Genomic DNA, 72,089 nt, shown 5'->3' with positions numbered 1-72,089 from the left:
CAGTCATGTTAACAGAGTCCTGATTTTCAAAAATAAAGCCAAATATGTAATGTTTCACATGCAGTTGCCACTGGTCATTATTGTTGCATTATATTGTATGTACCAAGAATGAGAGCAGAGTATTGTACAGTATTTATTTAGCATAAGATGACTTAACTCTTATATTGCTATCTGTATCTGTATAGTAAACCTTAGACAGATAGGCACTGATGGTACACTTAAATTATGTTATTTTTATTATATTTATATGAAGTGCTAAATGCATTTGGGCCATTCAACTGGTGGAGGCTTGATTCTCCAGTCACCAAGAGTGAGACAGAGAGAACTTTTGCAGCCAGGCTTACTGCATATAGGAAGGAATTAGACTGCCAAATAATGTACATGTATATTTTAATTTGTTGAGGTAGGTTCATTTCCTTTGATAAGCATTGGAGAGCCATGTAGTGTGTTATAGGATTTACACCAACTGATTTATTAACATTTTGGTACAATTAACTTTTGTTTACTTGAACTATTACTTTTCCCATGTCAGACAAAACAGTGTTTTGATAGTTGGTAGGATTAGTTACAATGCATTTAATCAACCAAAAAATGGTAAAGTAAAATTCTTTATATACTGTACTTCTTCACTATGTGAGTTCAGTGACCATGACTTCAGTGATTCTTGAGTTATGTTTGATAACACTGCTTAATATCCACTGCTAGGCTCCCAGATTCACAAGTCCCAGATGGTATTATTGATGTGCCAGGTTCCCAGAACCACAAGATCATGGAAAGATATTATGCTGTGAACTTTGATTATTATAATCAAAACTAAGTGCAAAATCCACCAGGGTCATACAGTGCTGTGCAAACTTTGAGAATGGCTCCCAGTGTGCATGTTGCTTTCATGTTACATGTCATTTAGATGACCAGTTTGTATTAAAACTTATTAAAAATTGTGCAAACGTTTTTTGACTAACAGTGTCTAAGTAAAAAGGGTTTTTGCTCCATTAGTGCATTTTCCACTGAAATGCGAGGTCAGCATTGTGCCTGTTAACCATTTATCCATGTGCACCTTGTTGAACACCTGCCTTAGTTAATTTAGCCAATTTTTAATATAATTGTGAATCATGAGTTAGCACAATATATATACGCACTAACTCTTCAAAGAATGATGAATGAATTTGTTAAAATTTTGAGTGCATAATAGGAAGTTGGGGGAACATTTAGATTCAGTATGATGTTACTAGTGCATAATGATGACTAGACTATTTTTTACATTATTTGCTTTATGTACAACAAATTATGAATAAATAAGTTTTAAAAATGTCTCTGAAAATATTTCAGAAATGTAAAAAAAATTATGCAAAGGTTTAATAATTTTTTTTTATAAATATTTTATCTTATTGCAAAAGTGATAAATTTAATATATTATAAAAGTGATGAAAAATTTAATTACCTCAAATATGGATACTCTAGAAAGATTATAAGAATACTGCTTGAATAAACTATTCTTAGGGATATTATGCACTCGTACACAAGTACAAAGAAAGAGGTATAATAACTGGAAAGTTTTATACTGTACAATTGTGATCTTTCAGTAGAATGAATTTAGCAACCTAGGGTCATTCCCAGAATTGAAAAATTAGGGGTAATATTTGGCCTCGTAAAGTGCTAAAGTTGCCAAGTATTAAATCAAAGACATCGACTGAGCATGCAGTTATTGAAATGGTGTTTCACTTAGTGTGAGCTTTATCACACTAAGTGAAAACAGCGTGTTCTGTCTACATCCTTGATTTACTACACATCAGCTTCATACTTGCCAAGTACAGTAAAGCCTTGATTTAATGGACTGATAGGGGGATTATCTGAGTATTTGTGTAATCTGAATGTTAACAAGTGAAAAAACCACTGTAGTGCTCTATATATATAATACAGTAATGTACACAAAACTTAAGATATGCTGTAATGAACATTGAAAATAAAGCAGATTTTGTCTGATTTTCAGAGGTCTGTTAAATTGAGGATTTACCATTTAAGACTATGATCTCAGACTGTACAATATATGATTTACTAAATTTACACTAAGGCATCCCTCATGAAAGAAACAAAAAAAGTTTGTGGTTAGGGTTTTTGGACAACATACATTTGACCACAAAAAAATTGTGTAAAATTTTTGTTTTAAAAGACAGACTTGCCTAGCCTAAATATTATAGAGTATGTGTGCATTGATGTATGCACAGTACCATGGTTTGAACTTACTTGGGCAACTGATATTACCACGTCCTGTGTTGCTGGACGTCAACAAAGTATACTGTAGACGAGTAAAATATTTTTATAACCAACTTACTCTTTATTTTCAGCATTAATAAGAAACATTTTGTTTTGGCCTAATGGGCTTTTGTAATTTAAAGTTAAAATTTAAAGGTTTAGATGAAATTGATCCTATCATTGTTAATTTGTAAATACCAAAATATATAGTTTATTATAAATGTAATATTTCGGATTTTTTGTAAGTATACATTGCATTACAAATATCATTAAAGAAATTATTTGTTTATTTGTAGTTTCACACGACTGCAGCCTATTACTTTAATGAGAATATAAAACATGATCAGAGTATAAACAAATCAAGCATTAAATTAAAAAAGATTGTGAATTCTTTGAAATGCATTAAAAAGATGAACGCAAGATGTTTTTCTAATGGAATCTAGGAAATTTTAATTATTCATTCATGGGGGAGCACTAAACCCATAAGGGTCATAGTGTCAATAGTAATGGGTGGCATTCTGATTTGATCTGAGGGAGGGCAGGTCCAATTCCTCAGATCAAGAGTCCCTTACTGGCATCAAGGAACCTCCCTTGAGAGGGGTGTAATAATAATGTAGTACAGTACAGCAAGTCCTGGAAGTAGCAGACTGATACTGATAACGACAGCATTATTAATATAATCAAGGGGGGAAGCGCTAAACCCGTAGGATTATACAGCACTTGGGGGAGGGGGGAATGGATGGTATTCAGTCTTAATTCATGGAAGTGGAACACAGATCCAGTTCCCTAGATCAAGAGCCCCTCACCAGCATCAAGGAACCTCCCTTGAAGGGAATGATGAGAGCAGGTGGCAATACTGTGGTGGAAAGAATGAAGATTGTTTTTCCGTGATTATTAACAATAAGACCATTCCGTAACCAACAAATTTTATTTCTGAACAAATTGACCCAACACATTTTGTCCTGTATTTCCAAAATTCATTGACAAAGAGTTTACTGTATTTATATTCATGGGGAAGTGCTAAACCCATAAGGGTCATACATAGCCCAAGAAATAGAAGCGAGAGGTAATTAGGCTTGAATCAAGAAAGGGAAGGATAGCTCTGATTTCTTGGATCAAGAGCACAGCATCAAGGGTAAGCACTAAACATGTATGAATCATATGCCTGGAGAATGGGAGGTAATCAGGGTCAATTCAAGGAAGGGAAGCATTAATCCATTTCTTGGATCAAGAGCTTGGTAACATCATGGCACCTCCCTTTAGGGAAGTTATCTAGGACAAGGGCTTCCTACAGTCTTTCTCCCTATAATTAGGGTGTTGCAGAGGTCAACAGTGAATTATCTGTGCTCTCAATCAGGACAGACAATGCATCAACCCCTCCAAAACTATATGCTTACAACTAAATCCCATTTCACCAAATATTTCTTTTCCCACCTATATCTTCCCTATGGCACAACAATATGCCCCATCTCTTCATTACCAATACACTCTAGCCCACCTGTTAGTAATTACATATACCTCCTGCTTACTGTCCCCCCTCATATACTCAATCTGCCTCTTTCTCTTACTGAAATATTACAATAAAAACTAAGTGGTAAACTAACGAGGGTCATTCAGCTCTCTTACCACAGCCACCACTAAATGATATATATCAGTTGCTTCTCTAAAACACATGCACATCCAGAAGTTTACCTTCATCCACCAATACATTGTCTAGCAAACTGCTGTCATTGCACATTTCATCAAACCTGATTACTTCCCAGTCCCCAGGTACTGTATGATCCCTATGGATTTAATGGGTCTACATTATAATAATATTCAATAAAAGCTTTAAAACATGATTCAGAAGCGAGACATGTTCGTTGAGGAAAACACATGGGCAGTACAGAATTATCATTATATTCATGTTAAGCATTAAGCCTAAGAGGAACATGCAGTTCTGCATGATGGAGGGTATTACAGTGGAACCTTGGTTTTAGTATGCCCTAGTTTGTATGTAAAGCTACGTATAGTTATTCTCTATAAAATGTATTTTTTGCTAATATTTCCCAAAAGGTGTTTACAGTGAAACATATAAGTGAACAGTATTTAGATAAGGCTAAAGAGGTCTTTGTGGCATTTATGGATTTGGAAAAGGCGTATGACAGGGTGGATAGGGGGACAATGTGGCAGATGTTGCAAGTGTATGGTGTAGGAGGTAGGTTACTGAAAGCAGTGAAGAGTTTTTACGAGGATAGTGAGGCTCAAGTTAGAGTATGTAGGAAAGAGGGAAATTTTTTCCCAGTAAAAGTAGGCCTTAGACAAGGATGTGTGATGTCACCGTGGTTGTTTAATATATTTATAGATGGGGTTGTAAGAGAAGTAAATGCGAGGGTCTTGGCAAGAGGCGTGGAGTTAAAAGATAAAGAATCACACACAAAGTGGGAGTTGTCACAGCTGCTCTTTGCTGATGACACTGTGCTCTTGGGAGATTCTGAAGAGAAGTTGCAGAGATTGGTGGATGAATTTGGTAGGGTGTGCAAAAGAAGAAAATTAAAGGTGAATACAGGAAAGAGTAAGGTTATGAGGATAACAAAAAGATTAGGTGATGAAAGATTGAATATCAGATTGGAGGGAGAGAGTATGGAGGAGGTGAACGTATTCAGATATTTGGGAGTGGACGTGTCAGCGGATGGGTCTATGAAAGATGAGGTGAATCATAGAATTGATGAGGGAAAAAGAGTGAGTGGTGCACTTAGGAGTCTGTGGAGACAAAGAACTTTGTCCTTGGAGGCAAAGAGGGGAATGTATGAGAGTATAGTTTTACCAACGCTCTTATATGGGTGTGAAGCGTGGGTGATGAATGTTGCAGCGAGGAGAAGGCTGGAGGCAGTGGAGATGTCATGTCTGAGGGCAATGTGTGGTGTGAATATAATGCAGAGAATTCGTAGTTTGGAAGTTAGGAGGAGGTGCGGGATTACCAAAACTGTTGTCCAGAGGGCTGAGGAAGGGTTGTTGAGGTGGTTCGGACATGTAGAGAGAATGGAGCGAAACAGAATGACTTCAAGAGTGTATCAGTCTGTAGTGGAAGGAAGGCGGGGTAGGGGTCGGCCTAGGAAGGGTTGGAGGGAGGGGGTAAAGGAGGTTTTGTGTGCGAGGGGCTTGGACTTCCAGCAGGCATGCGTGAGCGTGTTTGATAGGAGTGAATGGAGACAAATGGTTTTTAATACTTGACGTGCTGTTGGAGTGTGAGCAAAGTAACATTTATGAAGGGATTCAGGGAAACCGGCAGGCCGGACTTGAGTCCTGGAGATGGGAAGTACAGTGCCTGCACTCTGAAGGAGGGGTGTTAATGTTGCAGTTTAAAAACTGTAGTGTAAAGCACCCTTCTGGCAAGACAGTGATGGAGTGAATGATGGTGAAAGTTTTTCTTTTTCGGGCCACCCTGCCTTGGTGGGAATCGGCCGGTGTGATAATAAAAAAAAAATAATAATTTCCCAAAAGAAATGTAAATTCAACTAATCCATTCCAGACACCCAAAAATATTAACAAAAAATACATTTTATAGAGAATAACTATAGTTTTACATACAAACTAGGGCATACAAAAACCAAGCTTCCACTGTATTATTACGTACATTCAAGGTGGAGCATTAAGTCTGTAGGGGTTATATTCAGCGTAGTGGAATGAAAGGTAATCAGACTGAATCCCTGAATCCATAGAAGGGAAGGCCAGGTTCAATTTCTTGGATCAAGAGCCTCTCACAGGCATCAACAAACCTCTTGTGCAGGTCCAGTCACATTATGGGAAAGTGCTAAACCCACAAGGGAATAGGAGGCATATGGGTTTGATCCAAGGAAATGGCAGGTCAAATTTCTTGGACCAAGAGCTCCTCACTGTTATTAGTTTTTTAATTTTAATGAAGGGGAGGTGCCAAACAAGCACTTTCCTTGAGGGGAGATCATGTTTGCAAACATGCACTCAGCTCACCAGTGTCACTTCAGCTCCAGGGTCAAACTCCACTTCTAAGTGGAAAAGAGAGCACTGTACATGATTCTTCATGCATGGCATGTACATGCACATATGTTCAGCACAAGGATAGTCTCCAGAGCAGTATCCATCCAGCCATGGAGAGCTTCAACCAGAGTGGCAAATGATCAACCAAGACTGATTTTCCTATCATGAAAAGTCTACCCGCAGGAAATAATCTCTCAGATTACGCGAAAGGCAATTCTCTCAAATATTTTTAATACTATATTGACATCATGATATTCTTACTGACAATGTTTATCAACGTTCAGAAATAGAAATACATGTACTGCATTTCCTTTGTTTTCTAATCATAGTTATCATTAGTATATAAATTGTTCAACTTCATAAATACAGTGGACCCCCGGTTAACGATATTTTTTCACTCCAGAAGTATGTTCAGGTGCCAGTACTGACCGAATTTGTTCCCATAAGGAATATTGTGAAGTAGATTAGTCCATTTCAGACCCCCAAACATACACGTACAAACGCACTTGAATAAATACACTTACATAATTGGTCGCATTCGGAGGTGATCGTTATGCGGGGGTCCACTGTATTGGTGAGGAAATAATATTCTTGAGTATGAAATTCTGAAGGAAAGCTCTGGAATAATATAACAACTTTACTTACAGAAAATACAGTAGAAATAATTTTTTTTTTCAACACGTTGGTTGTCTCCCACAAAGTCTATAGAATACCTTTTACATGTAACTTTAATACAAATACTCAAATCTGCAGTTTATGTAATAGAGTAAATAAGAATTTTGTACTTAATTTTCTCAGTAAGAAAATTAGTATATTAGTACAGTATAATGTAAACAGTGCAACACATTTAGTGACATTAACCTGTAAACAGTCCAAGCAGATCTATGTTCACATGCGTAGTGCTCCAAAAGTAGATCTATGTATTTTTTTACATATTTTCAAATATAACAAAAAAAAAAAAGTAGATCAAAGTTTTTTTACATGTTTTCAGATGTAAAAAAAAAAAAGGATCTACCTTTTTTTACATATTTTCAAATGTTGAAAAAACGTATGTATACGTTTGGACTGTTTACGGGTTAAGGACAGTGGGCTCCTCAGTTCAATATCCAATGGCTGGATGCTGGCATACTATCAAGGCCAGAGCTGCTTATAGCTGGATTTTTGAGGTGTGCAAGTTGTGATGTTTCAATGCTAAGCAAATAAAATGAAGAAAGTAACCTTAGGAAAATTTCCATATTTTGTTTCCAGTGAGAGACCCTTCCTTGTAATGGTGACCTCTAGGCATTTCCAGTACACATCTAAAAGCTCAAGTGTTTTGCAGTTATAATCAAAGAAAGCGCTAAACCGACAAGGGTCATACAGCACTGCGGGGCAGAAAATAATGTTGAGGCTATAAACAGCTAGGTGGAGAGGGGATCAGAGGTAAGGGGAGAAAAGGGCTTGAAGGGACGCTAAGGGCTATGTGTCAAAGTTCGTACAGTAAAGCAGTTGCTGACAAAAAGTCAAAAAGTGATTGTAAGTCAAAGGCAAGAAGAGAAGATAAGGTAAGAGTGTTAGGGAGGCAGTGGCATTGGAGGTAAATCCTGTGAGCTCACTGATAAACCAGGCAATTGACAAGAAAGTGAAGAACCGAAACAGGGACCCAACAAACCTCACAGCGAGGAATAGGGTGTCATTCCATGAGATACTCATGGGTAAGGCGAGTATGGCCAATGCGGAGCCAGGAGAGTGCAGTCTCCCAAGTACGGCAACAGTGGCAAGAAGATGGCCATAAACCTAAAAGCGGTTTAATAGAGTGCAATATGTTATGGTGCATGCCCGCCCACCGTTGTTGCCAACGCTGCGAAGATGGGCCAAGATGACTGGAAAATAATCTCTGAACAGAATACCTCTATAGGAAACTGGAAGATCATGCACTGCTGACCATGCAGCAGCATCTGCTTGTTTATTGCCCTGCACATCAACATGTCCAAAAAACAATGTCTGTTTTTGCTAGCCACATGGTGCAACCATATTTGAATATGAAGGACTAATGGATGAGGGGAATGAAATTGTTTAATGGTTTGTAAAGCAGTGAGGGAATCCGAAGTGATCACAAACGTCGAAGGAGACACACATGTAATACGAAGAAGCGCTATGAGGATGGCATACAACTTGGAAGTAAAAATACTAGCCGAGTCTAACAAATGATCTCGGACAACATCGTCAGGGAATACTGCTGTAAACCCAACACCTACAGAAGATTTAGAACCGTCTGTATAAACAGCGATGGCATGAGCATGTGACCGGAAGTGATCAAGAAAGAGAGAGCGAGAAGCAGTCGTAGGCAGGAGAGCTTTGGCTCACGGTAGTAGGGGAGAACAGACACGAACCATCGGAACTTCCCAAGGGGAAAGGGAAAAGGTAGATGCTAAATGAGAATACAAGGGAGGCAACTGGAGAGAAGACCGAGTGAAGATGAAGAGAAAACGGTTGGAGTAGGCAGGGGCGCTGAATAAACAATGGGCTTCTACTAATGTCTGAGACCAACCTATATGTAGAAGAAACACGAGGATAAAGTAATGAAGACAATGAGCATCATGACGATCAGCTAAGGAAGGAACATTTGCCTCTGCAAAGAGGCTTTCAACAGGGGATGAATGAAAGGCACCAAGGCACAAATGTAGACTTTGATGATGAAGGGGATCTAACTTAGAGTTGTAGGAGAAGTTGCAGAATAGACTTGGTCACCTTAATCCAGCTTGGACAAGGCTGGGGTGGAATGCAAACAGAGGAGAGTTCGGCGATCTGCTCCCCATGAACGATGTGCAAGAATTTTAAGGAAATTTATCCAAGCATGGCAAGTTGCCTTCAAAGAGGAAATTTGAGGCTTCCATGTCAACCGATGATCGAAGAGAAGGCCAAGAAACTTGATTATCACATTCTGGAATAGGCGAGCCGTGTAAATACAATGGAATATCTGGGATAAGAGGATGTCTAGTGAAGGTAATGAAATGGGTTTTTGTACTAGAAAATTTAAAGCCATGAGAAGTGGTGTAGTGGGAAACTTGGTCAATTGCATCCTGAAGGGAGGCTGCTACCAGGTAACAATCAGCGCCTGAGTAAGCTATAGCAAAGTCATCCACAAAGTGAAGACCAAATATGCGATGGAAGAACAGAAGGTAGGTCGTTTATAACTAAGAGAAAAAGGGTAGTGCTAAGGACACAACCTTGTGGGACTCCCTTGGCTTAAACAAAGTCTGAGGAAAGCGAGGCGCCAACACGGACACAAAAATGTCTCTCAGATAAGAAAGCAGCAAGGAAGGTTGGTAGATTACTGCAGAGGCCTAAGGAGTGGGTTTGGGCAAAAATATTATACATACCTCCAAGTGGTATCATATGCCTTCTCAAGATCAAAAAAAAGACTGCCAGGACGGAGTGTTTGTTAGCAAAGGCATTTCGCACATACGTATCTAAGTGAATTATTATTATTATAATCAAAAAGAACCGCTAAGCCACAAGGGCTATACAGCCTATCTAAGTGGAACAAGGAGTCCAAAGTAGAGCGGCCCTTGTGAAAGCCATATTGGCGAGGGGAAAAACTATAGCGAGTCTCCAAGAACCATATCAGATGTCAGATGTCTATTCACCAATCATTCCATCACCTTGCAGACTGCACTGGTCAGGGCAATGGGACAATAGTGAGAGGTATCAAGCCCCAAAGTGCCTGGTTTGCAAAACAGTAGTACAATGGCAGATTTCCATTGTTGAGGGAGAACCCCTCGTGCCCAAATAAGAGGTGTAAGGGCAGTAGAATGCAGATGTTGCAGCATACTGATATGAATATCATCAGGTTCAGCTGCTGATGACTGGCAAGCACAAAATGTAGACTAACTCTAGGAGAGCGAAAGGTACGTTATATGGCTCCATTCCATTAGAGGAGAAATCCAAGGGCAATTGCTCCTTGGTAGACTTAGATGCAAGAAATGAGGGACAAAGGTGAAGCCCTTGCGAGACGTGGACAAAATAGTTACAGATTTCCGTGGCAACTTCATAATGGTAGACATGTAGTCTTGCCAACAAGTGTGTTTAGCATCATGTATGACATGGCGAGCAACCGCCCTTGCCCACTTAAAATCCAATAGACGACCTGAGGCCCAATTATATTGATAATGGCCCCACGCAGCACGTTTCAAATGCACTGCACAGGCACACACAGGAAACCACCAAAGCATGCATATCTGAGAATGCCTGCCTGAGGTTTGAGGAATAGAACATGATGGTGCAGTCAAGACTAAGGTTGAAAACTGGTGCAACAGTTTATCAATAAAGGACAAAAGAGGGTCCCCCACAAAAGGTGGTAAGATGAGAGTATAAGTCCCAATTTGCTTGTGCGAATTGCCAACGAGGGCTACGAGGCGGTCAGGAATATGTAGTGTAAGAAGAATGGGAAAGTGATCACTGTCATGTAAATCCGGGAGAACAGACTAAGCATAATCAAGTGCAACAGACGAGGAACAGACAGAAAGATCAATGCAAGAAAGAGACTGAGTGCGAGTCAAAATGGGAAGAAGCACCTGTATTTAAAACGGGAAGAGAATGAGAAGTGAGAAGAGTCTCTAACTGATCACCACAAGAGTCACAGTGGGATCCTCCCCACAGATGATGGTGAGCGTTAAAATCACATAACAAGATGGGTGGCAGTCAAGAAGAGATCAATAACACAATATCCGAGATACAGGATGTATGGGAGGGGGAAAGAGAGAGCAAACTGTATACCATCTGTGTAAATAAATATGAGCTGCAGTATAGTGCAGCAGAGAATGAACAAAAACTTGTTGATACAGTATACCAATGCGCACAAGAAGTGTGCTTTCATTAAATGATTCATCAGGAAAGGGATCGGAAGAATGTAACAACACAGCTCAAAATGGGGCGAATAACTGAACGAATTTTGGACTCTTGTAACTCGACACATATTGGGGAAAACTGGGAGAGCAACACTTGGAGCTCTTCCCGATTACCCCTGAGGATATGAATATTCCACTGTAAATAAGACATTAATTTACAAAGACAGGTATGCCAACAAAAAGAAGAGATAAAATACATGGGCTATCAGGGTTAGCGAAGTCAACGTGTGGGGGCAACGGTAAGCGTGTAAGCAAGGAGGAATCAGAATGCCGTGAAGGAAAAAGACTGTTGCGAGGGTCATGAAAAAGAAGGGGGTAGAAGGATGCGTGTTGGTGTCCATCGAGGGTTTTTTCTCCGCAATATAGTTGGAGACAGCGTCAAGTGTCTCAGCAGATAAGGAAGATGTTGATACCACAATTTCAGAGACAGGCGAGGTAGAGCAAGTAGAAATCGGGGAGACTATGGAAGGAACCAAAGAGGTCTGAAAGGGGCGGGGAGTATGAACCTGGAGAGATGCGCTGGCAGGGGCAGAAGAGTCCTGGAGTGGAACAGGAGAGGAAGGAGGTTGGAAGGTAACTAGGGAAGAAGACTGGGGAGGAACAGAAGAGGGGACTACATAGGGGAAGAATGTGAACCTCCACCTTCGTGAGAGAGTTAGAAAGGGGGTGAGAACTAGGCACCAAGGTAGAAGATAGATTCAACTTCACAGGTGATAGGCATGAAGAAGGCGTAGGCTTGCGAGGTCTCGTAGACTGAGAAAGTAGCAAGCAAGATGAAAAAGTAGAAGTAGGAAAAGGTACGGAGGTAGGAGTTTCAGATGGTAAAAACCACAAAAGAATTAGAAATGGGGGTGACCCCAGAAGACATGGTAGCAGAGGAGCTGGTAGGCAGGAGGACCGTCAAGGTTGGAGGTCTCCGAGCTACTTGAGAATAAGGAACATGAGGAAGATTTCTCTGAAGGCTGAGCTGAGAGATAGCCATAGTGTAAGGCCTATACTCTCCTTAAGCTAACGGATTTCCTGTTTATTATGACAGACTTGACAATGGCGTGAAAAAGAAGGCAGAGATTCATTGCAATTGAGACAAGAGGGGAGAAGACTGCAAGATGTATCGGCATGCTCTGTGGCACTGCAGACCAAGCACTCCGCCGCAGATCTGCAGTATTTAGCGGGGCGTCCGAAGTATCAGTAAGTATGGCACTGTTGGGGAGTAGGGACTACTTTACGGACCTCTAGGCAATGGCCTGCAATATAAACAGAAGATGGAAGGTTACAGCAGTCGAAGGTTAAGCGGGCAATGTTACTGGGAAAGCGCCTCTGCTCGCGAGCGGGCAGGACGTATGTATCCACTTTGAGAACAGGAAGGTCCTGAAGGGCTAATTGCTCTAAAATATCATCGCCGCAAGACAGAAAATCACTCTGTATAATAGTACACAGTAAAAGCACCATACCAATGCAAGAACTGAGAGTAGCGTGCTTATGAACTGTGATTGGAATGTTATCTATGGAAGTTATATGGTAAAGATCATGAGTTTGTTCTGAATTCTGAACTGTAATGATGTGTGTACAGCTTCGAAGAACGTGAAAGGATATATTCTGGCCATGTCGTAAAAGAGCTTTACCAATACTATGATCAGAAAGATAATCAGTTGGAGATGTCGAATGTAGGGAAAAGAATTTAGGTCGCTGTGTACTTGTAAACATGGTGCACAAAGGAAGTGGGTATTGCATAGGTCGTTTTTGGGTAGACATCAAAGAACCGTCGTCAGTAGGTGGTGTGGAACATTTAGTAGTACCGTGGGCGGTCCAAGCTGAGGGAGGTGGGCGATCCAAAAACTGTCGCACTGTATTCGGGGAAGCTGGACGCATTGTTAAAGGCATGCAAGAGGCAGAGGCACTAACAGAAATGGGTGGCACCTCCACCTGGAGCAGGTGACGAAGCGTTACCAGCAGAAGGTACAGGGGTATGAGAAGAGTCTAGAGAATGGTCTAATAACGAAGCTGGGTCAGAACAGGATGTGGGAACAGAAAGGGGCCTGCAAGGAGGAGGGTTATTACAGAACAAAGACTCCATGACAGTGGTGCTTCTTTCTTGTTATTTAAAAAAAAAAAAAAAAAAAAAAAAAAAAAAGATGGATAGTGGAGGGACAGTCACTAGAAGGCATGGAAGGACCTTAAGTTCTTCCCCTCATCTGAGAGGGCGTGGAGCCCACTAGCAGTGCAGATGCAGCGTGGAACCCATGCCATACCCTACCCTTCACGCAGGTAAACCAGCGCTCTGGGATAGCAACCTCATATCTACTGAGCCACCTCAGTGGACAAAAGAAAGGGCAGTTGGAAACCTGCCACAAAGCATACCTCCTTTGGCTGTCACCTCCCAAAACTGACAGGCAGCCTTTGGAGATACACCCATCATCTGCAGGACACCCCACTCACTTCTCGGAAATCCGGGAAGGGAGCAGGGCACCTCCAGACAATTCAGATTCCATAACAAACTACACCACCCCCGAGGGACTCTACAAAGTGGGATGAACCCCAGCACACTTGCCCCTACCTAGAAACCGTAATGCCAGAGGGGAGGATCCCAGAGACTACAAACGGCATGGGGAAAAGGGAGGGGTGGGAGGAAGAAAGGGGGAAAAAAATGGGGGTGGGGGGATACTGGAGGATACTTAGATTTGAGGAAGGAGACCAAAGGGCTTAATTCCTTAGATCGAGAGTCTCTTCACCGCATCAAGGAGCCCCACTTGAAGAGGAAGTGTCTTACAAATGCAGCTGGAGTCTCAAATAATTTCATGTGCTAATTTGGTCAGCACATAATTAAGCTATTATCACTCATATACATTATCAAGGAAAAGTGCCTGTTTAAATTATGTACTCGTCTACAAGAAAACATTGCCATAAAATAAATATTTTTGTAATTCAACTAAACATGCAATCTCTATGCTCATTCATTTTCTATTTTTCTAAGGTTTACTATTTACCCTCCTGAACAATTTTAATTATTAGCAACTTTAGTAATATCTTCCCTAACAATGAAAAATTTTCAGTGAAGGTAACTAGTGTTGGCAATTGATTCTAGAAAGACAAAGGCATGTATTGCCAAGTATAAACTAAATTTAATTCAACAAATGATACAAGCACAATTACAATTTTTTGTAACTTTGACCAGATACATGTATTTGGGGAGTGGAAAGATTCTCATTGTCAAGAATTTTTGGAGGCTGCCACACCATTTTACCCTTGCAATCTACTTCATTTTCTAATTTTAAAACTTGAATCTTGTGACAAATACTGGTTTCTTAGAGAATTATCTGAAAAACTCCTCCCCAAAGGAGTATGCTTTGAATATTTATCATTGCTCGCAGAGTATACTGACTGCACTTTTTTGTCTTTTGACTCTTGCTTATGACTACTCTTAGTTTTATAAAGATCCCTTTGAAGGTGAAGAGGCAGTGTGTTAGCAGAATGAAGATTCAAAGAGAGAAAGGACTGAGTTATTTCTGATAGTTGTGGTGAGCAAGGCAGTTCACTGTTAGGTCTTTGAGGAGTACCTGAATTTGTTATTTCTGCAGATTCCTTAGACATCACATTTTCTTTGTTTTTTTTCAGTTGATAAGAGAGAACTGGTTCCTCAGGTGTATTGTCATTTATTTCAGAATTTAAATTAGGTAAGGACTGATAATCTTGGTAGGACAAAACTGGTTCTTCAGGAGTGTAACTGTCTGTTGATTCATCAATTAACCGTGACATAGCAGAACTAAATGCTGAGAGAGAAGGTTCCTCAGGAGTTACTGAACATGCAGTTTTCACTATTGGTGCATCTGTGTAATTACTGCTAGTATCCTCTGTACTTTGTTCCTGTTGTATAGAAAATGGCTTCATTATAATCTGCTTGGTATATTCATAGACTGGTGGCTCTTCTGGGGAGACCTCAAAACAAGGCTTTTTAGATGCACTTTTTACTTGGAGGTCTGAAGGAATCTCAGGCATTATGTCCTCAGATTCATGGCCAGTTACATTAGAAAAAATCACTGGTGTCTGAGTGAGTTGGGTCATATGATCCTCAGATGATTCATTACATTTTTCAGCATTTGTCTCTGATGGAAGATGAACCTTTTTCCTAAGAGGCATCTTGTGCATGGGTATGATATCTGGAGTTAAATCAATGCTTTCTTCAATTCCAGAAAGCCACTGCTCTACTGTGACACACGATCGAGCGAGTGATGCTAGAGACACTGAGAGCTTTGCTCCATCATGTGGGTTCCTAACTGGAGTCTTGATTTCCATAATTTTGTCATCAATATTGCTAGATGCTGAAGTGTTCACCTGGAAAGTAAAATATATATTGTGCATAAAAATGGCATTTTATCTGCATCATATCATGTTTTGAGGTTTGATATTAAATTTTTTAATCTTGTACTAAAAAACCTGTACAAAAAATGGAAATTATCTCCACTCACAGCAAAATTTTAAGTACCCTAACAAGAGGTAATCTTGTATGTAACCAGTGGTTAAAAATATGAACCAACTATGGTGTACCCAGTACATGTATACATGAAATTCCTTACAAATACTGTAAAAAATCATATACAGAATAAGTAATTCAATCACTAGAGCAAATGAAGAAAGTAATCTGCCAGATATACAGTGGACCCTCGGTTATCGGCTGTTCCGGATATCGGCCAATTCAATTTTCGCCCGCTTTTTTGGCCAAAATTCTCTCCCAGTTATCAGCCGTTATTTTGGAGATCAGCCGTATTGGACGCATCCACCCATCGCTCCTCCACGTTCATGAGTCAGTCTGGCTGTGTCTCTGGGCAAGTGAGGAAGCCTCCGCACATTCATCCAAACATTTTGCTATAATCCATTGTTTTTTGTGGTTGAGTGCAACTGTGAAATAAGCTACCATGGGCCCAAAGAAAGTTCCTAGTGCCAGCCCATTTGTAAAGGGCTGAGAGAGAGGGGAGAATGTGCCTTCTTCAGTGATTCTACAATATATACAATACTAAAGGCTATAGCGCCAGCCAGCGATAAAGTGTAGCATTAACAGTGTAGCAAGTACGTTATGCAATTAAGCGACAGAAAAAGGACGACACAAAACTCTTCCAATGTTGTTTGAGGTACACCTACCATCCGACTTATGACCTGCTCGACATACGACCACTCGACTTACGACCGTATTTTTTATGCCAAATTTCTGGGAAATAAACAACTATTTGTGTTGTACACAGTGTTTATCCTAAACCTTACAGTATAAAATACAGTACATGTACTAACAGCATAAAAAGTAAAGTAAAACATTAAATACCAAAATAAAACAATAAAATAAAGTCATTACAAAAATGTGATGTTGATATTCAGTAGTAAAGTTCGACTTGCGTCCATTTCGACACGACCGGTTTCTCGGAACCGAACTCGGTCATAAGTCGGATGGTACCTGTATATAGGGCCACTGACAACATATGCCGCCTTGCATATCTTCCACTACCCTAAACCACTGCCAGCATCTCAATAACAATTTTATTTCTTTACATTCTCTATTATGTTTTTATACAATATTTCTTATTTATAAATTACATTCACTGTTTCAGTGTGACTAGTAGTATGAATAGTGGTAACGGCTGCTGCCGTTGCCACCACCACCACTTTATGGCTTATGCTGTCAGTGGCCCTCATAAACCCAACAACAACAACCACACCACCACTAGCCACACATGTAATGACATATTTTATTCATTCTAGAGTATATGTCATGTTTCTATGTTATTAATATTGTTTATTATTATTATTTGTTATTATTATTGTTTATCAGCTCTTTGCTGATGACACTGTGCTCTTGGGAGATTCTGAAGAGAAGTTGCAGAGGTTGGTGGATGAATTTGGTAGGGTATGCAAAAGAAGAAAATTAAAAGTGAATACAGGAAAGAGTAAGGTTATGAGGATAACAAAAAGATTAGGTGATGAAAGATTGGATATCAGATTGGAAGGAGAGAGTATGGAGGAGGTGAATGTATTCAGATATTTGGGAGTGGACGTGTCAGCAGATGGGTCTATGAAAGATGAGGTGAATCATAGAAATGATGAGGGGAAAAGGGTGAGTGGTGCACTTAGGAGTCTGTGGAGACAAAGAACTTTGTCCTTGGAGGCAAAGAGGGGAATGTATGAGAGTATAGTTTTACCAACACTCTTATATGGGTGTGAAGCATGGGTGATGAATGTTGCAGCGAGGAGAAGGCTGGAGGCAGTGGAGATGTCATGTCTGAGGGCAATGTGTGGTGTGAATATAATGCAGAGAATTCGTAGTTTGGAAGTTAGGAGGAGGTGCGGGATTACCAAAACTGTTGTCCAGAGGGCTGAGGAAGGGTTGTTGAGGTGGTTCGGACATGTAGAGAGAATGGAGCGAAACAGAATGACTTCAAGAGTGTATCAGTCTGTAGTGGAAGGAAGGCGGGGTAGGGGTCGGCCTAGGAAAGGTTGGAGGGAGGGGGTAAAGGAGGTTTTGTGTGCGAGGGGCTTGGACTTCCAGCGGGCATGCGTGAGCGTGTTTGATAGGAGTGAATGGTGACAAATGGTTTTTAATACTTGACGTGCTGTTGGAGTGTGAGCAAAGTAACATTTATGAAGGGATTCAGGGAAACCGGCAGGCCGGACTTGAGTCCTGGAGGTGGGAAGTACAGTGCCTGCACTCTGAAGGAGGGGTGTTAATGTTGCAGTTTAAAAACTGTAGTGTAAAGCACCCTTCTGGCAAGACAGTGATGGAGTGAATGATGGTGAAAGTTTTTCTTTTTCGGGCCACCCTGCCTTGGTGGGAATCGGCCTGTGTGATATTAAAATAATAAATAATTAGATGAATTGTGATGGATAAATAATCTGCAGAGTTGATATTGGTGCCAACAAGACTTCAATAATGGTAAAAGTGATGTTAAATGTTCATTTATCCATTTCATTAGTCATTTTATTTAGTTCTCATTGTTTTGTCTATGTAAAACTATAGTTAATCTTTAAAAAATGTATTTTTTTGTTAATATTTTTGGGTGTCTGAAATGGATTAATAGCACAGTGGACCCTCGTTTTTTGTAATTAATCCATTCCAGAGTGTGACTAATGGCGAAACTGATGATCTGCGAAACCATTTTCCCCATAAGAAATAATAAATCCAATTAATTCATTTCAGGCCAAAAGTATTAACAAAAAAAAAGAATTTTTTTTTACATGAAATATAGATTTACATACACAGAAAACAATGAGACATGACGAATAAAACTATAATAATATCACATTTACCTCTATTGAAGACTCTTGTTGGTGTATGAAGAAAATGTCATTACGTATGTTAGAAATTGTGGCGGCAGCAGGGGAGTGTGTTTGGAGACAGGACAAGATAGTCCTTCAATATGACACTAATATAAACTCTACGGCTTATTTATTTATCACAATTCATCTAATATGATATTATAAACTGTATATGATATGGTTCACAGTTTTCCAGCACATCAAGATTTTTTTTTTTCAATAAATTGGCCATATCAGACCGAGGCAGGGTGACCTAAAAAGAAAAACAAAAGTTTCTCTTATTAAATTTAGTAATTTATATAGAAGGGGTTACTAGCCACTTGCTCCCAGCATTTTAGTCGCCTCTTACAACACGCATGGCTTACAGAGGAAGAATTTTGTTCTACTTCCCCATGGAGACATTAAGAATTATACAGCCTCTCCTCACTTAGCAATGTACTCGTTTACTGACAACTTGGACTTACGACAGGCTCTCTGACCACTATGCATACCTAATTGTATATTAGAGCTGATTTCCTCTATTCTGTTTATTATAATATAGAGTACACTACTGTATAAACATTTAAAAATATACCAGAAATGTTATAAATGGTGCAAAGGTGACATTAAAACAATATCAAAGATGGCTGACATACACCCACTACCAATGTAGTATGCTCCTCATTTAGCAATGAGTTTGTTTATGGCATGGTCTTAGGAATGGAACTCCATCATTAAGTGAGAAGAGGTTGTAACAATAATAATACATGGAAAATTGTTTCCATTATAATCTACATAGAATTTTCTTTAATACCACTCCCTTAAAGATCACTTGCTCCTGCTTTTATCTTTAGGCCAAATTACCTGACTTTAGGCAGAGTTAGAGTTCCAAGGTGGAGAATACAGTGTTTGCACTCTCAGTGATAGTTGGAGAAGGGAGATGTTGCAGATCAGGAGGTAATATATGTTGTAATATCCACTCACTACCGGCAAGACATTATTTTATTAACACATCGGCCGATTCCCACCAAGGCAGGGTGGGTATAACTATACTCTCATACATTTCCCTCTTTGCTTCCAAGGACAAAGTTCTTTGTCTCCACAGACTCCTAAGTGCACTACTCACCCTTTTCCCCTCATCAATTCTATGATTCACCTCATCATTCATAGACCCATCTGCTGACGCATCCACTCCCAAATATCTGAATACATTCACCTCCTCCATACTCTCTCCCTCCAATCTGATATCCAATCCTTTGTCACCTAATCTTTTTGTTATCCTCATCACCTTACTCTTCCCTATATTCACTTTTAATTTTCTTCTTTTAAATACCCTACCAAATTCATCCACCAATCTCTGCAACTTCTCTTCAGAATCTCCCAAAAGCACAGTGTCAACAGCAAAAAGCAACTGTGACAATTCCCACTTTGCATTTGATTCTTTATCTTTTAGCTCCACACCTCTTGCCAAGACTCTCACATCTATAAATATATTGAACCACGGTGACATCACACATCCTTATCTAAGGCCTACCTTTACTGGGAAATAATCTCCCTCTCTCCTACATACTCTAACCTGAGCCTCACTATCCTCGTAAAAACTCTTCACTGCTTTCAGTAACCTACCTCCTATACATCTGCCATATTGCCCTCCTTTCCACCCTGTCATATGCCTTTTCCAAATTCATAAATGCCGCAAAAACTTCTTTACCCTTATTTAACCCTTTGACTGTCGCGGTCGTATATGTACGTCATGGGAGATACCGTGTTTGACGTATCTATATGCATAAATTCTAGCGGCTTCAAATCGAGCGGGAGAGGGCTGGTAGGCCTACACGAGAGAGAATGGGTCTCAGTGGTCGGTGTGCACCCTGTGAAAAAAATCTGGGACTCAGCGGTGCATTGTGGGAACGCCATCTTGGTAGTCCATTTTCACCATGCCTCGCGGTAAGAAGTTCCTCACTCCTCGGCGGATTGGAGGTCTTTTGTTCCCAAGTGATAGCTCAAACAGTGATGATAGTGTCAGTGAAAGTGAATTCCATGGTTTTGAAGCGGGTGTGACCGAGAAAATTACCCAGGATAACATAATTAGTGATGAAAACCCAGATGACCCACAACCATCCACCTCTGGTGCTAGGCCGGCTCGTTCATATTCACCTGTACCAGGACGAAAGAGGAAACTATTTGCCCGTGTACAAGACTCAGATGTGAGCAGTGCAAGTGATAGTGATAGTGATTTCAAGGTTATTGAAAGCACTTCTAGTTGTGACAGTGAGGGTGAATATTCCCCAGTGAAACGGCAGTATGTACGACGTCGCATGCGGTCTGGTAGTGTGCCATATGCTCTTCCAAGAGGAAGGAGTACATCTCGGAGCACATCCCGTGGCCCTACACCACGTCCTGATAGTGAAGATGACGATATTGTTACGATGGGTATAAATGATGTGAGTGAGGCAGCAGGCGGTGGTGGTGATAGTGACGGTGCCATGAGTCATGTGACACCAGCAGCGGGCCACGCTAGTGCCCGCGCTGCTGACTCTGCACAACTACAACCTGCTTCGGCCGACCCCACACTCTCACAACCACAACCACAACCTGCACAACCACAACGACATTACAATATCCAGAACGCACCAGCTGACCGCATCTGGGATTGGCATCAAGATGACGAGTTTGTACCCAATCCCCATGACTTTGATGAAGGACAAAGTGGAATACGGCCATCATGTACACTTGGGAACAATCCCACTGAACTGGAATGCTTTCAGTTGTTCTTCGATGAACCCCTGATGGACATTATTGTCAGGGAAAGCAATACATACTATGAGTACACCATGGCAAACACTATGCTTTCACCAAGATCACGCCTACACCAGTGGAAGGACACAACTGTGGCAGAGATGTATCTGTTCTTTGCCACAATAATGCTTATGCCACATGTGTATAAGCATAGTGTCAGCACATACTGGGCGACAGACCGCCTGATTTCAACCCCTGCTTTCAGTGACATTATACCAGTGAATAGATTTGTGTTACTGTTACGTATGTTACACTTTTCAGACAAAACCAGGCCTGACAGAAGCGACAGGTTATATAAGATCAGACGTGTGTTTATGTACCTGAAACAAAAGTGCTGTATGTATTTTTATCCCTTCAGGAAGCTTGTTATTGACGAGTCTTTGATTTTGTTCAAAGGAAGACTCTCATTCAAGCAGTATATACCAAGCAAGAGGAAACGCTTTGGTATAAAGTTATTTGTTCTGTGTGATTGCAAAACTGGTCTGGTTTTGGATATAATTGTGTACACTGGCGGTAAAACAATGGAAGATACCAGGAAGTTACTGGGTATCTCTGGTGATGTGGTTAGAACAATGATGGAGCCATATCTTGGTAAGGGGCATATTTTATATACTGACAACTGGTACACAAGCCCTATACTCAGTGATTTCTTGCGAGTGAACATGACAGATGTGTGTGGCACAGTGCGTAGAAGTCGTAAACATATGCCTAGGTTCGAAGCTGGCAGTCGTAGAGGTGAAGTGCAGGTGTTTGCTGCCAATGACATCATGGCATTTCGGTGGCATGACAAACGTGATGTCACACTGCTGACATCAGTTCACCGACACGAAATGGTAGAGACTGGCAAGCAGAATAGAGAGACCAAAGAACCTATTGTAAAACCTGCAGCTGTGATGGATTACAACCTCAATATGCGCTTAGTGGACAAATGTGACATGCAGATTGGGTTTGCTGACTGTGTTCGCAAGAGTTATAAGTGGTACATAAAACTTTTTCCATCTTCTTGACATTTCCATGCTGAATGCTTATAATATGTATAAGTTGAAGACCAAGAACAAACCCAAATATGGTGAATTTTGTTTGTCAGTCATCAGACAAATAATATTCAAGTACCAAGAAACAACACCTGCAATAGACCAGCGCCCACGAAATTATCAACACATGTCCTCTCGTCTGAGGCCTGGTGATCACTACCCCATACCACTGCCTGCTACTACTGCCAAGAAAAATGCTCAGAAGAGATGTTTTGTCTGTGGACATACCACAAAACGCCCACAAAAACGCAGAGACACTCGTTTTATGTGTGAGGAGTGTAAGACACCATTGTGCTTATACCCATGTTTCAAAGAATTCCACAAGCTGCAGCACTTCTAATAAAGTGTCCAGTGATTGTACATATGTATATATATTATAAAGCAATCGTAATAAACATTTATTTACATTGTTTGTTTGTGTAAACAAGTTTTAGCAACATTATAATGATACGAGTGTTTTTGCTATAATTGTGTTACATTCAATGAGTGTATATTTGAACATTGCACAATAATTTGGTCTCACAGGCCACAAAAGTTATGTGAAAAAATAAAATAGTGAAAAAAACAAGAAACCATCGAATACAAGTAAATAAAAGTTTACCGGGTGAGCGGCAGTTGCCGCTGTTGCCGCCAGCAGATCAATTTCAGCAAACTTCAGGACTCTATATCTCGGTAAGTACTGATGGGAAAAATTTTTTTTTGGGACTAAAACAATCAGAAAAATAATCTTAACATTTTCATAAGAAAAAATAATTTTTTTTTTTTCGAATATTTTGCGACACCAGAAGCAACTTCAGGATTTGGCCCTTCGACAGTCAAAGGGTTAAATACTGTTCATCTATACGTTTCACTGTAAACAGTTGGTCTACACACCCCTTACCTTTCCTAAAGCCTCCTTGTTCATTTGCTATCCTACTCTCCGTCTTACTCTTAATTCTTTCAACAATAACTACCATACACTTTACCAGGTATACTCAACAGACTTATTCCCTATAATTTTTGCACTCTTTGTCCCCTTTGCCTTTATACAAAGGAACTATACACGCTCTCTGCCAATCCCTAGGTACCTTACCCTCTTCCATACATTTATTAAATAATAGCACCATCTACTCCAAACTTCTCATATGCTAACTTTTTCTCCCTTACTACTCTCTTATCATCATCATTTCACCAATTGCTCTTCTTCCCTCCTGCACCCACTTTCTTGTAACCACAAACTTCTGCTGAACACTAACACTACATTTTTAAACCTACCCCATACATCTTCGACCCCACTGCCTCTACTCTCACTATCCCATCTAACCTCCAATAGTTGTTTATATCTTACCCTAACTGCCTCCTCTTCTAGTTTATACACCTTCACCTCTCTCTCTTATCTGCTGTTTCTATTTTCCTTGTATCCCATCTGATATATCTGTGGCCCCTCTATATTATTATTATTATTATAAACAAAAAGAAGCGCTAAGCCACAAGGGCTATACAGCGCTGCAGGGTAGGGAAGGAAGCGAGGGTATTGGATGGCAGAAGGGAGGAGGGATGATCAGTAGGTTACAGAAAACAGCGGGGCAGGGGATAGTACGGGGGTAGGGGGTAGCAAGAGATTGAAGTAGAAAGGGCTGAAGGTATCAGAATTTGTGAAGTAAGTCAGGTGTTGTCAAAAAGTCAATGAGAGAGTCTGGATGAAAGGTGGGTCCATCAGCGAGAAGGGAAGGTAAAGAGAGAGCAGCAGAGCGAAGACGACGACGGAGGTAAATTCTGTGTGCTCGTTGATAAAGTGGGCAGTCCAACAGAATGTGGCTGACTGATAATGGAACTTGGCAATTCTCACAGAGAGAAGCAGGGTGCCTCTTCATGAGATATCCATGAGTAAGACAAGTATGGCCAATGCGAAGACGGGAGAGAGTAGTCTGCCAACCTCGACACTGGTGATAAGAAGACGGCCAGTAACCTATACTCGGTTTAATAGATTGAAGTTTGTTGCCGAGCATAATAGATCAACGCTGTTGCCAACGGGTGTGAAGTTAGGAAGATATTGCAGCAAAATAGTCCGTAAATGGAATACCTCTACATGAAACTGGTAGGTCATGTACTGCTGACCGCGCAGCAGTGTCTGCCTGTTCATTGCCCTGTACGTCAACATGACCAGGGACCCAACAAAAAACAATATCTTTATGCTTGGTAAAGATGCGGCGTAGCCAAAGTTGGATACGGAGGACTAAGGGGTGAGGTGTATCAAATTTCTGTATAGCCTGTAAAGCACTAAGGGAGTCTGAGACAACCACAAATGATGACACAGGCATAGATGCAATACGGATAAGTGCTGTAAGGATGGCATACAATTCAGCAGTAAAAATACTAGCCGAAGATAGTAAATGCCCTTGTACGACGCTGTCCGGAAACACTGCTGCGAATCCTACGCCGTCAGAAGACTTAGAGCCATCTGTGTACACAGCAATGGCATGAGAATGAGAGTGAAAGTGGTCAAGAAAATGAGAGCGGGAAGCGACCGTAGACAGTTGGGCTTTCGAGCAAGGGAGAGAGAAAGAACAGACTCGAACAGCTGGAACTTCCCAGGGGGGTAGGGAAAAGTGAGATGCTACATGTACATAGAAAGGTGGTAATTGAAGAGAAGACAAGAGCGAATGAAGGCGAAGAGAGAAGGGACGGAGTAAGCAGGGGCGGCGAACACATAAAGAATGTCTACTAATATCAGTGACCATTCTATAAATGGAAGGATTGCGGAGATCATGAGAGCGTACATAGTAGCGAAGGCAATGGGCATCACGGCGATCGGATAAGGATGGAACGTTCGCTTCTGCATAGAGGCTCTCGACAGGGGAAGAGCGAAAAGAACCAAGGCATAAACGTAATCCTTGGTGATGAATGGGGTTAAGGCTAGAGAGAGTAGCAGAAGATGCCACTGAATAGATCTGGTCACCATAATCAAGTTTCGATAAGATAAGGGTGGAATGTAGGCGAAGGAGGGTTCGATGATCAGCTCCCCATGAAAGATGAGCAAGGGTTTTAAGGAGGTTCAGCCGGCTGTGGCAAGTTGCCTTCAGAGAGGTAATGTGAGGTTTCCAGGATAACCTACGATCAAAGAGGAGGCCCAGAAACTTGACTGTATCACGTTCAGGGATACGGGAGCCATAGAGGTACAAAGGATGATCGGAGATGACAGAGTGTCTAGTGAAAGTAATTTGGTGGGTTTTAGTGCTGGAAAATTTAAACCCACGTGTGGTGGCCCAATTGGAAACACGGTCGACTGCATGTTGGAGAGAAACTGTAATAAGGTGACAGTCAGCGCCTGCACAGGCAATAGCGAAGTCATCAACATAGAGTGATGACCAAATATTTGATGGAAGACTAGAGGCCAAATCATTAATAGCAAGGAGAAAAAGTGTTGTGCTCAGAACACATCCCTGGGGGACACCTTCAGCTTGGATAAAGTCCGGGGAGAGCACATTATTAACCCGAACACGGAAATGCCTGTCAGTTAAAAAGTTCTTAAGGAAGGATGGTAGATTGCCTCGAAGGCCTAAGGAGTGGGCTTGGGCTAAAATATTATACCTCCAAGTTGTGTCATATGCCTACTCAAGGTCAAAAAATATGGCAGTAACTGAGTGGTTATTCGCAAAGGCATTACGAACATACGTATCCAAGCGTAGTAAGGGGTCTATGGTAGAACGTCCCTTACGAAAGCCATATTGACGAGTGGAGAGACTGTTGTGTGTCTCTAAATACCAAACTAAACGTCTATTTACTAGGCGTTCCATCACTTTGCAAACTGCACTGGTAAGAGCAATGGGACGATAGTGGGAGGTTTCATGTCCCGTAGTGCCTGGTTTGCGGAAAGGGAGATCAATGGTGGATTTCCACAGCTGTGGAAGAACTCCTTGTGACCAAATAAGATTGTAAAGGCGTAACAGGACTGCAAGGGCTGACTGATGTAAATGTTGTAGCATACGAATATGAATGTCGTCGGGCCCAGCTGCCGATGATCGGCAAGCTGAGAGTGTTGCCTCCAGTTCTTGAAGTGTAAAAGGCACATTATACTGTTCTTCTCTGAGAGAAGAAAAGTCCAAGGGTGCTAACTCTCTGGCAGACTTTGAGGAAAGAAATGAGGGGCATAGATGGAGCCCCTGAGAAATACGGACCAGATGATTGTGAATTTCATTGGCAACATCTAGTGGGTTTGCTATATCAACACTGACAACCCACAGAACAGGAGCCGGGTCAGGAGAATATTTACCACTCAGTTTTCGTACTTTTTTCCAGACTGCACTCAGAGGAAGCAGAGGTGATGGTGGAGACATAATCTCGCCAGCAAGTGCGTTTAGCGTCACGGATGACACGACGAGCGATCGCACGCTTCTGCTTAAATTCAAGAAGTCTCTCTGTGGTTCTATTGTACCGGTACCTGCCCCATGCAGTGCGTTTCAAACGTACTGCACGAGCACAAGCAGGAGACCACCAAGGCACGCATTTCTGAGAATGCCTGCCCAAAGTTTGGGGTATAGAATGAGAAGCTGCGGTTAAAACGGAGGACGAGAAGAGGTGTAAAAGCTCATCGATGGAGGACGAAGAAGGAACCTCTCTAAAAACAGTTAGGTGTGAGTAAAGGTTCCGATTTGCCTGATCAAATTGCCAGCGTGGGATGCGAAGAGGTGGTGAATATGAAGGGGAAGTAAGAATGATTGGGAAATGATCGCTGTCATGTAAGTCCGGAAGAACAGACCAAGTGAAGTCTAATGCGGCGGAGGAAGAGCAGACTGAGAGATCGATGCAAGAGAGAGTGTGAGTCCGAGGATCAAAATGGGTGTGAGTACCTGTATTTAAAACATGGAGGGGGTGGGTGGCAAGAAAAGCCTCTAACTGAATGCCACGGGAATCACAGTGAGACCCCCCCCAGAGGAAATGGTGGGCATTAAAATCACCAAGTAACAGAATCGGTGGTGGTAATGACGAAACAAGAAAGGCAATATCCGGAATAGATAATGCCCGAGAAGGAGAGAGATATAAAGAACAGAGCGTATACCACCTATGCAAGTGGATACGGGCTGCTGTGTAATGGAGCGAAGTACGAACAAAGAGCTGATGGTATGGAATATCAGTGCGTAGAAGAAGGGCACTTTCATTAAAAGTCCCATCAGGAAAAGGATCTGAAGAATACAATAAATTATAGCTTGAAATGGGAGAGATAACAGCAGAGTGTAATTTTGGTTCCTGTAAGCAAACACCAACAGGGGAAAACTGGGAGAGTAACATCTGAAGCTCACCCCGATTACTCCTGAGGCCGCGTAAAGGTGGAGGGAACTGGAGAAGCGTGGAAGGGGACAGAAGAGGCCGCGTAAAGGTGGAGGGAACTGGAGAAGCGTGGAAGGGGACAGAAGAGGCAGAAACCTGGGAGGTGGCAGAAGAGGAAGAAACTTGGGAGGGAACAGGGGAGGAAGGTACAGTACGAGGAGGGTGAACCTCTACACTTGTAACAGAGCCAGTGATAGGGGGAGAACCAGGTACAGAGACAGGGAAGGGAAAATGAGGAGGTGGAAGATGGGTAGGAGGTGTTAACGGACCTTTTTTTGACTGTTGAGAAGTAGAGGGACGATTGGGAGGAGGTGTCATACGAGATCTCGTCGCTACTGAGGCTTGTGAGAGAGAACACGAAGAAGCAAGATCAGACTGAGACATTGAAGTAGGGACGTCTGAGCCGAGGACAGCCAAAGAATTAGCTACAGGAGTGACTATGGGAGAGGTAACCACAGAGGTGGGTGCAGAAGATGGGATACCAGAAGTGGGGGGACGTTTTGAAACACGGGAATAAGAAACACGAGGTAGTCTCCCTTGGAGGCGGAGATGAGAAACTGCCATGGCATAAGGGAGACCTTCTGCCTCTTTGAGGTAACGGATTTCCCGCTCGTTTAAGTAGACTTGACAACGGCGAGAGTACGAAGGGTGAGCCTCATGACAATTAAGGCAAGAGGGAGGTCGATTGCAAGACGTATTAGAATGGTCATCGGCACCACAGACTGGGCATTCGGCGATAGATCTGCAATATTTCGCTGGATGGCCAAATCGCCAGCAATTTCTACACTGTTGCGGTGTAGGGATCACCTTTCGAACTTGTAACCGATGTCCTGCTACATAAACTGAGGATGGGAGTTCACGGCTGTCAAAAGTTAAACGAGCCATATTGCTAGGGTATCGTCTCCGCCCGCGAGCAGGAAGAACGTAAGTGTCTACCTTGAGGATTGGGAGATCTTGGAGTTCCAGCTGTTCAAGAATGTCAGTGCCACATTTTGTTGAACTATGGTATGGGGCAGAATGATGGTACCACTACAAGAATTGAGGGAATGATGCTTTTCAATAGTTACAGGAACAGTATCGATATGGGAAAGACGAGAAAGCTCATAAGCCTGGGTAGCATTCTGTACGGTGACGATGCGCGTACCGCTCTTAAGAGCATGAAAAGAAATATCTTTACCAACATGGCGTAGGAGTGCCTTGCCAATACTGTGGTCAGAAAGATAGGCAGTAGAAGAAGTTAGTCCATTGTGCAGTCTGAAACTGAGCGTGGAAAGGTAGTGAAGGATGTGTCGATCTTTTCTGAGAAGAACGAGAAGGTGGAGAAGTATCATCAGCAGGTAATTGTCGTTGTCGTTTAGGCGTGGGACCAGAGTTGGTCCGACGTGGAACGGGCCGGCGATTCGAAAATTGCCGCACCGTAGAGGGAGAGGCCGGAAGCATAGTCAGAGGAGAGCGAAGGTCAGATAAATCGAAGGAGTCAGTCGAGGCCTCAGTACCTGAAGCAGGTGAGGAAACAGCACCGGCAAGAGGTACAGAGGCATGAGGAGTGTCCGAAGAGTGGTCCAAAGACGAGGCGGGGTCAGAACAGGATGCGGTATCAAGAAGGGGCCCGGGGGTAGCAGTTTCATGGACTAGGGCTGCCATGGTTAGGTTACTTCTTTCTTTTTGTTTTTAAGAAAAAAAAAAAGAAAGAAGAAAATAAAATAAAAATAAAAAAAAGAATAAAAAAAGGGGGGGCCGGGGAGGGATAGTTCCTAGGAGGAATGAAAGGGCCAGAAATCTCCCTCCGCGCCCAAGAGGACCTCAGCACCGCAAGTAGCGCAGATGCAGCATGGAACCCGTGCCATACTCTACCCATCATGCTAGTAAACCGGCAATCCAGGATAGCAACCTCACATCTGCCGAGCTACCTCAGTGGACAAAAGAGAGGGCGGCCGGAAATCCGCCACAAAGCATACCTCCTTCGGCCACCACCCCCGAAATCCGAAAGGTGGCTTCCAGAGATACACCCGTCGCCCGAGAGACACCCAAAGCCACCCTCCGGGATACCGGAGAGGGATCAGGACATCCCCAGGCAATCCAGATTCCATGGCAAACTACGCCACCGCCAAGAACCTCAACGGAATGGGATGGACCCCAGTACCCTTTCCCCTACCTAGGAACTAGCGTGCCTGTGGGAAAAAAAAAAAAAGGCCAAAAAGGAAGGGCAAAAGGGAGGGGTGGGGAGGAGGAGGAGGAGGAAAGGAAAAAGGGGAGGATGGGGAGGATGGGATAGGGAACGGGGGATTGGGGGGTAATTAGGTTCGGTCTGAGGAAGTAGACCGACAGGTCTAATTCCTCAGACCAAGAGCCTCTTCACCACGCCAAGGAGCCCCCCTTGAAGAGGGGCCCCTCTATAAACGCGTACATCCTGAAGTCTACTCAACAGTCTTATCTACCAATACGTAATCCAACAAAACTCTTATTACGCCCTACACCATATCTTGTATACTTATTTATCCTCTTTTTCTTAAAATAACTAAACCCCTTTTGTTTACAAAGTTCAATCAAAAGGCTCCCATTATCATTACACCTGGCACCCCAAACTTACCTATCACACCCTCTCTAAATGTTTCACCTACTTTAGCATTTAGGTCCTCTACCACGATTACTCTCTCACTTGGTTCAAAGGTTCCTATACATTTGCTTAACATCTCCCAAAATCTCTCTCTCTTCTACACTCCTCTCTTCTCCAGGTGCATACACGCTTATTATGACCCACTCTTTGCATCCGACCCTTATTTTAACCCCTTGACTGTCGCAACCCCCAATCCTGAGGTGTCTCCTGGTGTCGCAAAATTTAAAAAAAAAAAAAGAAAAAAGAAATTATTTTTTCTTATGAAATGATAGAGAATCTTTTCACGATTGTAACGATACTAAAAAATGAAATTTGATGGAAAACTGACGGAATTACGCTCTCATGAAGTTAGCGACCTCAGCGACATTTACGAATCGGCGATTTTGCCCACTTTGAGCCCTATTTTCGGCTAATTCTCCAATCAAACAAACTCATAGCTATTTCTTTAGAACTCCATTTTTTTTCTATCGATTGAGTACAAGAAACTGCCTATTTACCAATTTCAACTACCCTGTAATGTGGTCAGAAATTTGCAATTTGGCCAATTTCACAAAAATTAAAACAAATATGACAATTTCAAAATAAGGTCCAGAATGAACAATGCAGACATTCTTGGCTCTAAAATAACATTTTCTTTGTTCATCAGTCACTTCTCCAGGGCCCTCTGATATTACTCTTGCTTTCTATTTTGAATTTTTATTCAAACAAAAAAATGGAAGATTTACTATTATGCAGACTATTGCAATACTGTAATTGTACAAATAATGTCAACACATTCATGACTGCATATTAGAATGGCTAGTTGGACATTTATTGGACAATGACATCATTTGTTTACTTTTGAACATCGGCAAAAATCAAACATCTCCTACTTTGAGCTCCATTTCCAGGTTCTTTTTATAGTAAAACCAATCAAAAACACCTCTATTTCTATAATATGTTTTCCATTTTATCAAAGGAGACCAAGAAAACAAGAATACAACCATAAATACTATACGAAAATAGACCACAAAGTCGGCATTTTAATTAAAAAAAAAAAAAAAATGGTCGGAGTTTTTTTTTCTCATTATGCACTGCGTGCTGAAGGATTTTTTTTTTTATATGGTGCACACTGACCACACAGACCCATTCTCTCAAATGTGGGCCTACCAGCTTTCTCCTCCTTGATTTGAAGCCACTAGAATTTTAGTATATACATGTATACGTAAAACACGGTACCTCGTAAGACGTATATATATGACCGAAACAGTCAAAGGGTTAATCCATATAATCCTTGAATTTACACATTTATATTCCCTCTTCTGGTCACAGACCGGGCCGCGGGGGCGTTGACCCCCGAAACTCTCTCCAGGTAAACTCCAGGTAATAACTGATCCTTCAACATTATTGCTACCCCTTCCTTAGCTCTAACTCTCTCAGATACTCCTGACTTAATCCCATTTATTTCTCCCCACTGAAACTCGCCTACCCCCTTCAGCTTTGTTTCGCTTAGGGCCAGGACATCCAACTTCTTTTCATTTATAACATCAGCAATCATCTCTTTCTTATCATCCACACTACATCTACGCACATTCAAGCATCCTAGTTTTATAAAGTTTTTCTTCTCCTTTTTAGTAAATGTATATAGGAGAAGGGGTTACTAGCCCATTGCTCCTGTCATTTTAGCCGCCTCATACGACATGCATGGCTTAGGGAGGAAAGATTCTTCTCCACTTCCCCATGGACAACAAAGGAAATAAAGAAGAACAAGAGCTTTTAAGAAAAATAAGACATACTGAATAAATGATAGTGAATATTTTCTTTTTTGAATCACCATATCTTGTGGGGAAATGGTCAATATAGCAAAAAGATGAAAATGTAAGTGCTGTAATAGCAGTGGCAGCTCGTAGCTAAAATTAGTGGAGGTGCTGCTTCAGAAAATTTTTAGCTATTGTTTTAATATTGTGTAAAACAAAACAAGCATATAGAAAGAAAATTTATGCATAAGCTTGATAAAATCATAAACAAAAAATATTTTTTACTTGCCTAAATTGTTACAGTTCAAGCTTGATCCATTCATTTAAAAATGAAATCCACTCTTCTTGTTTTACTTTGCATGAAAAGATTAACCCTTTGACTGTTTCGGTCGTATATATACATCTTACGAGCCACCGTGTTTGACGTATGTACACTCAAAATTCTAGCGGCTTCAAATCAAGCAGGAGAAAGCTGGTAGGCCCACATGTGAGAGAATGGGTGTGTGTGGTCAGTGTGCACCATATAAGAAAACCTGCAGCATACAGTGCATAATGAGAAAAAAAAAAAAACTACTGTTTTTTTTAATTAAAATGCCGAATTTGTGGTGTATTTTTGTATAGTATTTATAGTTGTATTCTCGTTTTCTTGGCTTCATTTGATAGAATGGAAAACATATTATAGAAATAGAGGTGATTTTGATTGGTTTTACTATGAAAAGAACCTTGAAATGGTGCTCAAGGTAGGGAAAATGTTTGATTTTTGCTGATGTTCAAAAGTAAACAAATGATTTCCATTTTCCAATAAATGTCCAAGTAGCCATTCTAATATACAATCATGAATGGGTTGACATTATTTATACAATTACAATATTGCAGTAGTATGCATAACAGTAAATCTTCTATTTTTTGTTTGAATAAAAATTCGAAATAGAAAGCAAGAGTAATATCAGAGGGGCCTGGAGATGTGACTGATGAACAAAGAAAATGTTATTTTAGAGCCACAAATGTCTGTATTGTTCATTCTGGACCCTGTTTTGAAATTGGCATATTTTTTAATTTGTGTGAAATTGGCCATATTGCAAATTTCTGATCACATTATTGGGTAGTTGTAATCGATAAATGGGCAGTTTCTTGTACTCAGTCAATAGAACAAATAGAGTTCTAAAGAAATAGCTATGAGTTTGGTCAACTAGAACAATGGAATTAGCCAAAAATAGGGCTCAAATTGGGCGAAATCGCCGATTCGTAAATATTGCTGAGGCTGCTAACTTCGTGAGAGCGTAATTCCGTAAGTTTTCCATCAAATTTCATTCTTTTGGTGTCATTACCATTGGGAAAAGATTCCCTATCATTTCATAAGTAATTTTTTTTTTTTCAAAAATTGTTCAACACCACGAGACACCTCAGGATTTAGGGTTGCGACAGAGAAGGGGTTAATAATTAAATAAAATAGCTGAAAGCATGATAATCATCTAATTCTACACTATCACATTCAAGACTATGGTACATGGTTTTTAACCCTTTCAGGGTCGAGAGGCCTTCTCCTAAATTCGTTCTCAGGGTCAAAAATTTATTAAAAAAAAAAAAAAAAAAAAAAAAAAAAAAAAAAAAAAAAAAAAAAAAAAAAAAAAAACTGAAATGATAGAGAATCTTTTTCCGATCATAATGACACAAAAAGTATGAAGTTTGATGGAAAACTTATGGAATTATGCTCTCGCGAAGTTAACGGTCTCGACGATGTTTACGCATTGGCGGTTTCGCCCACTTTGAGCCCTATTTTCGGCCAATTTCAGTGTACTAGTCGACAAAAATCATATGTATTTCGCTAGAACTCCATTTTTTCTATCGAATGAGCACAAGAAACCACCCATTTACCGATTTCAACTATCCAATAAAGTGGTCAGAAATTGGCAATTTTGCCAATTTCACACAAATTCCAGAAGATGCCAATTTCCAAATAGGGTCCAGAATAAGCAAGAGACATTTCTGGCACTAAAATAACATTTTCTCTGTTCATTAGTCATGTCCCCAGGCCCCTCTTACATCTCTTTTGCTTTCCACTTTGAATTTTTATTCTCACAAAAATTCAAGATTTACTGTTATGCAGACTACTGCATTGGTGTAGAAATGGTATAAATAATATCATCGCACTTGTAAAAGAATATTAGACTCACCAGTTGACATGTATTGGACGCTTGGCATGATTTGTTTACTTTTGAAATTTGGTAAAAATCGAACATTTCTGCTATTTTGAGCTCAATTTCAAGGTACTTTTCTTTATGAAACCAATCAAAATCAATCTCAACTTCTGTAATATATCTTCCATTCTATAAAATGAGACCAGAAAAACTAGAATACAACCATAAATACCATACGAAAATACACTGCAAAGTCGCTGTTTTAAACTATAAACACGGTCGGAGTTTGTTTTTTTTTCCTTATGCACTATGTGCTGCAGGATTTTTTTATACTGTGCACACTGACTACAGACCCATTCTTTCATATGTAGGCCTACCAGCTTTCTCTCACTAGATTTGAAGGCGCTAGAAATTTGGCATTCTAGTACGTCAATAACCCTGGTGTATAAGCCGTACTAGTACGTTGGAAACCCTGAAAGTTTTAAGCACAACACGTCATTGAGTCAAAAAGAAACACTACCTTACACTTGCACATCAGGGTCGGCACTGCATCAGCGACACTGCTCTCTCTACCTAGAGTGCAGTGTCTTATCTCGGACATCAGTACACGCGCACAACAGCTAAACACCGAGTCGCCGGAACTGTGAAGCGCACAGTTCCATAAGAGGATTTTTGTAATTTTTTCCATGTACTAGGGTGTAGGTAGTAGGTTGGTAGACAGCAACCACCCAGGGAAGTACTACCGTCCTGCCAGATGACTGTGAAACAAAAACCTGTAACTGTTTTGCATGATGGTAGGATTGCTGGTTTCTCTTTTTTCTGTCTCATAAACACGCTAAGATAACAGGGATATCTTGCTACTCCTACTTACACTTTGGTCACACTTCACAGACACGCACATGCATATATATATATACATACATCTAGGTTTTTCTCCTTTTTCTAAATAGCTCTTGTTCTTTTTTATTTCTTCTATTGTCCATGGGGAAGTGGAAAAGAATCTTTCCTCCGTAAGCCATGCGTGTCGTATGAGGCGACTAAAATGCCGGGAGCAATGGGCTAGTAACCCCTTCTCCTGTATACAATTACTAAAAAAGAGAAGAAGAAAAACTTTATAAAACTGGGTTGCTTAAATGTGCGTGGATGTAGTGCGGATGACAAGAAACAGATGATTGCTGATGTTATGAATGAAAAGAAGTTGGATGTCCTGGCCCTAAGCGAAACAAGGCTGAAGGGGGTAGGAGAGTTTCAGTGGGGGGAAATAAATGGGATTAAATCTGGAGTATCTGAGAGAGTTAGAGCAAAGGAAGGGGTAGCAGTAATGTTAAATGATCAGTTATGGAAGGAGAAAAGAGAATATGAATGTGTAAATTCAAGAATTATGTGGATTAAAGTAAAGGTTGGATGCGAGAAGTGGGTCATAATAAGCGTGTATGCACCTGGAGAAGAGAGGAATGCAGAGGAGAGAGAGAGATTTTGGGAGATGTTAAGTGAATGTATAGGAGCCTTTGAACCAAGTGAGAGAGTAATTGTGGTAGGGGACTTGAATGCTAAAGTAGGAGAAACTTTTAGAGAGGGTGTGGTAGGTAAGTTTGGGGTGCCAGGTGTAAATGATAATGGGAGCCCTTTGATTGAACTTTGTATAGAAAGGGGTTTAGTTATAGGTAATACATATTTTAAGAAAAAGAGGATAAATAAGTATACACGATATGATGTAGGGCGAAATGACAGTAGTTTGTTGGATTATGTATTGGTAGATAAAAGACTGTTGAGTAGACTTCAGGATGTACATGTTTATAGAGGGGCCACAGATATATCAGATCACTTTCTAGTTGTAGCTACACTGAGAGTAAAAGGTAGATGGGATACAAGGAGAATAGAAGCATCAGGGAAGAGAGAGGTGAAGGTTTATAAACTAAAAGAGGAGGCAGTTAGGGTAAGATATAAACAGCTATTGGAGGATAGATGGGCTAATGAGAGCATAGGCAATGGGGTCGAAGAGGTATGGGGTAGGTTTAAAAATGTAGTGTTAGAGTGTTCAGCAGAAGTTTGTGGTTACAGGAAAGTGGGTGCAGGAGGGAAGAGGAGCGATTGGTGGAATGATGATGTAAAGAGAGTAGTAAGGGAGAAAAAGTTAGCATATGAGAAGTTTTTACAAAGTAGAAGTGATGCAAGGAGGGAAGAGTATATGGAGAAAAAGAGAGAAGTTAAGAGAGTGGTGAAGCAATGTAAAAAGAGAGCAAATGAGAGAGTGGGTGAGATGTTATCAACAAATTTTGTTGAAAATAAGAAAAAGTTTTGGAGTGAGATTAACAAGTTAAGAAAGCCTAGAGAACAAATGGATTTGTCAGTTAAAAATAGGAGAGGAGAGTTATTAAATGAAGAGTTAGAGGTATTGGGAAGATGGAAGGAATATTTTGAGGAATTGTTAAATGTTGATGAAGATAGGGAAGCTGTGATTTCGTGTATAGGGCAAGGAGGAATAACATCTTGTAGGAGTGAGGAAGAGCCAGTTGTGAGTGTGGGGGAAGTTCGTGAGGCAGTAGGTAAAATGAAAGGGGGTAAGGCAGCCGGGATTGATGGGATAAAGATAGAAATGTTAAAAGCAGGTGCGGATATAGTTTTGGAGTGGTTGGTGCAATTATTTAATAAATGTATGGAAGAGGGTAAGGTACCTAGGGATTGGCAGAGAGCATGCATAGTTCCTTTGTATAAAGGCAAAGGGGATAAAAGAGAGTGCAAAAATTATAGGGGGATAAGTCTGTTGAGTGTACCTGGTAAAGTGTATGGTAGAGTTATAATTGAAAGAATTAAGAGTAAGACGGAGAATAGGATAGCAGATGAACAAGGAGGCTTTAGGAAAGGTAGGGGGTGTGTGGACCAGGTGTTTACAGTGAAACATATAAGTGAACAGTATTTAGATAAGGCTAAAGAGGTCTTTGTGGCATTTATGGATTTGGAACAGGCGTATGACAGGGTGGATAGGGGGGCAATGTGGCAGATGTTGCAAGTGTATGGTGTAGGAGGTAGGTTACTGAAAGCAGTGAAGAGTTTTTACGAGGATAGTGAGGCTCAAGTTAGAGTATGTAGGAAAGAGGGAAATTTTTTCCCAGTAAAAGTAGGCCTTAGACAAGGATGTGTGATGTCACCGTGGTTGTTTAATATATTTATAGATGGGGTTGTAAGAGAAGTAAATGCGAGGGTCTTGGCAAGAGGCGTGGAGTTAAAAGATAAAGAATCACACAAAGTGGGAGTTGTCACAGTTGCTCTTTGCTGATGACACTGTGCTCTTGGGAGATTCTGAAGAGAAGTTGCAGAGATTGGTGGATGAATTTGGTAGGGTGTGCAAAAGAAGAAAATTAAAGGTGAATACAGGAAAGAGTAAGGTTATGAGGATAACAAAAAGATTAGGTGATGAAAGATTGAATATCAGATTGGAGGGAGAGAGTATGGAGGAGGTGAACGTATTCAGATATTTGGGAGTGGACGTGTCAGCGGATGGGTCTATGAAAGATGAGGTGAATCATAGAATTGATGAGGGAAAAAGAGTGAGTGGTGCACTTAGGAGTCTGTGGAGACAAAGAACTTTGTCCTTGGAGGCAAAGAGGGGAATGTATGAGAGTATAGTTTTACCAACGCTCTTATATGGGTGTGAAGCGTGGGTGATGAATGTTGCAGCGAGGAGAAGGCTGGAGGCAGTGGAGATGTCATGTCTGAGGGCAATGTGTGGTGTGAATATAATGCAGAGAATTCGTAGTTTGGAAGTTAGGAGGAGGTGCGGGATTACCAAAACTGTTGTCCAGAGGGCTGAGGAAGGGTTGTTGAGGTGGTTCGGACATGTAGAGAGAATGGAGTGAAACAGAATGACTTCAAGAGTGTATCAGTCTGTAGTGGAAGGAAGGCGGGGTAGGGGTCGGCCTAGGAAGGGTTGGAGGGAGGGGGTAAAGGAGGTTTTGTGTGCGAGGGGCTTGGACTTCCAGCAGGCATGCGTGAGCGTGTTTGATAGGAGTGAATGGAGACAAATGGTTTTTAATACTTGACGTGCTGTTGGAGTGTGAGCAAAGTAACATTTATGAAGGGATTCAGGGAAACCGGCAGGCCGGACTTGAGTCCTGGAGATGGGAAGTACAGTGCCTGCACTCTGAAGGAGGGGTGTTAATGTTGCAGTTTAAAAACTGTAGTGTAAAGCACCCTTCTGGCAAGACAGTGATGGAGTGAATGATGGTGAAAGTTTTTCTTTTTCGGGCCACCCTGCCTTGGTGGGAATCGGCCGGTGTGATAATAAAAAAAAAAAAAAATAGGGGATGGCTACTGACATTAAGCTTAAGGAATATATAATGTACAAGTACACAGAAAGAATTAAGAAAAAAAAAAAGGATTCGTTATATTGAATGTTATCGATAATATCAAGAGAAAATAGAGGGTGCTGCAGTTCTACAGTGCCTATACATGAGCCACCACTGTGTAGTAGGTTGGTAGACAGCATATAATATGGTGAATAGAGAGGACTATGTGGCAGATGTTGCAAATGTAGTAAGTAGTAAGTTACTAAAAAGCAGTTTTTAAATAGAAAATGAGGCTCTGGTAAGCATAAGTAGGAAGGAAGGCGACCACTGTCCTGTAAAACTAGACCTTAAACAGTGATGTGTGATGCCACGATGGTAGTTTAATATATTTATAAATAGGGTTGTAAAAAAAATATGGTAGTGTGATGGAGATCTGATATATGGAAATGTAAAACAGTGAAGAGAGGTTGCAAAGGTTGGTAGAGTAGTCAGGAAAAAAAAGGTGAAAATAAAAAAAAGCAAGGTTAGGGTATGCAAGAGGGAGATTTAAAAAAAAAAAAAAAAAAAGTCAGATGTCACCATGATTGTTTAACATATCTATAGATGGGGTTATAAAAAGTGAATACTTAGGTGTTTGGGAGATGAGTGAGATTGAAAAATGATGAAAAAGGTATGGAGGGAAAGTTGCCATAATTTATTTTGCAGATGACAGTTGTTTCAGGAGATTCTGAAGAGAAGTTGCAAAGACTGGTGAAAGAATTTGTAAGAGTATGTAAAAGAAGGATATTAAAAGTAAATACAGTGGACCCCCAGTTTACGATATTATTTCATTCCAGAAGTATGTTCAGGTGCCATTACTGAACGAATTTGTTCCCATAAGGAATATTGTGAATTAGATTAGTCCATTTCAGACCCCCAAACATACATGTACAAACGCACTTACATAAATACACTTACATAATTGGTCGCATTGGGAGCTGATCGTAAAGCGGGGGTCCACTGTATAAGGAGCAAGTGATGAGAGTATCAAAACTAATAAGTAAACTACCAGCTGCATCAATACCTTTAACACAGACCCTGATATGTTTCAAACATACTATACCAATAAAGGGGTAACCCCAAACAGTTGTCAACTAGTAAGTGTATCTCATGACTTTATTCAAAAAGAACTAAGCAGGTTAAACCCAGCTAAGAGCACCGGCCCTGATAACATCCCGTCTAAGTTCCTAAAAGATGGTGCTTCTGAACTGTCAATCCCTATTGCTCACATAATAAATTTGTCCATCACCACTAATACCGTACCGGAGGGGTTCAAGGATGCCAGAGTTATTCCTCTCTTCAAGAAAAATAGTAGGTCTGATGTAAGCAACTATAGGCCTGTTAGTATACTCAGTGTAATATCCAAAATTCTAGAGAGGGCAGTGTACTGTCAAGTAGTTAAGTACCTTAACGACAACAACATTCTCCATAGCTACCAATCAGGCTTTAGATCTTACTCAACCGACATCTCCCTAATTAATCTGATGGATTACACGAGAACTGAAATGCCAATGGGGAACCTCATAGGTATGGTAACCTTAGACTTGCAAAAGGCCTTCGACACTGTCAACCACAATATATTATGTAAGAAACTTCAAGCTATCAGTATAGGTTCTGTAGACTGGTTTAAGTCCTACCTTCGCAACAGGAGACAAATTGTCAAAATCAACAAAACGGAATCAGAACCCCTGCCGACAGCATGTGGAGTTCCCCCAAGGTAGTATTCTGGGTCCCTTATTATTCCTATGCTATGTTAACGACATGCCTATCAGTGTCAAGTGCAAACTCCTACTGTATGCAGACGACAGTGCTCTGTTAGTGTCAGGTAAAGCCCCACAAGATATAGCTAATGTATTAACCCGTAAACGGTCCAAACGCACATATACGTTTTTTTCAACATTTGAAAGTATGTAAAAAAGTAGATCTTTTTTCTTTTTTTACATTTGAAAATGTGTAAAAAAAACTTTGATCTACTTTTTTTTTTGTTATATTTGAAAATATGTAAAAAAAACGTAGATCTACTTTTGGAGCATTACACATGTGAATGTAGATCTGCTTGGACCGTTTACAGGTTAACAATGAGACTGGAGTCCTGCAGCAAATGGTTAGTAGACAACAAACTATCATTACACCTCAGGAAAACTGAAGCCATTCTCTTTGGCAAGAGACAAATTGAGAAGGGTAAATAATTTTAATGTCCAGTGTAATGGGGAGCCCATCACGTCAGTTTCCTCAGTAAGATATCTGGGAATCCCCTTTGACCCTTGCATGTCAGGTGAACTGATAGGGAACAGTGTAGTAAAGAAAGCGAATGCCAGACTGAAATTCCTATATGGACAAGCACAGTATCTACCTACTGAGGCTCGTGGGACCCTGTGTCTAGCCCTTATACAATGTCATATGGACTAAGCTTGCTCTTCATGGTACTGTGCCTTGACAAAAAAACAGACTGCTAATCACCCAGACCAAAATGGTAAGATTCACCCTGGACCTGGATCCAAGAGAGCATGTAGGCCAGGATAAATTACAGCAACTGGATATGTTGAATGTTGAAGACAGAGCAAAACAACTGAAGCTAAATTAAGTTTATAAAATTGCTCACAGTGTCCAGAATATCTTGCTGCCAATTTTGTCAAGGGTGGGAACCAAAGCAATCACAGTACTAGGGGGAGAGAGCACAACTTTGTAGTACCCACAGTTAGTGGCCAGGCTTCAAACACCTTTTATTGTAGAGCAATAGAGGAATGGAACAGATTGCTCACACGTGTCAAAGCCAGTCATAGCATGAACCAGTTCAAGAAGAGCCAAAAGGTGCCTGATGAATGTAGCTACAGAAAGGGAGGGGAATGATTTTTTTTTTTTAATTACTACACGTGTAATTTTACCTTATTCCTAGTAATGACCTTAGTATTGTAGATAGTCTTAATGACCCTCTTGTAGTAGTCTTAATGACCCTTGTGTAGTAGATAGTCTTAACAGTATGATAATAAGATATCTCCTTTATAGAATAATAATAAGATATCACCTTTATATTATAATAATAAGGTAAAAGGACCCTACTGGAAATAAGTCACTCTGACTTTTTTGGGTTATCCCAGGTACTTTACATATATGCTGCTATGTATGATAATCTATGTAACTGTATTTGTGTATACCTGAATAAGGTTACTTACTTAATGGAAGGACAAAAAATGACAATGACCATTTCCCACCAAAGTAAAGCAATCCAAAGAAGGTACCACAGTCACCAGCATTCACTCAATAGCTATCTTGCCAGAAGTGTGCAGCCACCATAATTCAACTGAGCTACTGAACAGGAAAATGTCCACTCATCCTTCGCAGCACAGACTGTACATTCCACCTCCAGAAATCAAATCTGGCTCACATATAAACTGATAAAAATAATTAAGAAATACTTTCATGGGTAGTTAAGTGGATGAATAGTGTTTAAAATACTGCCAAGAGTAACATTTTAATAGATACAGTTAGTTTATGCATGTTCAAATGAAATATTTGTTGTCATGGAGTCAGGTTAAAAGTTATAATTCCAACCTTTTTTAAGGGTTTCACATATAGCAAGTCCTTGTCTTGGAGAAATCGTAAAGTCACATCACTCAATACTGGTGTCCCTTCTTGTTTGAGAGTTTCAGCAGTTGCTTCAGTTTGCCTGCAAGAAATAAAAAATCATGGAATTTTGTAAGTAGATACAAGGAGGGCAAATTCTATCCTCATTATCTCATTTAAGGTAGTCTATAATTACTGTGAAAACAATTATACCTATACAGTGATGGTGCACCACAGATGTGCTTCAGCATCAAGTCTTCCACTACATTTTATTCCTCAAAGTCTACAGAGATCTAAATTCATCTACCATTTTCAGTTTCTCTTCATCCTAGCAAAATTACAGCATAATGAAAATATTTTGCTTCTTCAACTAATAACTCTTGCAAAATGTTCCTGTAAAATATTCTGGAAAAAAAATGCTAAAAAAAAAAAGAGCAAAGCATGGATAATACACACCTACAGAACAGATACAGTAACTTAATTATCAAACGTTTGAGCATCAGTAAAATCCTGTACAACACAGGAAGTTAAACACCGAATAACCAATTATCAGATGATCGATGAACTAATACCTAACCATAACCATCTCTGTCATTCAGTACAAGGAATGGTGGAGGCTGGACTTACTTGATGGAACATTCTTCTACTGCATTCTGCTTTTCATCTGAAGTCTCAGTTACATCATTTTGAATGACAGGACTATTTTGTTGAGGTTTATAACCAAATCTGAAATGGAAAAAAACAAAAAAAAAAACAAAAAACAAAAACAAAACAGGAGCTTATCATTCTGTTATAACCTCCCTGACTTAAAACTAAGGATTTTTCCTTTTATGCTAAATTATATATATCAGTTCATTTATTGCAAGATATTTTCCCTACATCTAATTTCTACCCCCAAATTCTCTACAAATTATTTACCCACACACATTGCTCTTAAAGATGACATCTGATGTCTGTCATGCCTATTAACCCCTAAACGGTCCAAACATATATACATGTATATACGTTCTTACCACTAGCGCCCCAAATAGACAGCAGAGAGTTTGCATAAATGGGGAGAAATCAGAATGGGGGCATGTCACAAGCGGTGTTCCTCAGGGGTCAGTGTTGGGCCCGTTGTTGTTCACAATTTACATAAACGACATAGATGAGGGAATAAATAGCGACATAAGCAAATTTGCTGATGACACCAAAATAGGCCGTCCAATTCATTCTAATGAGGACACTAGAGCACTCCAGGATGATTTGAATAGACTGATGCAATGGTCGGAGAAGTGGCAGATGCAGTTTAATATTGACAAATGCAAAGTTCTAAATGTTGGACAGGTAAATAACCATGCCACATATTAACTAAATTATGTAGATCTTAATACTACTGATTGCAAAAAGGATTTGGGGGTTCTGGTTAGCAGTAATTTACAACCAAGACAACAGTGCATTAGTGTTCGCAATAAAGCTAACAGAATTCTTGGCTTCATATCTAGAAGTATAAATAATAGAAGTCCTCAGGTTGTTCTTCAACTCTATATATCCTTGGTTAGGCCACATTTAGACTATGCTGCTCAGTTCTGGTCACCGTATTACAGAATGGATATAAATGCTCTGGAAAACGTACAGAGGAGGATGACAATGATGATCCCATGTATCAGAAATCTTCCCTATGAGGATAGACTGAGGGTCCTGAATCTGCACTCTCTCGAAAGGCGTAGAATTAGGGGGGATATGATCAAGGTGTATAAATGGAAGACAGGAATAAATAAAGGGGATGTAAATAACGTGCTGAAAATATCTAGCCTAGACAGGACTCGTAGCAATGGTTTTAAGTTGGAAAAATTCAGATTCAGGAGGGATATAGGAAAGCACTGGTTTGGTAATAGAGTTGTGGATGAGTGGAACAAACTCCCGAGTACAGTTATTGAGGCTAAAACGTTGTGTAGTTTTAAAAATAGGTTAGATAAATACATGAGTGGGTGTGGGTGGGTGTGAGTTGGACCTGATTAGCTTGTGCTACTAGGTCAGTTGTCGTGTTCCTTCCTTAAGTGAATATGGCCTGCCCTGACTAGGTTGGGGGCATTGGCTTAAGCCGGTAGGAGACTTGGACCTGCCTCGCATGGGCCAGTAGGCCTGCTGCAGTGTTCCTTCTTTCTTATGTTCTTAAATGTATATACAGTGGACCCTCGTTTATCGTATTTAATCCGTTCCTGGAGGTGCTACTATTATCGAAATCTACGATTTTCGAATCAATTTTCCCCATAAGAAATAATGTAAATACAATTAATCCGTTCCCGACATCCAGAAGTATTAAAACAAAAAATTTTTTTACATGAAATATAGATGTAGTACATAAACAATACAATGGGACATGATGAATGAAACATTAACAGCATAACACTTACCTTTATTGGCGATTCTTCTTAGTGTATGGAAGACTGGAGGAGGAGAGAGACTGGATTATTTACAGTTTGGAAGGGGAATCCCCTTCCATCAACACCTCAGGTACCAATTGCTTTTCTGGGGTTACTTCTCTTCTATTTCTTAATGCCACTAGAACCAGCTTGAGAGTCACTGGAGTCCTGTCTCGCAAAATAACTGTCCAGAGAGCTCTGTTTCTGGCATCTCTAACACTTCCCTAAAATGGGCCAAGACTTTGTCACTGTACATGTTGCCAACATGGCCGGCAACAACCTTGTCAGGGTGATGTTTCTCCATAAATCTTTCCATCTTACCCCACATTTCAAAAATCTCCTTAATTTCTGAAGAAGGCACCTTCTTCCATCTCTATTCCTCCTCCTCTGCAGCAAGATTCTGAGCTGCAATCTGTTGCTCTTCCTGCTGAAACTCTTGCTCTTTTCATATTGTTCAATGACGTTTTTCTTAAATTCAATCGTATTTCTCACCTTCTTTACCAAAGGCTTGGCACTAGGAGCTTTCTTTGGAGCCATGGTAGCTTATTTAGCACTTGCCAGCACTAAAATGAATGGAACATTATGAAATATTTCGGGAGCAAGTGAGGGGACCGTCGCTCACTGGTAAACAATGCCACACTGGCTGGGAAGGGAGGCCGCCCCGGCTCACAGCGTGCGTATGTGTCCCGGACGAACTACTATTCGCGAGTCAATCTACGATTAGCGAGCCCATGTTTATACGAAAATATCGCTATGATTTCCAAAATCTATGACTGTCGAGCCCTACAATTATCGAGGGACTACTGTATATGTTTTATTTTTCCTGCCTCCAAATTTGGCACGATTGGCCTGAGATGCCAGGCCAGCATAGAATGGGTCTTAACACTCAGTGTGCACCATATTAAAAAAATTTGGGACCACTTAGTACCTTGTGGGAGCGCCAGTTAAATTGAGCGCCAGCTAGAGCAAACAGTGCGGCAAACACCAAGGATTCACTGATGTTGAAGATTGAGACACTTATGCAGCATATGGGAATCTTTATTCAGGAAACGTTTCGCCACACAGTGGCTTCATCAGTCCAATACAAAGAGGAAGGCGTAAGGAGAGGAGGAGAATGAGGTAATCAGTCCCTCAACCTGGAGTCGATGTGTTCAGTCCATCAATCTTGTAGAATGTACAGCATAGGGCCGTAGACGTGGCTTATATACTGTAGTGAGGTGACGTGAAGCAGGTGGAGGCAGGGTCATAGTGGTACCATCCACTAGTCGAAGTAGGTCTTCGTCCAAAGGTTGAACAAGTGTTGAAGAATTCTTTGTAACAAGATCCCATGATGCTGCAGTGTCTGACAGTTGTGATGAATGGTTTGAAAAACCGACATGTTGAAGATTGAGACACTTATGCAGCATATGGGAATCTTTATTCAGGAAACGTTTCGCCACACAGTGGCTTCATCAGTCCAATACAAAGAGGAAGGCGTAAGGAGAGGAGGAGAATGAGGTAATCAGTCCCTCAACCTGGAGTCGATGTGTTCAGTCCATCAATCTTGTAGAATGTACAGCATATGGGGCCGTAGACGTGGCTTATATACTGTAGTGAGGTGACGTGAAGCAGGTGGAGGCAGGGTCATAGTGGTACCATCCACTAGTCGAAGTAGGTCTTCGTCCAAAGGTTGAACAAGTGTTGAAGAATTCTTTGTAACAAGATCCCATTCATCACAACTGTCAGACACTGCAGCATCATGGGATCTTGTTACAAAGAATTCTTCAACAATTGTTCAACCTTTGGACAAAGACCTCGCCCGACTAGTGGATGTACCACTATGACCCCGCCTCCACCTGCGTCACGATCACTACGTCATGCATGCCGTCAGCCCCTTGCTGTACGTTATACAAGATGATGGACTGTTACATCGACTCCAGGTTGAGACATTGGCCACATCTCCCTCCTCCTCACTGCTCTTCCTCAGTGGACTTGATGATGAAAGCCACTAATGTGGTAGCATTCCTAATGAATTCCCATTATGCTGCATAAGTGTCTCAATCTTCAACATGTCGGTTTTTCAACCATCATCACAACTGTCAGACACTGCTAGGCAGTCATGGGATCTGTTACAGGATTCTTCAACACTTGTTCAACCTTTGGACGGGAAGAACTAGCTTTGACTAGGTGGATGGTAGCCATATGACCCGCGCCTAGCTTCCACGTCACCTCACTACAGTATATAAGGCTAAGCTCACCCTATGCCTGTACATGGCTGCATTGATGGACTGTTATCGACTCCAGGCCGACTGATACCTCATTCTCCTCACCCTCCTGAGCCTTCTCTTTGTATTGACTGATGGAACCCTGTGCCTGCTAAAGCATTTCCTGAATAGATTCCATACGTAACTGCATAAATGTCTCAATCTTCAACATGTCGATTTTCAAACCATTCATCACAACTGTCAGACACTGCAGCATCATGGGATCTTATTTGCAAGAATTCTTCAACACTTGTTTCAACCTTTGGGCCGAGACCTACGCCGACTAGTGGATGGTACCACTATGCCACCCGCCTCCACCTGCTTCACGTCCTCACTACAGTATATAAGCCACGTCTGACATTTATAACAGTACATTCTACAAGATTGATGGACTGAACACATCGACTCCAGGTTGAGGGACTGATTACCTCATTCTCCTCCTCTCCTTACGCCTTCCTCTTTGTATTGGACTGATGAAGCCACTGTGTGGCGAAACGTTTCCTGAATAAAGATTCCCATATGCTGCATAAGTGTCTCAATCTTCAACATGTCGGTTTTTCAAACCATTCATCACATTCACTGATGTAATGTCATATTCACACTCCTCTTTTAAGAGGAAAGCAATGTTAATCCCAAGTTTAGGGTCTGTCTCTGTCTCTTATCTCTTTTTATGTCTCACAGGTACACACAAATACAATTATACATAGTGTAAATTACCTAGGATAACCTAAAAAATCTTAAGTGCTATACTGTGCTTGTAGATATAATGCATAAGAATACCTGCTGGTTCACAGTGGCTTTCTCTGAGACAGAGAGAGAGAGAGAGAGAGAGAGAGAGAGAGAGAGAGAGAGAGAGAGAGAGAGAGAGAGAGAGAGACAGAGAGAGAGAGACAGAGAGAGAGACAGAGAGAGAGAGAGACAGAGAGAGAGACAGAGAGACAGAGAGAGAGAGAGACAGAGAGAGACAGAGAGAGAGAGACAGAGAGGGCAGAGAGAGAGAGGGCAGAGACAGAGAGGGCAGAGACAGAGGAGAGAAGAGAGAGAGAGACAGAGAGAGCAGAGAGAGAGAGAACAGAGAGAGAGAGAGAGAGAGAGAGAGAGAGAGAGAGAGAGAGACAGAGAGAGAGAGACAGAGAGAGAGAGACAGAGAGAGAGAGACAGAGAGAGAGACAGAGAGAGAGAGAGAGACAGAGAGAGAGAGAGAGAAGCAGACAGAGACAAGACAGAGACAGACAGATACGAGCTCATCAAATGTCACCCCTTATCTCAGCACCCTCGCTGGCACCCATCAAATGTCATCCCTTATCTCATCTTATCACTGCCCTCCCGGATGCTTGTCACTGACACTTGTCTTACGCATTGCTTCAAGGGAACTTCTTCCTTCTTCCTCTTCCTCCTCCTTCCTCCTTCTTCTTCTATACTCTCGTGTATCTAAAACATTGCTGGGACCTATAAATACTTTGTATATATTCCTAGACAATAATAAATGACCAAGGCAGGTGTAAATGTCCACCTGTCAATGTGTTTGTGATAATTTGTGTACAATTTCAGTACCTAATATTAGTGTCAGAACAAAGATTGGTTATGAAATGACAAGAACGACAATAAATTTTAATTATCAGAACATAAAAATTATACAAAATAATATAAAAATGAGAAAAAAATGGTACATCGGCAACACTTCTGCAAGCAGCAGGACTCGATGTTGCCGTCAGGTGAGCATTAAGTGCCAACTTTGCAGCCTCATATCTCAGTAAGTACTGACCCTGTGTTTTTTATTTTAATCCTATAACACTTAGAATTTTTTTTATCTTGATTTCAATGAAAAAAAAAAAAAAAGATGTTTTTATTTTTCAAAATATTTGGGGTACTGGGCACGAGAACGAATATATACGTTTGGACCGTTTAGGGGTTAAAATCTATTAATGTCTAGTATATCTTAATTTTGATAGGGTGGATACTGAGCATTTCTAAATTACATGTCATAAGTTTTAGGATAAAGACCCGGGACAGGACAAGAGACCTTTTTCTTAACCCTTTCAGGGTCCAGAGGCCAAATTTCAAAGTTTGCACCAGTGTCCAAGAATTTTCAAAAAATAATTTTGTTATTTTTTCTAATGAAATGGTAGAGAATCTTTTTCTGAAGGTAATAAAACAAAAAGTACGAAATTTGATGGAAAACTGATGAAATTATGCTCTCGTGAATTTTGATGTGTCAGTGATACTTATGCATCGGCGATTTTGCCGACTTTGACTCCCATTTTAGACCAATTACCTTATTCCAGTCGACCAAATTCTTAGCTATTTCACTAGTATTACTTCTATTCTATCGATTGAGCACAGGAAATTGCAAACTAAACTGTTTCAACTACAAAATAAAATGACTGGAAATTGGTAATTGGGCCAATTTAATTCAAAGTTCAAAATATTCCAATTTCAAAATAGGGTCCAGAATAAACAATGCAGGCATTCCTGGCACTAAACTAACATTTCCTCTGTTCATTACATACGTTTTCAGGCTTTGCAAATGAATTCCATTTTGATTTTTTATTCACAATGAATTTTTATTCAAACCAAAAAATAGAAGATTTACTGTCATGCAATATTGTAATAATTGTATAAATAATATCAGCACATTTGTGAACATATATTAGACCCATCAGCTGGCATGTATTAGACGTGTGAGGTCATTCATTTACTCTTGAACATCGGCAAAAATTTAACATTTCCGCTACTTTGAGCTAAGTTTCAAGCCATTTTCAGTACTAAAACCAATCAAAATCATCTTTATTTCTGTAATATATCTTACATTCTATCAAATGAGACCAAGAAATTGCAAATACAACTATAAAAAATATGAAGAAAACACTGCAAAGTTGCAGTTTTAATTGAAAATTACGGTCTCAGTTTTCTTTCTCTTATTATGCACTGTGCGCTACAGGATTTGTTTTATGTGGTGCACACATACCACATAGATGTATTCTCTCATATCTAGGCCCAAATTTACCGCTCACAGCTTATCAGAGTGAGCTGAGCTCATGGCGTAGATCTACGGTTTGGACCCTCAATGTAAAGCCGTAGATCTACGGCACGGACCCTGAAAGGGTTAAGAAGATAAACACAGTCATCTACTTAGTAGCCATTCACTCACAGTTTTACAATAAGTACACATACTATTTTGTATTTAATAAAAGCAAAACATTATAAAATTGCATGTTATTTAATTTTTCATATTTCAAAATTAAAATAAAAATAATACAAAGCAATATGAATAACATATCAAGCATTACAACTGTCTTTTTGATCTAGGTTTCATTCTAGCAAAATTATACTCTTATCTCTGTTTCAGTAACCAATTATCTTTTCAAGGAGAGCAATGTTAACCTGGACAATCTGTCCTTACTCACTGTAGAATGCATATAAGACTATGAAGACACCATGTACAGTTTATGGCATTTATTAGTCCTGAACTGTTCATAAGTGTATGTATCCACAGCTTGTCAGTATCACTGGACCATTTACAACCTAAGACTTCACGAGTTTGAACTGGCTAAAGGACTGCTCTGAAGCTAACTTATTGGCAAGGTCAGAAAAGTATGGAGAAATGTTGACTGGGCATGGATCAGCATAACCCGAACTAGCATGGTTTTAGAGCAGGACGATCATGTCTGTCACAACTGCTGAACTATTATGACAGAATTACGGAGGCATTGGAAGATGACCAAAACAGAGATGAGATTTACACAGATTTTGCAAAGGTGTTTGACAAATGCAATCATGGAGTGATAGCGCACATAATGAGGGCCATGGGCATTACAGGGAAGGTAGGCAGATGGATTTTTGGGTTCTTAACACGCACAACATAAATAGTAGTGAACAGGGCAAGATCCAGCATCAGCAAGGTCAAAAGCTCAGTGCCCCAAGGCACTGTCCTGGCACCTCTGCTGTTTCTCATCCTCATAGCAGACATAGATAAAAACACCCAGCACACTTTTGTATCATCATTTGCAGATGACACTAAAATAAGCATGAAAGTCACTATGGCAGAGAACATTGAAAAAGTACAGGAAGACATAAGCAGGGTTTTCCAGTGGGCAGTGGAAAACAACATGATGTTCAATGGTGATAAGTTTCAGCTGCTTAAGCATGGAAAGACTAAAGAAATCAAAAGGAACACTATATACAAAACTCAAGAGGGTCACCAAACAGAATGAAAGGAACACGTAAAAGACCTGAGAATAATTATGTCAGCTGACCTTTCTTTTAAAGACCATAACAAGACAAAGATCATGACAGCCAGGAAGATGACGGGGTGGGTATCGAGAACTTTCGAAACAAGGAAAATAATGCCGATGGTGACACTCTTCAAATCACTAGCGCTCCCTCACTTAGAATATTGCTCAGTGCTGATAGCCCCATTCAAAGCAGGAGAAATATCAGAGCTAGAACAAATACAGAGATTGTTTGCAGCTCACACTGAGCCAGTCAAGCATCTAAATTACTGGGAATGCCTTCAAGTTTTGAAAATGTACTCAATGGAGCGGAGGAGACAGAGATACATAATAATATATACTTGGCCATAACAACATACTGGAGTGAGAGATATGGAGGAAGGTGTAAAATAAACCCAGTGAGGAGCAGGGGTGCAGTGGGGACAATAAGGGAACACTGTATCAACATCTGGGGTCCCAGACTATTCAACATCTTACCAGAAGATATCAGAAACACGGCTGGAACAAGTGTAGAAGCCCTCAAGAGGAAACTGGACAAGTATCTTCACCAGGTGCCAGATAAACCAGGCTGTGATGGATATGTGAGGCAGCAGGCCTCCAGCAGCAACAGCCTGGTTGACCAGGCAAGCACCAGACAAGCTTAGCCCATGGCAGGGCTCAAAGAGTAGAGAAACTCTTCAAAGGTATATCAAAGGTAAGGTAAGGTTAAGACAAATGGAACATATCATTGGGGATCATGAATTTTAGCACAATATTGATGGTTAAATGATCTTGAATTGGTCTCACTACTTGTGTTCAGTATCTCGTACTGTACACTGCTTTCCATTCTCATGTTCAGCTAGTACAGTAAGCTACAGCAAATGAAAGAGGCAAAAGGCAAAAAAGGCAGTGAATGTGCCTGGCTGAGCTTCTGAGAAGATTGTAAGAGTTATGTCACCTTACGTGATCATGAAAAGGAAAAGATCAGCAATTCTGCCAAAGTGCAAAGAATTAATAGGTTTCCATTTCACACTCATCTGACAGAAACGTAGTGCCTGTCTGAACAGATGCTGTCTATACCAACCTTCTGACAGTAAATAAAAAAAAATGAGAAAGAGAAGGATGGAAAAAAAGGGCAGGCAGTATAGAGAAAGATGTCTTATCTACAGAGTACAAATTTCTGGAAACAGGATAAATCCCCAAAGAAACCTATGATGATTAATTCTTTAGGACTTTATCTCGACTCAGAAAAGATTATAAGATGTTGAGGAAGAATTCATAATTCTTCACTACCTAAAGAAGCAATACATCCAATGTTGATCCCCAAAAATCATTGGCTAACGAAACTGCCTGTTAAAAATACCCACAGTAACGTGTTACATGCTAGAGTAGCTGACACATTTTGTCACATATGACAACCCTACTGGATATTTCAAGGTTGAAAAAGCGTGCAAAAACATAAGGGACTGCACTGCTTGTTATCACTTCGATATGCGAGTATGTCAATATCCAGGTCCACCTCCATATCCCGCTGAGCGAGTATGTCGTGTCATTCCATTTGAGATGACAGGTGTAGATTACACTGGACCAATAATTTTAACTAAAACAGTTGACAAAGTTCCCATCAAGGTGTACATCTGTTTGTTCACCTGTACTATAACTAGAGCAGTACATCTAGAAGTAGCCACTGACATGTCTGCTGAAACCTTTATCACACTATTCAGAGAGTTTGGAGCCAGAAGGGCATGTCCCAGACTGATAATTTCAGACAATGCAATGAACTTTGTTGCTGGTGCTGCTTATATAAGCAAGATCTTCGATCAACCAGAGGTACAACAGATGCTGAATCAATGCAGTTGTCGTTAGAAACACTCCTCCTGAGGCTCCATGGCAAGGCGGATTTTATGAAAGAATGATAGGTGTCATAAAATTTTGTTTAAGAAAGATTCTTCATCATCAGCGAATCAACTTAGAAGAATTTCGAACAGTAATAACTGAAGCAGAAAACGGAGTCAACAACATACCTCTAACTTATGTTATTGATCATCGGACAATTTGGAAGTGTTAGGTCTGTCTCATTTACTCCATGGCAGAAGGCTCGAATCAGTTCCTCCCATGATAAAGAAATCATGGAGGATCCTACTTATCTCGAACCTGAGCAACTCAAGCGTAAATTCAAACACCTTAATAAAGTGACTGAACATTGAGAGAAAATTTGGTGAAAAGACTATCTCACCTCACTGAGAGAACACCTCTATGGAGCTGGTGTTCCTGAAAATCATAAGTCCTTAAGACCTGGTGACAGTGATGGTCCAAGGTCTCAATGGCCTCTTGGAAAAATAGTGACCATACATCCTGATGCAAATGGAACCATCTGGACAGTTGAAGTTTTGAGCAAAGGTGTAGTGAATAAACAGACAATAGATAAACTAGTGCTGTTAGAATTACACAGTGTTGAAAACAAACTTAGTGATTCTCCAGAGGTGGCGAATGAGAAAATCAAAATGATGTTAAGAGATGAATAGGTCACCAACGGCAAACTTTCGCCTGCCCCCCGTGTGGAGAAAATTCTCCAGTAAAGGGGGTATCTCTCAGCCCCTTCAGCCCTCTGAGAGACTTAGCCCTTCCAGAAGGGGCTAATGGACTCTATTTCCTCATAAACAGATTAATCAGACCCACATTTGTACTGTAGCATCACAAGACATGCTTTCCTCTCCTTGCTAAACTTGTTGCAACTACACAGTGCAGTTAAACAAGAGTCATTACTCTTTTTCCTTAGCAGGAAAATTAAGGGAAAAGTTGCACCCACTTTATCTACAAGTTGGAACTATTAAGTATTCTAGTCTATAGCTAGATAACAAGAAACCTACCTTCTTGTACTAAGTACTGTTGAGATGTGTAGCAAGGGAGAGAAATAAAGCTGGGTTTCACATATCCTTTTTGGGTACGATGAGGAGCAAGAGGGCAGAGGGCCTCAGATTGCTTCAAGGAACGGACGAGAGATGTGTCACGAGGGCGTTGCCTCCTTATCGTTAAAAGACAAAGGGACTGTAGTGACCAGTGCATTATTGACTCTTGCTCATTCTAACAATCTCAGGAAACTAGGAAAGTTAGACTAGTTTCCCTATAAGAGTCAGGAAATTCGTGATAGAACTAATCATGTAGTGTTAATGCGTATCTGTCTTCCTCCTGTGTGGATAATTCCATGAAACTATGAACAAATGATGGTACTATATGACGTGTGTAACCAGTATTGCGAGTGACTGCAACAAATAAGTGCAACATTCTCTGAATGACACCTCTGCATTCATCCACAAGACAACATTCTCGGCCTACATGGTGCAGTTAATGCCACAAGCAAGGCAAGTCTTAATTTCACTTGTAATGCCCTCATGTACTGCAGTCCAGGGGAAGACACAAGGTGATTAAGGCTGACCTATTCTAGACCGTTATGTGAAAGCCATCCACAAAACTCAGACGAGTAGCTTATCACACTCCAGTAAATTGTTATACTGGAAAATACATATGTTAGGTTCTTAACCTTAACTATACTCGTCATTCTACAGCTCAGAGGTGGGGCTACCATGACTCAAGTGAAGGAGACTTCTTGACCGCAGCTGCAAGAAGTCTGAGTCATCACTGAAGCTAAGTATATTTCAGTTTATGTCAGACAGTAGACTTGGCTGGTAAATTTATCCACTGGCAGGGTTAAATAAAGTAAAAGTGTAATTTTGAATATATTATAGAATGTCCTAAATTTATGAAAGATTGGCAAATATTATTATTATTATCACACTGGCCGATTCCCACCAAGGCAGGGTGGCCCGAAAAAGAAAAACTTTCACCATCATTCACTCCATCACTGTCTTGCCAGAAGGGTGCTTTACACTACAGTTTTTAAACTGCAACATTAACACCCCTCCTTCAGAGTGCAGGCACTGTACTTCCCATCTCCAGGACTCAAGTCCGGCCTGCCGGTTTCCCTGAACCCCTTCATAAATGTTACTTTGCTCACACTCCAACAGCACATCAAGTATTAAAAACCATTTGTCTCCATTCACTCCTATCAAACACGCTCACGCATGCCTGCTGGAAGTCCAAGCCCCTCGCACACAAAACCTCCTTTACCCCCTCCCTCCAACCTTTCCTAGGCCGACCCCTACCCCGCCTTCCTTCCACTACAAACTGATACACTCTTGAAGTCATTCTGTTTCGCTCCATTCTCTCTACATGTCCGAACCACCTCAACAACCCTTCCTCAGCCCTTTGGACAACAGTTTTGGTAATCCTGCACCTCCTCCTAACTTCCAAACTATGAATTCTCTGCATTATATTCACACCACACATTGCCCTCAGACATGACATCTCCACTGCCTCCAGCCTTCTCCTCGCTGCAACATTCATCACCCATGCTTCACACCCATATAAGAGCGTTGGTAAAACTATACTCTCATACATTCCCCTCTTTGCCTCCAAGGACAAAGTTCTTTGTCTCCACAGACTCCTAAGTGCACCACTCACCCTTTTCCCCTCATCAATTCTATGATTCACCTCATCTTTCATAGACCCATCCGCTGACACGTCCACTCCCAAATATCTGAATACATTCACCTCCTCCATACTCTCTCCTTCCAATCTGATATCCAATCTTTCATCACCTAATCTTTTTGTTATCCTCATAACCTTACTCTTCCCTGTATTCACTTTTAATTTTCTTCTTTTGCATACCCTACCAAATTCATCCACCAACCTCTGCAACTTCTCTTCAGAATCTCCCAAGAGCACAGTGTCATCAGCAAAGAGCAACTGTGACAACTCCCACTTTATGTGTGATTCTTTATCTTTTAACTCCACGCCTCTTGCCAAGACCCTCGCATTTACTTCTCTTACAACCCCATCTATAAATATATTAAACAACCACGGTGACATCACACATCCTTGTCTAAGGCCTACTTTTACTGGGAAATAATTTCCCTCTTTCCTACATACTTTAACTTGAGCCTCACTATCCTCGTAAAAACTCTTCACTGCTTTCAGTAACCTACCTCCTATACCATACACCTGCAACATCTGCCACATTGTTCCCCTATCCACACTGTCATACGCCTTTTCCAAATCCATAAATGCCACAAAGACCTCTTTAGCCTTATCTAAATACTGTTCACTTATATGTTTCACTGTAAACACCTGGTCCACACACCCCCTACCTTTCCTAAAGCCTCCTTGTTCATCTGCTATCCTATTCTCCGCCTTACTCTTAATTCTTTCAATAATAACTCTACCATACACTTTACCAGGTATACTCAACAGACTTATCCCCCCTATAATTTTTGCACTCTCTTTTGTCCCCTTTGCCTTTATACAAAGGAACTATGCATGCTCTCTGCCAATCCCTAGGTACCTTACCCTCTTCCATACATTTATTAAATAATTGCACCAACCACTCCAAAACTATATCCCCACCTGCTTTTAACATTTATATCTTTATCCCATCAATCCCGGCTGCCTTACCCCCTTTCATTTTACCTACTGCCTCACGAACTTCCCCCACACTCACAACTGGCTCTTCCTCACTCCTACAAGATGTTATTCCTCCTTGCCCTATACACGAAATCACAGCTTCCCTATCTTCATCAACATTTAACAATTCCTCAAAATATTCCCTCCATCTTCCCAATACCTCTAACTCTCCATTTAATAACTCTCCTCTCCTATTTTTAACTGACAAATCCAGTTGTTCTCTAGGCTTCCTTAGCTTGTTAATCTCACTCCAAAACTTTTTCTTATTTTCAACAAAATTTGTTGATAACATCTCACCCACTCTCTCATTTGCTCTCTTTTTACATTGCTTCACCACTCTCTTAACCTCTCTCTTTTTCTCCATATACTCTTCCCTCCTTGCATCACTTCTACTTTGTAAAAACTTCTCATATGCTAACTTTTTCTACCTTACTACTCTCTTTACATCATCATTCCACCAATCGCTCCTCTTCCCTCCCGCACCCACTTTCCTGTAACCACAAACTTCTGCTGAACACTCTAACATTACATTTTTAAACCTACCCCATACCTCTTCGACCCCATTGCCTATGCTCTCATTAGCCCATCTATCCTCCAATAGCTGTTTATATCTTACCTTAACTGCCTCCTCTTTTAGTTTATAAACCTTCACCTCTCTCTTCCCTGATGCTTCTATTCTCCTTGTATCCCATCTACCTTTTACTCTCAGTGTAGCTACAACTAGAAAGTGGTCTGATATATCTGTGGCCCCTCTATAAACATGTACATCCTGAAGTCTACTCAACAGTCTTTTATCTACCTATACATAATCCAACAAACTACTGTCATTTCGCCCTACATCATATCTTATATACTTATTTATCCTCTTGGCAAATACTTTTCACAAATTACGTAGAAAACTTACTTGGACAGATAGCGTTCCAACTTATCAATGTCAATTGCTTGCAGATTCAAATTTTCCTGAATGGATTTAAGGTAGCTGGAGAAGGTGCCAAATGACTTGAGTCTGTGATGTACATCTACAGACAAGTTCTGCAAGGCAATGAAAGAAGGAACAAAACATATTAGTTTTCTTGTCTGGAAGCAAAATGAGAATAGTGATAAAAGGGAGGCTATCATGGTGATACATGGGATTTAAATGTTGCAGTTACCAAGCTGAAGGCAGAGATATCTAAGAACAATATGGTGTGAATACTTTGCAAAGAACTTGGAGCACAGCAATTTGAAAACTGTAGTCACTAAGAGTATTAGGCCAGAAGGGTTTTTAAGGTGGTTTAAGCATTTAGAGAGCCTGGAGGAAAATACAATGACCAATAGGGCACATAAATATGAGATGGAAAGGAGGGGTAGGGGTCATCCCAGTCATAAGGGATTGAGCATGCAGCAGGGAGGTGTGGAAGTGTTAGACTGGGGATTGTGGAGACAAATGGTTTTAGAGACCTGACATGCTGTTAGTGTGTGAGCAAAGTAACATACCAATGTTTCAGGAGAAATAGGGTAGCTAGATGTGCATCCCGAATGTGGCAAGAACAGTGCCTGCACTCTAAAGAGACAATAGGGATGTTGCAACTCAGAAGTCATTTGAATTATGGTGTCTAAACACTTCTGACAAGACAGGTATTGAATGAATAATTTATACAAGTATATATATATATTTTTTCAACGAACTGGCTATATCCCACCAAGGAATGGTGACCTAAAAAGAAAAATGAGAGTTTCTCTTTTTAAATTTAGTAATTTATACAGGAGAAGGGGTTACTAGCCCCTTGCTCCCGGCATTTTAGTCGTGTGTGTGTGTGTGTTTGTGCGTGTTACAGGAGAAGGGGTTACTAGCCCCTTGCTCCCGGCATTTTAGTCTTTATGTGTGATTCTTTATCTTTTAACTCCACGCCTCTTGCCAAGACCCTCGCATTTACTTCTCTTACAACCCCATCTATAAATATATTAAACAACCACGGTGACATCACACATCACAATTACAGGCTTCCGTTTTACATTCACTTGGCAGGATTGTGCGTGTTAAAAAAAAAAAATCCAAGATAGTAGGTTGGTAGACAGCAACCACCCAGGGATGTACTACCATCCTGCCAAGTGAATGTAAAACGGAAGCCTGTAATTGTTTCATAAACATGCAAGATTTCAGGTACGTCTTGCTACTTCTACTTACACTTAGGTCACAATACACATACATGTACAAGCATATATGTATATACACACTTCTCTGGGTTTTCTTCTATTTTCTTTCTAGTTCTTGTTCTTGTTTATTTCCTCTTACCTCCATGGGGAAGTGGAACAGAATTCTTCCTCTGTAAGCCATGTGTGTTGTAAGAGGCGACTAAAATGCTGGGAGCAAGGGCCTAGTAACCCCTTCTCCTGTATAGATTACGTACTAAATTTAAAAAGAGAAACATTCGTTTTTCTTTTTGGGCGACCCTGCCTTGGTGGGACACAGCCAGTTTGTTGAAAGAAAAAATAATAATAAATATACATGTATGTACATATATCTATTTTTTTTCAATAAACCGGCCATATCCCACCAAGGCAGGGTGGCCCAAAAAGAAAAACAAATGTTTCTCTTTTTAAATTTAGTAATTTATACAGGAGAAGTTGGTTACTAGTCCTTTGCCCTCGCCATTTTATGTAAAGTAAAAGGACACAAGTGCAACTGTGACATTTTATTGTGGCAATGTTTCGCCACAATAAAGCTCCTGGAGAGCGAAACATTGCCACAATAAAATGTCACATTAGTTGCACTTGTGTCCTTTTACTTTACATATTGTCGGTAATTCTACCAACTTTATTACACTCGCCATTTTAGTCGCCTCTTACAACACGCATGGCTTACGGAGGAAGAATTCTGTTCCAATACCCCATGGAGATAAGAGGAAATAAACAAGAACAAGAACTGGAAAGAAAATAGCAGAAAACCCAGATGGGTGTGTATATATATGCTTGTCCATGTATGTGTAGTGTGACTTAAGTGTAAGTAGAAGTAGCAAGATATACTTATCTTGCATGTTTATGAGAAAAAAAGATACCAGCAATCCTACCCATAGGATTATACAGCACATGTGGAGGGAAGAGGGGGTTATGGAAGGCATTCAGGCTCAACTCAAGGAACTGGAGCACAGATCCAATTCCCTAGATCAAGAGCCCCTCACCAGCATCCAGGAACCTTTGAGTGGAAAACAATTACAGATTTTCGTTTCACACTCACTTGGGAGGACTGCAGTACCTTCCTGGGTGGTTGCTGTCTACCAACCTACTACTACTACTAACCTATTACCTATAGCAGTACAATATACTCAACTTGCATTCTAAAATGAGCATTATAAATATGCTCCTTTTTTAGAGAAAATTTAATATCACACGCAGGCCCATTCCTGTAGCACTGGTCAACAACCAAAATGCTTCTGAGACCAGAGTAGCAATTTTCAACTAATTTTAGGTCACTGATAATGAATATCATGGTTAAAATTGTTTGTTAGCTCTACTTTTCAATATAGACCTACATGTCACAACAGGTTCCAACAGGCTTGTGGCAGTGTTTCTTACCACACTCAATCTCACTGCCCTTCATTATTGTTCCAGCAGTCATAGAAGGTGGTTGTGCTGTCCAAGTTTATATTTTGAGGTGAAAGGTAGGTGATTTTCTTAGCCAAACACTTTTTAAACTTATAATAAATATTCAGTGAGCAAGCTATTGATATGCATGTGAGGCATATTATATTAATTTTATTTTCTTACTGAATGATATAAATACTTCTGCTTAGCTGTCATGCTCTGTATCATAATGATAAATTTATGAATAAATTTTCTGTTTATCTTCTAACAGTTTGTTTTCTTCTTTCAGATTCCTCGTACTTGTGTGAATAGTGCAGACAACTTCTGCTACATTTGTGGTGAGGTGACCTTTGCATCACAGAAGCACCGTATAACTGCTATGGTTAGAAAGGCATATCACCTATATTTTGGATGCAAGACTGGTGATCAAGATAAGAACTGGGGTCCACACATATGCTGCAATAATTGTGCTACTAACCTTCGCCAATGGTTGAACTGGAAGAGGAAAGGAATACCTTTTGCTGTGCCAGTGACATGGTGGGAGCCAAGAGACCATACCAACAATTGATATTTTGGAATGGTACCTCCAGGATGAAAGGGCTTGTCAAAGAAAAAAAGAGGTCCACTGAATATCCAAACATTCCATCAGCTATTCACCCAGTTCCACATGGAGAAGGTCTACCTGTTCCTGATGCACCAACTTCAGTATCCTTCGAGTCAAATGAAGAAAGTGGTGAGGAGAAAGAAGAGAAGGATGACAGTGCTGGATTACAGTGACTGAAACATTGATGAAGCACACTCTGCTAGGCCACATCTCATAACAAAAGGGGAACTCCATGACCTTGTCAGGGATCTGCAACTACCCAAAAATAAGGCAGAGCTGCTATGTTCTCGTCTTCAACAGTGCTATCTCCTAGCAGCTGATGTGAAGATTTTAAAATTTCGTGACCTTCGGCAGCTGTTCAATGATTTCTTCGTAATGGAAGGCGATTTAGTGGCTTGCAACAATATTAATGGTCTGATGGAAGCACTTGGCATTGACTATGAACCCAGTCACTGGAGGCTGTTCATAGATTCATCCAAAACGAGTCTGAAAGATGTCTTGCTGCATAACGGCAATAGTAAACCATAAGTTCTTGTGGGCTATGCACCACATATGAAAGAAACTTATTTGCTTTCTATGTGAATGGGACAGCCGTGCAAGAGGTTTCCACTGGCCACCTCATCAATCATTGGAGCCTGGGATGAAAAATGTTAAACATCCACCTCTCATTGAGCCAAACAAAATTTTGCTACCACCACTACACAAAAAACTGGAGCTTATGAAAAACTTTGTAAAAGCTATGGACAAATCCAGTCAGGGATTAAAGTATTTAATGTCAAAATTCCCCTCACTGAGGAACGCTAAGAGAAGGAGTCTTCAGTGGTCCTCAGATTCAAGAGCTTCTTAAAGATGGTGTTTGAATCAGACCTTCATGGGGAAGAGAAAGCTGCTTGGGAAGCATTCAAGTTAGTGGCAAAGGGATTTCTCAGAAACAGAAGGGAAGGCAACTATGAAGAATTGGTGGAAAATCTCATCAAGGCTTACAAGAACATGGGATGTAACATGTCACTTAAAATCCAATTTTTGGACTAACATTTAGACTTCTTTCCAGTGAACTGTGGGGCAGTTAGTGACAAACATGGTGAAAGGTTTCACCAAGATATTTCAACCATGGAAAAATGGTACCAGGGCAAATGGGGCACAAGGATGCCTGCAGACTATTGCTGGACACTGGCAAGAGATGATTCTTCAGCCCACTACAAGTGCCAAGCAGAAAGGCAGAGAGTAGGTATGTGTTGCATACCCAGAACAGGATAAAAGGAGAGGTGGTTGGCTGACCACTTGGGTGCTGCTAATCGGTTGTTACCGGCCTGCAGTACCCTGTGTGGCATCATCACACCCAGTGCTGGGGCTGCTGAGCCGGCCTCATTCAGTGTTCACCACGACCTCATTGAGTTCACCTGACAGGCTCACTTAGTGCAGTTCTCCTGATGGATTATACCAACTGGACTTAGTTTCCTGCTGGCTATGATGGCTTACATCAGCTGAACTTAGTTTCCTATTGGCTATCCTATGACGTGCGTAACGTGTCTTGTGACACAGAGAGAAGGATAATTCTATGTCGGTGATAATAATAGTTCTACTATATCAATGATAATAGTCCTACATAGGTGATAAGAATAGCACTACTATGTCGGCAGATAGTTCTACTACGTCAATGATAAGGATAGTTCTACTATGTCAATGGTAAGAATAATTCTATGTCAGTGGTAAGAATAATTCTACTAGAGTTGTGTGACATTAAGAAGTGTCGTGTAACCCTGTGGAAAAGGTAGTGTCTTGTGACACGGAGAAGGAATATCATGACATGGAGAAAAGGGTGTCGTGTTACACAAAGAGGAGTGTTGTAACATGGAGAAAACGTAGTGTTGTGTGACATGACACCGAAATAAGGTAGTGTCGTGTGACACATGGAAGAAGGCAGTGTCATGTGATACAGAGAAAGGTAGTGTTGTGTGACACAGGGAAGGCAGGGTCACGACTATGTACTTTGTTATTGTGACATGTGATAATTATGTACCAAAGAGAAATAATAGATGTTTCTTTGTAAATATTATGTACCAAAGAATATACATGTACATACTCTTATTTTATGCTAAAATAATTTACTAGTAAAGATTTTAAAAGAACAGTATGTGTTTTATACTCCCGAATTATATTCTTATTACAGTTCTGGTAATGGGCTAATTGTCAAATGACATCTACAGGCTGAGTATTGGTTTTGATTCTCCTAGATATGATATAAGCTTAATCACCAGAATTGTAATATTGTAATAGTACAGATTAGAGTTTAAAACATACTGACACATATTGTATGTTATAATAAAATAATCAAATATTATATGTCTCGTATCTTTAAACCTATAGCCAAAAAACATTTTTCTGGTGATATTTGGATTCAGGACATGAAAATACACAAGAATTAACTAATCTCATTTAAGAAGCATACAACTTTTCAAAAATTGTTGACCAGTGATTAAAAATATGTAATTGATATTAATTTCAAACAGGTACTTAAAGAAGGGCAAAATGCCACTCACCTACCTTTAAGTCTTGAACTTCATTCTTGATTTTTCTAAGACCTTTATCATAGTTCTGTGGTTTCTCACTGAAAAAAGAAACATCAATGAACATAGGCCTGAAAAAATACTTATAAATGTCATAAAACTGTACTATTATGCTTGAGGAATTAAATAAAGGTTCATAAAAAACTAAAACCCTACCTCAAAAAAATGAAGAAATTTATACAAAGCATTTATTAAAGATAATGAAAAAAATCTGTTTTGGCATCAGGATCACTTTGCTGTTATTCATTAAACTAAGGTAAAAAAAAAATGAACTTAAGGCTGTATATAAATTTTAGTCTTCAGGTGGAGCCAGCTCAGGCAATAAATACTGTAGCCATTACTGCTCAGGTAATTCAGTGTGGATACAGTTGATTTTCATACTCATTCAGTTACAGCTGAGGAGAGAAAGAATTAGCTTTGGAACTATGACAAGTCAATAAAGCAGAATTACCAAGGTTTACTGCACTGAAGAAATTCTACATTTAACTAACAGACAAGGTCATAGGAATTATTTTCAGTTAAAATAAGTACAGTACTGATGACTGGTTTTTATACAGCTAAAACTACCCAGGGATCATGCTAGTGTAACAGAGATGGAGAGAAAAATCCTCGAATCTAAGTGGACAAGGTTTTCTCAAAGGTTAACCATGATGCTGCAGCTGTGAAGAAGTCCCATGATGCTATAACACTGAGTAGGATGAGCCACTTGCAAGATCAAAGTTGGTAGGTAAGACACATAGGCAACAGTTAGGCAACTTTATACCGAAACGTTTTGCCTACACAGTAGGTTTCTTCAGTCGAATACAGAAAGTAGGCAGGAACAGTAGAGATGTGAAGTTGCCTAACTGTTGCCTATGTGTCTTGCCTACCAACCTGTCGGTATTGTATACCATTTTGATGTTCAAGATCAAAGTTGCAGTGATGAGAGACTTTTACTGTGTTCTTGTGATACTGATACAGGTAAGAGAGTCATTTGCTAAAATTAACAGCAACATGGCACTTGTGCAACTATACAGAAGTTCCATGCTGAAAATGTGAGTTGAAGATTATATTCTCTATTCCAAAATCTGAAGATCCTCCTTCATGGAAAGAGGTACTTTAGTGATGAGTTATGTACATTGAAGGTAACGATTATACAGACATGGCTTTAAAGTAATGCAGAGATGATGTGACCAGATCCATCTTAATCACATTCAATAATACCTTTGATGAATTCCAAGAGTTTTTCTACTCCTGGAGCCCGGCCATAGGCCAGGCTCGTCTGACTGATCTTCCCACTTCTCATCTTATTTGTGTGTATGTCTACCTGGAGGGTATTCCGGGGATCAACGCCCCAGTGGCCTGGTCCAAGACCAGGCCTCCCGGTGGATCAGGGCCTGATCAACCAGGCTGTTACTGCTAGAAGCACGAAGTCCAACATACGAACCACAGCCCGGCTGATCCGGCACCAACTTTAGGTATCTGTTCAGCTCCCTCTTGAAGGCAGCCAGGGGCCTATTGGTAATTCCCCTTATGCTTGGTGGGAGGCTAAAATTGCATAAATAACTTTTCATGGGACACAAAATGATGAGTTATGTTCTTTGTAGCCTGAATGTGCAAGCGGAAAAAATAGGAAATATAATTAAATGAACAATGACTAGTGTGTCTCACCCAGCTGGGAGTTTTAGCTCTTCCTTCAAAAGAGCTGTTTGCTTGTCTACATTGCGACACAAATATCTGAGGCAGGTGAAGAAAGGGACAGCTTGATTTTCATCCATAATGCTGTAAGAAAAAAAAATAGATAAGTTTAAGGCAATAAATTGCATGAGGGGTCACAAATGCTGCAGTCTGTTATAAATCGGAAAGCCAAAATATACAAATTTGGAATTGTAATGTGTTAATGTTAAGTTTACTGAGGTACAGGTACACATAGGTACTATTATCATACCTAGTACCATATGTGTGAATTACCCAAGATAACCCAAAAAGTTCTTAGTACTGTTCTGGATATTTGTGAAATATTCATAAATATGGCGACAAGAGTCATCTACATGTACGTCACTCTATAAGACAACTGTAAAAATTAACTTGTCAATTGAACCTTAATTATTTTTTCAGCTCACTTCTGGTTCTCCTTTGATATTTGGTACTGGTCTACTATGTTGGTGTACTGGTCTACTGTTGGTGTACTGGTCTACTATGTTGGTGTACTGGTCTATGTTGGTGTACTGGTCTACTATGTTGGTGTACTGGTCTACTGTTGGTGTACTGGTCTACTATGTTGGTGTACTGGTCTACTATGTTGGTGTACTGGTCTACTATGTTGGTGTACTGGTCTACTGTTGGTGTACTGGTCTACTATGTTGGTGTACTGGTCTATGTTGGTGTACTGGTCTACTATGTTGGTGTACTGGTCTACTATGTTGGTGTACTGGTCTACTATGTTGGTGTACTGGTCTACTATGTTGGTGTACTGGTCTATGTTGGTGCACTGGTCTACTATGTTGGTGTACTGGTCTACTATGTTGGTGTAGTACTATGTTGGTGTACTGGTCTACTATGTTGGTGTAGTACTATGTTGGTGTACTGGTCTACTATGTTGGTGTACTGGTCTATGTTGGTGTACTGGTCTACTATGTTAGTGTACTGGTCTACTATGTTGGTGTATTACTATGTTGGTGTACTGGTCTACTATGTTGGTGTACTGGTCTACTATGTTGGTGTACTGGTCTACTATGTTGGTGTACTGGTCTATGTTGGTGTACTGGTCTACTATGTTAGTGTACTGGTCTACTATGTTGGTGTACTGGTCTATGTTGGTGTACTGGTCTATGTTGGTGTACTGGTCTACTATGTTGGTGTACTGGTCTATGTTGGTGTACTGGTCTGTTGGTGTACTGGTCTACTATGTTGGTGTACTGGTCTATGTTGGTGTACTGGTCTACTATGTTGGTGTGCTACTATGTTGGTGTACTGGTCTACTATGTTGGTGTACTGGTCTATGTTGGTGTACTGGTCTATGTTGGTGTACTACTATGTTGGTGTACTGGCCTATGTTGGTGTACTGGTCTACTATGTTGGTGTACTACTATGTTGGTGTACTGGTCTACTATGTTGGTGTACTGGTCTACTATGTTGGTGTACTGGTCTACTATGTTGGTGTACTGGTCTACTATGTTGGTGTACTGGTCTATGTTGGTGTACTACTATGTTGGTGTACTGGTCTATGTTGGTGTACTGGTCTACTATGTTGGTGTACTGGTCTGTTGGTGTACTGGTCTACTATGTTGGTGTACTGGTCTATGTTGGTGTACTGGTCTACTATGTTGGTGTGCTACTATGTTGGTGTACTGGTCTACTATGTTGGTGTACTGGTCTATGTTGGTGTACTGGTCTACTATGTTGGTGTACTGGTCTACTATGTTGGTGTACTGGTCTATGTTGGTGTACTGGTCTATGTTGGTGTACTATGTTGGTGTACTGGTCTATGTTGGTGTACTGGTCTACTACGTTGGTGTACTGGTCTACTATGTTGGTGTACTGGTCTACTATATTGGTGTACTGGTCTATGTTGGTGTACTGGTCTACTATGTTGGTGTACTGGTCTACTATATTGGTGTACTGGTCTACTATGTTGGTGTACTGGTCTATGTTGGTGTACTGGTCTACTATGTTGGTGTACTGGTCTATATTGGTGTACTGGTCTACTATGTTGGTGTACTGGTCTATGTTGGTGTACTGGTCTACTATGTTGGTGTACTGGTCTACTATATTGGTGTACTGGTCTACTATGTTGGTGTACTGGTCTACTATATTGGTGTACTGGTCTACTATATTGGTGTACTGGTCTACTATATTGGTGTACTGGTCTACTATATTGGTGTACTGGTCTACTATGTTGGTGTACTGGTCTACTATGTTGGTGTACTGGTCTACTATGTTGGTGTACTGGTCTACTATGTTGGTGTACTGGTCTACTATATTGGTGTACTGGTCTACTATGTTGGTGTACTGGTCTACTATGTTGGTGTACTGGTCTACTATGTTGGTGTACTGGTCTACTATGTTGGTGTACTGGTCTACTATGTTGGTGTACTGGTCTACTATGTTGGTGTACTGGTCTATGTTGGTGTACTGGTCTATGTTGGTGTACTGGTCTACTATATTGGTGTACTGGTCTACTATGTTGGTGTACTGGTCTACTATGTCGGTGTACTGGTCTACTATGTCGGTGTACTGGTCTACTATGTTGGTGTACTGGTCTACTATGTTAGTGTACTGGTCTACTATGTTGGTGTACTGGTCTACTATGTTGGTGTACTGGTCTACTATGTTGGAGTACTGGTCTACTATATTGGTGTACTGGTCTACTATGTTGGTGTACTGGTCTACTATATTGGTGTACTGGTCTACTATATTAGTGTACTGGTCTACTATACTGGTGTACTGGTCTACTATATTGGTGTACTGGTCTACTATGTTGGTGTACTGGTCTACTATGTTGGTGTACTGGTCTACTATGTTGGTGTACTGGTCTACTATGTTGGTGTACTGGTCTACTATGTTGGTGTACTGGTCTACTATATTGGTGTACTGGTCTACTATATTGGTGTACTGGTCTACTATATTGGTGTACTGGTCTACTATGTTGGTGTACTGGTCTACTATGTTGGTGTACTGGTCTACTATGTTGGTGTACTGGTCTACTATATTGGTGTACTGGTCTACTATATTGGTGTACTGGTCTACTATGTTGGTGTACTGGTCTACTATGTTGGTGTACTGGTCTACTATATTGGTGTACTGGTCTACTATATTGGTGTACTGGTCTACTATGTTGGTGTACTGGTCTACTATGTTGGTGTACTGGTCTACTATATTGGTGTACTGGTCTACTATATTGGTGTACTGGTCTACTATGTTGGTGTACTGGTCTACTATGTTGGTGTACTGGTCTACTATCGCCTCCCACACTCTTCTGGCTTCACAACTCATCAATTTGAAAGTTGCTTCTGCTGCTGCTTGTGCAGGTTCAGTAACAACTGTTGTCACCCCAGTTGCTCGTTAGCATAAAAAATGATGTTGGTGGTGAATAATAAAGATAATCTTACGTCTTACATACACATACTGCTATGTATGATAATTCTATGTAACTGTATTTGTGTATACCTGAATAAACTTACTTACTTAGTCGCCTCACAAGTCTAGTTTAAATTTGTCTTTGTTGGGTTTATCAGGGCCACTGACAGCAGGAGCCGTATTGAACCCGACTTCCCGATGTTCAGGGAACATTTGTTACCCAAACCTGGGCCATGAAATAAAAGGAACAAAAGTTCCTTTGTAAAGAGAGATAGAAACTTGAAGTTTCCAATTAGATCCGGTGGACGCCCTCGCCAAGCCCCAGCAGAGAGGGACGCCCACACCTCCACCTGAGTACAGTAACCGGCTTCCCACCAACTACCGTTCAAGAATTATCCGCGGAACGTACAATGGGGCTGGCTAAAAATAAGCCGATGACCAGGTGCCCCTCCTGTAAAGTGTCCGGCAGGGAAAAATACATAAAGACAAGTATCCCAGAAAAAATGGGGGAAATTTGTCACTGATACCCAGGCAAGAGACAGACATCCACACCCGACGAAGGCTGGCGCAGAAGTTTTCTCAGGTTTAAATCTTGCCTCCTCTAGCAAGGTAAACAGAGCTGCCAACCCCTCACCCACAAGGACCCATAATGGAAATAAAATACTTATATTTTTCTCGGGGGAGCTATATTCTGGGTAATTTATAGCTGTATTATTATTTAAAATTGTAACTCATCTAAAAATTGTGTAAAATCGTACTTAAATAAAGTTACCAAGTTTTCATTTCAGTATTACCTGTAACTTACACCATTTTTACAATAGTTTTGAGACAAAAAAGTTTTATAACATAAAATAATATATTATATTGATGTAACCTTACATAAACCAATAAATCAAGCAATGTGACTTTATTCCATTTAGGATCCCTCTTTAAATTTACATTAATTCCTTCGCTATTCTAAATTTATTATAGTTTTATCACCACGGAGAGTCCAGGGTCTTTTGAAGGTACCACGGAGAGTCCAGGGTGTCTTGAAGGTACCACGGAGAGTCCAGGGTCTTTTGAAGGTACCACGGAGAGTCCAGGGTGTCTTAAAGGTACCATGGAGAGTACAGGGTGTCTTGAAGATACCACGGAGAGTGCAGGGTGTCTTTAAGGTACCACGGAGAGTCCAGGGTGTCTTGAAGGTACAACGGAGAGTCCAGGGTCTTTTGAAGGTACCACGGAGAGTCCAGGGTGTCTTAAAGGTACCATGGAGAGTACAGGGTGTCTTGAAGATACCACGGAGAGTGCAGGGTGTCTTGAAGGTACCACGGAGAGTCCAGGGTGTCTTGAAGGTACCACGGAGAGTCCAGGGTCTTTTGAAGGTACCACGGAGAGTCCAGGGTGTCTTAAAGGTACCATGGAGAGTACAGGGTGTCTTGAAGATACCACGGAGAGTGCAGGGTGTCTTGAAGGTACCACGGAGAGTACAGGGTGTCTTGAAGGTACCACGAAGAGTGTTTAGTTTAAGTTAGTTTAATATGTTTATTATGCACCCCATACCCATCCTAGAGGTACATAATTGGTCCAGGGACTGGACTCCAAAGTTTTGATAGCTGAGCAAGTTACAGAGGTAATGAACTCACAATTTACAAAGGTAATGAACTCACAATTTACAAAGGTAATGAACTCACAATGTACAAAGGTAATGAACTCCAGGTAAGTCTGGTCACAATCATGACAAGTTACAAAGGTATTTACAGATTACAGAGGTACGTAATGGGTCCAGGGACTGGGCCCCCAAAGTTTTGATAGCTGAACTAGGTACAAAGGTAATGAGCTCACAAGTTACAAAGGTAATGAATTCTGTAGAATGGTTACTTACGTTTATACTTTGGCTACAATCATGAACAAATTATAGAGTAATGAGCAATTCACACTTCCACACCCGGTCACAACTGTAATGAGTTATTGGTGCAAATATTGATTGTTGAGTCACACACACCACACACACACACACACACACACACACACACACACACACACACACACACACACACACACACACACACACACACACACACACACACACACACTTTAGTTTAATATCTTTATGCACCCCATACCCATCCTGTGGGCGGTAGTCAAAAGATTATAAAGGTACATAATGGGTCCAGTGACTGGACCCCAAAGTTATGATAGCTGAACTAGTTACAAAGGTAATGAACTCCAGGTAGATCTGGTCACTAATCATGGCAAGTTACAGAGGTAATGAATCAGCTTCACTCCTATACATGGTTACAGTCATGAACAAATTACAAAGTAATGAACCACTGATACGTCCACACCTGGTCACAATTGTAATGAGTTATAAATACAAATATTAAGTGGATCATACACCCACACTAGTGCGCGCGCGCACATACACACACGAGGGCGCACGCACGGACATGTGCACACGAGCGTACAAATATATGCATACACACAAGGACGCACACCCACACACACACACCCACACACACACACACCAACACCCACACACACACACCCTCACACACACCCACACACACACCCTCACACACACCCACACACACACCCACACACACACACACACACACACACACACCCACACACGCACACACACACCCACACACGCACACACACACGAAGAGTGTAGGGCGTCTTAAAAGTACCACGGAGAATACAGGGTGTCTTGAAGGTACCACGGAGTCCAGGGTCTTTTGAAGGTACCACGGAGAGTCCAGGGTGTTTTGAAGGTACCACAGAGAGTCCAGGGTGTCTTAAAGGTACCACGGAGAGTCCAGGGTCTTTTGAAGGTACCACGGAGAGTCCAGGGTGTCTTGAAGGTACCACGCAGAGTCCAGGGTCTTTTGAAGGTACCACGGAGAGTCCAGGGTGTTTTGAAGGTACCACAGAGAGTCCAGGGTGTCTTAAAGGTACCACAGAGAGTCCAGGGTGTCTTGAAGGTACCACGGAGAGTCCAGGGTCTTTTGAAGGTACCACGGAGAGTCCAGGGTCTTTTGAAGGTACCACGCAGAGTCCAGGGTCTTTTGAAGGTACCACGGAGAGTCCAGGGTCTTCTGAAGGTACAACGGAGAGTACAGGGTGGTTTGAATGTACCACGGAGAGTACAGGGTGTCTTAAAGGTACCACGGAGAGTCCAGGGTGTCTTGAAGGTACCACGGAGAGTTCAGGGTGTCTTGAAGGTACCACGGAGAGTACAGGGTGTCTTGAAGGTACCACGGAGAGTCCAGGGTCTTTTGAAGGTACAACGGAGAGTACAGGGTGTCTTGAAGGTACCACGGAGAGTCCAGGGTGTCTTGAAGAGTGCACCGCCTGTACTCTTGAAGTCATTGAGGACTCAGTCCACTCCTGATGGTACTGTGGATCTAGTCCACATCACTGGTGCTCAACCAAACATAATAATAAGATCAATAATAATAACAATAATAATAATAATAATAATAATAATAATAATAATAATAATAATAATAATAAGAATTATTATTATTATTATTATTATTATTATTATTATTATTATTATTATTATTATTATTATTATTATTATTATTATTGTTATTATTATTATTATGATGATGATGATTGTTGTTATTAGTATTAGTATTATTATATATTTATGCCGTATCCATTGTTGACAGGAATATAATAATAATAATATCTTTATTTGCTACAAGTACATGTACGATGGACACCATGCCCAGCCTTTCTAGGGTAGGGTAGGTTCCTGAGCCCGAGCTTGCAGCTCACATGACTGTCAGCCCCATTAGCACCCTTGTGGCGGGGATGGCAGATCAGAGAGGCCTAGCTTGTGGCTAGGCCTGGGGACAGTTGGTCCCAAAGATGAGGAGGTACTTGTGCCTCCCCCATGGGAGACTTAGGTCTCAGACACTCCCTAAAGAGGGAGTCAAGGCCGGGCCACCACTTGGAAAAGGCCCGGGCCGGGAGAATACTGGCGAACCT

The 72,089-nt window shown here is 40.7% G+C and overlaps 2 protein-coding genes across 5 annotated transcripts in view; one reads left to right on the top strand and one right to left on the bottom strand.

Moving 5' to 3' along the window:
- Positions 1-2,542, top strand: part of LOC128694870 (uncharacterized) — a 10,267-nt gene extending 7,725 nt beyond the window's left edge. For both annotated transcript variants that reach the window (XM_053785219.2, XM_053785217.2), the window contains exon 2: positions 1-2,542. This exon is cut by the window's left edge and continues 6,397 nt beyond it. The gene's annotated coding sequence lies outside the window, so the exon portion shown is untranslated.
- Positions 2,543-13,245: 10,703 nt separating this feature from the next.
- LOC128694871 (uncharacterized) lies at positions 13,246-68,727 on the bottom strand. 3 transcript variants are annotated; one of them, XM_053785222.2, is made up of 7 exons: positions 68,633-68,727; positions 64,698-64,808; positions 63,025-63,088; positions 57,217-57,344; positions 42,561-42,659; positions 41,922-42,036; positions 13,246-15,467 (listed from the first exon to the last, which is right to left on the bottom strand). In XM_053785222.2, exons 2-7 carry the CDS (start codon positions 64,802-64,804, stop codon positions 14,394-14,396), a joined length of 1,587 nt encoding a protein of 528 aa, XP_053641197.2. In that variant the 5' UTR covers positions 64,805-64,808; positions 68,633-68,727; the 3' UTR covers positions 13,246-14,393. The 3 variants fall into 3 exon arrangements, with proteins under 3 accessions (XP_053641197.2, XP_053641196.2, XP_053641195.2); XM_053785221.2 differs by lacking the exon at positions 68,633-68,727 and adding an exon at positions 68,210-68,570; XM_053785220.2 differs by lacking the exon at positions 68,633-68,727 and adding an exon at positions 68,214-68,570.
- Between the last annotated feature and the right edge of the window lie 3,362 nt (positions 68,728-72,089).

This window comes from Cherax quadricarinatus, chromosome 45 (genome assembly GCF_038502225.1).
Source record: "Cherax quadricarinatus isolate ZL_2023a chromosome 45, ASM3850222v1, whole genome shotgun sequence".
Lineage (NCBI taxonomy): Eukaryota > Metazoa > Arthropoda > Malacostraca > Decapoda > Parastacidae > Cherax > Cherax quadricarinatus.
The sequence above is the reverse complement of the archived record's forward strand: the minus strand, read 5'-3'. Positions and strand labels throughout refer to the sequence as shown.

Excerpts from the sequence above, each read along its gene's own strand:
- LOC128694871 (XM_053785222.2), bottom strand. The coding sequence starts at position 64,804 with ATGGATGAAAATCAAGCTGTCCCTTTCTTCACCTGCCTCAGATATTTG. Across the intron at positions 63,089-64,697 it reads GAGCTAAAACTCCCAGCTGG|TGAGAAACCACAGAACTATG; the intron begins GTGAGACACACT and ends TTCTTTTTTCAG. Across the intron at positions 57,345-63,024 it reads ATGAAGTTCAAGACTTAAAG|AACTTGTCTGTAGATGTACA; the intron begins GTAGGTGAGTGG and ends ATTGCCTTGCAG.